The 72,089-nt window shown below is 36.8% G+C and overlaps 1 protein-coding gene across 1 annotated transcript; it reads right to left on the bottom strand.

Annotated features, from left to right (window-relative positions):
* Positions 1–26,853: 26,853 nt before the first annotated feature.
* On the bottom strand, positions 26,854–62,499 carry scarf2 (scavenger receptor class F, member 2). The gene is made up of 11 exons (XM_030144280.1): positions 61,752–62,499; positions 55,752–55,810; positions 55,553–55,654; positions 51,434–51,953; positions 50,221–50,439; positions 49,860–49,988; positions 47,954–48,057; positions 41,522–41,636; positions 39,997–40,094; positions 32,512–32,667; positions 26,854–30,439 (listed from the first exon to the last, which is right to left on the bottom strand). The coding sequence occupies exons 1-11, from the start codon at positions 61,859–61,861 to the stop codon at positions 29,217–29,219; spliced, it is 2,835 nt and encodes a 944-aa protein (XP_030000140.1). The 5' UTR covers positions 61,862–62,499; the 3' UTR covers positions 26,854–29,216.
* Between the last annotated feature and the right edge of the window lie 9,590 nt (positions 62,500–72,089).

The raw sequence follows: 72,089 nt of genomic DNA, 5'->3' as shown, positions 1-72,089 counted from the left end.
CCTATAAGAAAGCTAAATAGCTAAATATTGTTTATATACTTCATGAAAAAAGCATGTCATATTCCTTAATGATTGATTTATTGAACCATTGGATACAGTCAGTGTTTCCTGTGGAATTCATCTGTTGATGTGGGGGGTGTAACGGGGGGTGCACGCGCGTGGGTTTCGTCGGGGGGTACTCACATGCGCATAGTTCGGCCGGGGGATGTGTACGTGTTGGTTGGTAACCACGTGTGCGTCACTTTCCGTTCTACTTCTAATACTATGTGGGTATGGTGCAGTCTGTGCCCCCACAGAAGTGAAAGTGAAACTTTTCACTCATTTATCTTTTCTCCACCTCCTGAAGCTTCGCAAATGCATCACATACCTGTGGTCCAAATCAGGAGCCTGGAGGATGTTTTCAACTTCTGTCTCACTGACCGTGGACTAGACCAACCTGCAGGAAAAACTCTCCGATACCGACCCCGCATTTGTGCGCGTATTTATTTGGGGGTGTACCGCTCCCACAAACAGATGGTCGATCTGTGTTTGGCTCCACCATGTCCATAAAGTCATTCTAACTCATCAACGCCATGATCTGGTTCAATGACCGCCTATACCTGCTGTGGTGTTGCAGCGCAGACAAACCGGCAGCCTTCGGACAGGTGTGGACGGGCGGAAAAGGGCAATTAACCGACAATTAATAATTTAATCGAGCAAATTCTTATCGACAATTAATCGTTAGTCAATTAATTGTTTACATCCCTAGTAAAGATGGTTGTAATAGTTTTCCCATAAAGTTGCTAACAAACAAACAAACACACAAACTAGGGCTGTGCAATTAATCGAAATTCAATTACGATTTCGATTATTACATGCAGCGATTACAAAAATTATGTAATCGAGAAAAAACGATAATTAATTTTGAGTTGTTTTAATTCACGCGCACACAAGCTACCATGAGCTGGTCTGCGCCGCCCCCCTCTAAGCTACTGCTGCCAGCTAGCCAGCAGGTCCACCCCAAGAGGAAAGTTGTACCTAGCGGTCTTGAAAAATGGCAGAAGAATCACAGCAGAAGCGCTTGGTAAACAAAAAAGGCAAGTCAAATTCAGTTGTGTGGAATCATTTTGGGTTTGATGAAGAAGACGAAGAGCAAAAACACATCACGTGCAAAGAGTATTTCGTAGTTGTGTCCACATCGACCGGTAACACAACAAACCTTTGTAACCATCTAAAGTTTAACCACCGCCACCTTTATGAAAAACTAAAACACATAAAAACAACTCCGTCTACACCTTCGTCCGCAATGCATACTTCAGCCTCCGAATCTCTTTACGCTGCAACTCCCATATTAACCTAACCCTCGCCCGTATAACCCTAACGTGCGTATTCTATAGATGGCTGATGTATACAGGCCTTAACTGAAACCTCACGGCACGCCACTGAATTAATTATGTTTCATACTACATTGAACATACTTCAATTTATAATTTGCACTTTACGTGAGTTTTTTAAAAAAAAATTTTATTGCTACAGTTCTATGGCAAGTCTATAGCAGTTTAATTACAGTGCACTATTTGTTTACAAAAGGAAACATACTTGAATTTACAGTACACTTATTTGCATTCAAAGATTTTTTTGTTTCGTACAAAAGTGAACATACTTTGTTTTAGTGGTTAAAAGCTTTATTTATATTTAAAAAGTATATTTTAAAGTGTTTTGCAAGTGAAAAATAAACAACTTTAAGGTTAACAAATAATCGTTTTAATAATCGTGATTTCAATTATTGCTAAAATAATTGTGATTTTTTTTTTCTATAATCGAGCAGCCCTAACGCAAACAAAAAACACACAAAGCAAAGTGATCACAATACTTCCTGGCGGAGGTGATTAATACAAATGTAAAAACTAAAACTATATTTCATTAGTAGCATGTCTAGATTATCTACCAATATCTTTTAGATTTGTTATTTACCAGTGACATCAATCAACATGTAAAAGAGCATGAATATACGTTGTAAAGCTTCACAATCATATCCATTCATGTTGTATTGTTGACGTTTTTTCCCGCTGTGAAGCTGTTTTTCCTTTCTTCATGTCCTACTGTTTATTTCTTTGTCACTTTGTTGTGGTTGTATAAGAATTAGTATTTAATTCCATTGTGTACTTGTGTATGAAATCAGACCTTATGACAGCACAGCACATTTGCACTGTGTTAACACCCTGGAGAGGAAAACAACTCTCCCTTCCAAGTTTACTCAACTCTTCTGTTGTGGAAAAGCAAATACATTAGGTCACCACAAGAGGGCGGTAACACCCGCATGTACACTTCCTGGCAGTTTGGCGGGTAAAGTGTACTTCCAAATCCTAGCCACAGACAATTACGTTTCCAACAAAAATAAACCATTCCTGCCAGGAATGCTGAAGCAAAACCATCTTTTTCTGTTTCTATCTTTTCCAGACACGGATCTCTGCAGCTCACAGTCCTGCAGCGCTGCATGTACTGTTCGAGATTATGTGTCAAATGGCAGTAAAACAGTCCCATTTTTAAGAGGGTTTCCTCCCCTTGGCAGCTGTTGTAAATCTGCGGGCCTGCACGCTGCTCTTCCTGGAGTTTTGCTTTGCATTTCGGTGTTTTTCGACTTTCAGCTTGTTTTTTTCACAGTGGAAGTTTGCCCTGAAAGACGGCGTAACAACTTGCACGGCCGATTCAGGGGAAGAAAAAGTTGATGAGATGGGAACAGGGGAGGAAAAAAAAAAAAAAAAAAAAAAAAAAACAGTGAGGAGTGGGGGGAGGGCGATCTGAGTGTGGCTGTGTGCAGACGCCTTAGTCCATACGTGTGGATGCATACCATATGTGTTCACAATCAGCATGTTTTAGCTTACATCACATGGTGCTTGCCAAACGGAGATGTTATTATTAATCTGCTGACAAAGGGGAAAACGCAGTCATAGACCTAAACATTTATAAAATTACTGAGCAACTTTTTCCAGTAGGAGTTTCACAATTTGCAACTTTTGCAGCTGGCAAAACATCAAAGACTAAAACACTTCACTGTAATCCTGCCTCCTTCAGAGAGCTTATTTTAAAGACACACACTTCCTGTTTCTCCAGAAGCACCGGATGCTACCCACCAGCCAGCGAGACATTAGTCTGTGTGTGTGCTGCTCTCCTCAATCCATTCATTTGTAGGTGTTTGGAAAGAAAGAAGTCTTTATTTTCGCTTTGTCTCTTTAGTTTTTCCTTGGAAGTACCTACGGTGTGTGTTTTGGGATGAGCAGAGGAGATGAAATGAATACAAATATGATTTTTGAGTCTAAATCTTTGTATGTGTTATCTGTCTGGAGCCCTGGGGCAGCTGGAGGGTGGGATTGGGGGTGGTGAGTGGGGGAGGTGGGGTCTTGTCTTTATGAGCAGGCTGAAGCTGCTCATAAAGAATAGAGGCAGTATTGAAGGAAGTGAGGGCCATGTGGGGGGTGCGATTCAGTAAAAACACAATGCTAATGAGTGTGCACTGCTGTATGTGGAAATACAGCTCAGGTTCAAAGTGCAAAATATGAGTTCCTTTACATGTCATGTCTAATTTAGTGAACTGTAGCATTAATGTGCTGCTTTCCTGACACATATTGAAATAATGACATGAATATTTTAACCTTTTATCGGGTAAATGACTATTTTTTGGTCATTTCCGCACACTTTACAAGACAGTGACATTAACAGTTACAGCGACGATAGTGAGGCAACAATTTCAGGTCCAATGTGGTCTACAGGGTCTGTAAGGTCCACCTCTGCATGAAGAGTGAGTGTACCTGCTTTGGTAGGTACCATGAAGGAATGGTACCGATGTAAGTAACAGGGTTCCTGCAGAATCTTGAAAATGAAACTCCATTTAATACCTTAACTCATAAGGACCCAGTGTGACTTGTGGCAGTTCCCAAATGATTTTTTCTCTATATTTAACCTTTCCTAAGTGATGTATGAGCATTTATTCATTCATTCATTCATTTTCTGAACCCGCTTTATCCTCACTAGAGTCATGGGGGTCGCTTGGAGCCTATTCCAGTTACTTACAGGTAAAGGCGGGGTACACCCTGGTAGGGCTGTGCAATTAATCGAAATTCAATTACAATTTCGATTATTACACGCAACGATTACAAAAATTATGTAATCGAGAAAAAACGATTATTAATTTTGAGTTGTTTTAATTCACGCGCACGTAAGCTACCATGAGCTGCTCTGCCCCGCCCCCCTCTAAGCTACTGCTGCCAGCTAGCCGGCAGGTCCACCCCAAGAGGAAAGTTGTACCAGCGGTCTGGAAAAATGGCAAGAGAATCACAGCAGAAGTGCTTGGTAAACAAAAAAGGCAAGTCAAATTAAATTGTATGGAATCACTTTGGGTTTGATGAAGAAGACAAAGAGCAAAAACACATCACGTGCAAAAAGTGTTTTGTAGTTGTGTCCGCACCGACCGCTAACCCAACAAACCTTTGTAACCATCTAAAGTTTAACCACCACCACCGTTATCATAATCTTATGAAAAACTAAAACACATAAAAACAACTCCGTCGACAACTTCGTCCGCAATGCAATCTTCAGTCTCCGAATCTCTTTACGCTGCATCTCCCGTATTAACCTAACCTGACCCGTATAACCCTAACGTACGTATTCTAGATGGCTGATGTATACAGAAGGCCTGAACTGAAACCTCACGGCACGCCACTGAATTTACTGTTTCATACTACATTGAACATACTTGAAATTATAATTTGCACTTTACGTGAGTTTTTTTTTTTTTATTGCTACAGTTCTATTGCAAGTATATAGCAGTTTAATTACAGTGCACTATTTATTTACAAAAGGAAACATCCTTGAATTTACAGTACACTTATTTGCGTTCAAAGATTTTTTAGTTTCATACAAAAGTGAACATACTTTGTTTTAGTGGTTTAAAGCTTTATATTTAAAGAGTATATTTTACATTGTTTTGCAAGAAAAAAATAAACAACTTTGAGGTTAACAAATAATCGTTTTTAATAATCGTGATTTCAATTATTGCTAAAATAATCGTGATTTTTTTTTTTTTCTATAATCGAGCAGCCTTACACCCTGGACATTTCGCCAGTTCATCGCAGGGCTGGCATATAGAAACAAATAATCACTCTCACATTCACACCTATGGGCAATTTAGATTAACCAACTGACCTATCAGTGCATGTCTTTGGGTTGTGGGAGGAAGCCGGAGTACCCACGCAGACACGGGGAGAACATGCAAACTCCACACAGAAAATGACCATTTATTCTAATATTATCCTCTGAATTTTGCATTTTTTCCAGTGAAAATCCTCTATTTTTATGTTTTTTTATTGACTGATCATGTAGATGTTCCTAAAAGCTCAGAGTAAATTCAAAGGTTATTGTATCAAAACAGAAAGAAATGAAGAAAAGGTGACTTTTTCAGCCGAATCTATCATTAACTGAACATAAACCAAGTGTCTCCATCCACTGCCATCGATCCAACTCCATGGATTTTACTGGTGAATCAATGTTGTAGAAGATGACGGTGTTTCCATGTTAACAACAGAGCCTCGGAACGTCCAAATGGGTCGTATCTGATGACCATGAAAAGATGACAAACTGTATTTTACACCAATTATTTACATGTATTGATAGGATTAGTGGATCAACAGTTCATACTAGTAGATGCTTTTGGTTGACAGTGGATGTTTGGGTCTTTATGGGTTAAAAAAGTCTGTAAATTATTACATTTTATACGGTACAGATGTGTTGCCATAAACCTGTTTGCTGTATTGTGTTTAAATGTGTCTGTTAAATGTCCAAGCTGCAAAGAAAGTAACATGAGTCGACTCAGTTCCACCCGTTCCAACCTGACAATTTATACTGAAATTAGGAACCAGTTATCGCTAACTTTGCAGCCCCCTGGTGAGGAATGACTCAGAGTGATGGGAACCAAGGCATTAGAGTAAATAAATATATTTTCCTAAATTCTAGGTGTCATGAATTTTGGCCAGTATGGCTGTGAAATGGGCATTAGATTCTGTTCTAAGTCTTAAAAAGTCTTAAATTTAACTTGTAGATTCCTGTAGGAACCCTAAAGTAATGATGTTCAAAGTGATAATGTGTCTGGATCAGCACTTATGTTGGTCTAATGTTCTAAAAGTAATGTTCTAAAATACATGGCCCTTCCATCATGTGTTTTTCTTGTTTTTTTTCATATACTACTTGTTTGTTCGGTTTTTTTGCCACATATGAGCAAGGACCCAAATATGGTAACTTCATCAACCTTGATTTTCCACATGACAATAAACATTTTTGACATATTTACCTCTGCCAAGGAGGTTATGTTTTTGCCAGGGTTTGTTTGTTTGTTTGTCTGTTTGTTTGTTTGTCTGTCCGTTAGTGTGCAACATAACTCAAAAAGTTATGGACAGATTTGGATGAAATTTTCAGGGTTTGTTGGAAATGGGATAAGGAAGAAATGATTAAATTTTGGTGGTGATCGGGGGTGGGGGGGCCCACGGGGGGGGGCACTGATCGTTAGTGTGCAACATAACTCAAAAACTTATGGACAGATTTGGATGAAATTTTCAGGGTTTGTTGGAAATGGGATAAGGAAGAAATGATTAAATTTTGGTGGTGATCGGGGGTGAGGGGGCCCATGGGGGGGCCCACTGATCAACCTTGGTGGAGGTCTGCGCTCTCTGAGTGCTTCTAGTTCACAAAAGTAATAAAGCCTTTTTATGTCCCGCAATAACACACTCATGGTGAAATATTTGATTTCAGAGTATTTCTGAGTGAACAAAAAAGGGTTAAAAACCTGAGGTTAAATTAAACAATTACACAGATGGGAATGCAGTGAAATGTCTTTGTGTAGCTAAAAGTTAATTTATAGTCTCATGCAGAATGTGGATTTATCTTGTGGTTAATTTGAACCTTTGACCTAAAATAAGTGGCTCCAGTTTCCTCCACACAAACAGGCCACAGAGGGCTGGGGGAATCTGGCCTTGGCAGAGGATCTGGCCCACACCGACACTGAATATTCAGATGATCCACTGTCAGTACCCCCGTTTACACTGTGTTCTGCTTCATGTTCTCCACCTATTTGGTCAGATGTTAAATACAATGCAGTTCAGTTGGTCCGCATTGATTATGAAACTCAAGTCACATCATTTAAATAGAATATTGAGCTACATTACTTGCATAATATTTATGGCATGAAATGAAAACCGCTCACCAGAATAACATGTTGCAAACCACAGATATGTATAAACTCAACATTTCTGAACCAAAAATATGTTTCATATTGATATTTCCAAATAAGTGCATCAACATTATAGCATTTTAATTACCCACTGCACTTTTCAACTGTGTCACAGAAATTACATTCATATGTATCTATTTACTGATTTTAATAGTTAGGTTTAGGCAGTGAGGAAAGGCTTAGGGACGGATACCAGGGTTTAGTTTAATGAAAAATAAAACGGAAGATTCATGATGACTCACAATGTATTCAGTAATATGCAAACCAAACCACAATATTTTCCAAATCCTAATCTTTTATGGCCTAAAAGACGACTCATGGTGGTTATGTAATACTTACCCCAAACTACAGTCTTTTCCTAACCCTAATCAAAGTGTTTTTTTTATTGCATAAATGTAAAAACTTACAGGAGTGATGAAAACAATAATCTTCAGTGTCAAAGTCCTAGATTTTCTGTCTCAAGAACGGCAAAAAAAAGTAGCAGAACAGTTCTAACTAATACTTATCTAGCAAATTTTATCATCAATGTAGATTGATTCGTTGCTGGTATTATTTGTGCTGTCGTTTGATAATTTGCCCACATTTTCCTTTCTTATATCTCTCATTTAATAGGTCTTATTTATTTTATTTCATCGTAATTTCTTCCTTTTGTTCTCTAAAAAACCCGTAAAAAAACCGGTATTACTCAGGCAGTAGGGGTGCCGAAAAACTACTGTTAAATAATGGAAAATAACCAGCTCATAAAAATACGGTAATTTTCCATAATTAAAATACAGTTTTTTTGCCCTAACTTTACATGAGATTTTGCATATTTTTTTTGACTTTTTAATGTTTAATAAAGAATATTTACATGTATTAAAACAATCAAATTACCTACAAATATATATAAATACTTTTCAATGAGACTAAGTTGTACAATCCACTGATAAAAACTGTATTTGGACAGTTTATCAGTGCTTATACATGTTATACATTCACAAAAATACATTTATTCAACATTTTTGTTGTTAAACCTTCTGTAATTACACAAGATATTTGTCAATTAACAAGCAAGTCTTGTTAAACTTACAGAACAAATACGTCTTTAACAGTTAATTGTCAGTAATTATATCTTGTTTTATTTTTTATTTTTTTTTACAGTATTAAACTTTAAATTAACAGTTTAATCTCATAAATAGAAAATAAATATTTGTGAAATTATGATACATTTGCAAATGTATTTTAACTGTATTTTTCTGTGGAAAAAAATAAAAAAATTCTTCTAAAAAATTTTAATTTTTTGGTTATTCACAGTTAGAGTTTTTTTGTGTTATTTTCCATTTGACATGTAAAATCACAGTCTATTTTTGTAATTTCATTGATATTTTCCTGTACCTTAAAAATACAGGAAAATCTGTAAAATAAACAGTGAAAATTCGGTTAAATTTCAGATTTTTTTACAGTGTAGTTTACTCAGTTGTGGTTCTAGTTATTGTTACTATTATAATTGTCACCATGGTTGTTATTGTTGATATTCTCTTGTGAGGGTCTTTGCCACCCTCCCCCCCCACTTCACTCTCTCCTCCCCCTTTCTTCTCCTTCCCCCTGTTCCTTCCTGTCAGGTTCGGCAACAAATTGTGGTTCAACGAAACTCAAAATAAAGAAAGCAGAATGTCAAAGGATGCCTCATGTACTTTATGAAGTTTCCCTTTGGCAAAGCAAATGTGTTCAGTACCAAAATGCAGCCAGACTACCATTCTGCTGTTATGATGCTGGACAAGATTAAAAAACAAAAAATGTAGGTTGAGACAATTGTAGCATCTTCACTGCAAGATGTTATTGTAAATGAGACCTGGTTCTGAGTTGAACTACTTATTTTAATGAAGGTAAACAAATTAAACAACTACTTATATATCATGTATTTTTGGCTCATAAACACTGAGATCATATGTGCCTACGGTCATACAGACATATCTCTGATCTTTATATATTTACTGCATTTGACTCATAAAGACCCAGTACTACTTTTGTGGCAGATCCAAAATAGTTTTTTCTCTATATTGAACTTTTCTTAAATGATCGATCACCATTTATTCAAATATTATCCTTTACATTTTATAGTTTTTCAATGAAAATCATGTATTTTCCTGTATTTAATTTACTGATCATGTAGATTTTCCATAACAGCTCAGATTAAAATGGAGGAATATTATATCAGAAATAGAGAAAACTAAAGAAAAAGTGACCTTTTCATTAACTGAACGTAAAAACAAGCATCTCCATTCACTGTCATTGATCCATCTCCATGTGTTTTACTGCTGAATCAATATTGTTGACAACTTCATATCATGAATTTGGTACAGATAACACACCACTTTTAATTGGCGTGTTATCTGTACACATTATAAGCTTTCAGCAAGTATATTTACGCCGCATAAAATAGCATGCCATTAGTGTGATTACCGGCTAGCGCATTGACACGCCATCCAATGGCGTTAAATAACACATGAAAGGATGAAAATGTGTACATATAGCAACTGGCGTCACATACAACGCGATTTCATGAGATCAGTCTGTTGTAGAAGATAACAGTGTTTCCACGGTAACTACAGAGCCTCTGAATGTCTAAATGGGTCATATCTGATGACCATGAAAAGATGAAAGACAGCGTTTTACACTAATTATTTACATATATTGATAGAATTAATGGATCAGAAGTTATTAAACATTTTAGATCCGTAGATGCTTTTGGTCATCAGAGGCTGTTTGGGTTTTTATGGGTTAAATATATTTTTTCTGATGCGACTTTACTTCGGTTTGTCTTCAGGATGGTCTTGCAGGTTTTTCATGCAAGCTGGTTTTCTACAGCAATTTGCATGTACGAGGCTAAAGAGTCAAACCCTGTTGTCTAACACCATCTGGTCTATCGCAGGGTAATGGATGAGAAACTGAGCAGAGAAAATGCTCAATTTATCACAATTTTAAGGTGAATCTGTTAAATAGTAAAACGTGCTACGCTTGTAACGACATTTCTAAGTCGCAAATGATTAATGATCACAAAAAGCTGCTGTCGAGAGAGAATTTCTCAGCGGAGGTCAAATAAGTATCACGTTGCTCGAGCAACAACAACAACCACAACACTCTCGCCTTGTGTAGTCACATGCCAGAGCACGACAAGAGCACACTTTCAGGAATTCTCCACCGAACGCTCAAAGCTTCCAGCTGCAAATGTAGGTCAAGTAGGAATAATATCGCTCTGAATGTTTGCGGTGTTTACATATTCAAAGCGGGGGGAATGGGACAAGGTGATAGTAGGGCTGGTACTGACATCATGGCGGATGTGGGAGAGAGTTTAGAGTGGAGGTGGGAAGGAGGGGTGAGGCTGGTGAGGGGATTTGCACTGATGGATGTCCAGTTGCTGACCACATCAGAGCAGTTGGGGGGGCAAGCAGACAGCAAGCTGCTGCTCCCCTCCCTCTAATCTCCCCCTGGGTAATCACAAACACATGGCGCCCAATAATGGCTCCAGTGTTGTCCTGTGAAGTGGAGCAGGGCTGTCAGGGTCGTGTACACACTCGCACACATACACAGGGACGGTAAATATACAGCCAATACTTACTTTTAAATACTGCTGTGCTCAGCGACATACAGTAAAACTATTCTGGGAGTCATAAGTCCAGTCAACTTCTTTACTTCTTCGCCTTTTTTTTTTTTTTTAACTCTTTCATGTATAGTGGTCACTACAGTGGAAAGCTATAAAGCACAGGTGTCCAACATGCGGCCCAGGGGCCAAATCTGGCCAGCCAAAGGGTCCAGCTGGTCCCTGGGATGAATTTGTGAAATGCAAAAATTACACTAAGATATTAACAATCCCTTTAGTTCAGGTTCCACATTCAGACCAATTCAATCTCAAGTGGGTCAAACCAGTAAAATACTATCATAATAACACAAAAATAATGATAACTTCAAATGTTTCTCTTTGTAAATGTAAATATTTTCATGTATTTACACTAAAACAAAGTATAATTTTGCAAAAAATGTGAATAACCTGAACAAATATGAACAAGCTGAAATGTCTTAAGAGAAGTAAGTACAATTTTAACAATATTCTGCCTGTTACTAAATGTTTTATGTATTTGTAGATCCACTGTGATCTGGAAGTTATAATGTACATGTGTAAATGATAAACCGAAGCTTAATATTGTTCAAATTACACGTATTTTTTCAGTTTGTTCATGTTATTCACATCTTTTGAAAGGGTAGTTCGTAGATGTAAACCAGCGGTGTCAAACTCATTTTAGTTCAGGGGCCACATTCAGCCTGATATGATCTAAAGTGGGCCGGACCAGTAAAATAATATAAATAATAGGATAAAAACTTTGGAGTGAAAAAAGTAAATTCCGTAATGAAAATGTTTACATCTATAAATTGTACTCGAACATAACATGAACAAATATGAACCTGAAAATTCTTTCGTAAAATAAGTGCAATGTTAACAATATTACGCCTTAGTTTATCATTCATACAGATCACAGTGGATCTAAAAATACACAAAACATTAAATAACAGACAGAAAATTATTAAAATTACACAGACTTCTCTTAAGACATTTCAGATATTCACATTTTTTGTAAAAGGCTAGTCTGTAAATGTAAACATTTTTGTGTAATTTTACTTTTTTACACTAAAACAAAGAGACAAATTTACAGTTTTCATTATTTATTTCATGTATACAATATATGCAATGACAATAAAAGTGAACCTTGAACCTTATAAGTTATTCTGATAGTATTTTACTGGTCTGATCCACTTTAGACTGAATTGACCTAAAATTATTTCAACATCCTTGATTGTTAATATCTTCAGTGTAATTTTTAAATTTCACAAATTCATCCCAGGGGCCGGATTGAACCCTTTGGCGGGCCGAATTTGGCCCATGGGCCGCATGTTTGACACCTGTGATGTAAACCTTTTCATAATGTAAATTTACTTTTTTTGCTCTACAACAGAGAAAAGTTTGGAGATGACATTATTTATATATTATTATGTTATTATTTTACTGGTTCTGCCCACTTCAGATCAAATTTAGTTGAATGTGGCCCTGAACTAAAATGAGTTTGACACCCCTGCTATAGAGGGTATGCATGTGACGTCACCGCTAGCGGAAGTCACTACGGTTACGTCCACTGAGTGGCAGAAAGAGGGAGATGAGTAGCGGCTTTGGCTTGAATACTGCGAAACCTTTAGAACAATCTAAAAAAATGCGGAAGAGCTGTTGTGCCATTGATTGCACAAACAGGTTTAAAAAGCACTCAGAGCTATCGTTTTACCAGCGACCTAAAGCCAAAGACAGAGGAAGCAGATGGATCGCTGCAATTTGTAGAAATAACTGGCAACTGGAATAACTGGAAGACAAAAACGTTTCAGTTATGAAATATACTGTAGAACTAAATGACAGATGCTAACATTAAGAGCTTTACTAGGAAGTAACGTTAGCCAAAACGATATGTAATTTAAGGTATGATTTTACACAATAATACAGCATAAATTAACGTTACCTGACACCAATCCAGGTTTCGTTTATCTATCCATCTCTATCTATCTATCTATCTATATATATATATATATATATATATACATCTCTCTCTCTTTCTCTCTCTCTCTCTCTCTCTCTCTATCTATCTATCTAGAGATGGGAATCAATAAGAATTTAACAATTCCGATTCCATTATCAATTTTGCTTATCGATCTGATTCCTTATCGATTCTCTTATCGATTCTCATTAGGTGAAGGAATAAAAGAATAGGTTCATAAAAAGCTGTCAATTACATTGTTTTTTTGTTTGTTTTTTCATGCCTAAAGAGGAATTAAAACGGGGGAAAAATCATGATTAAGGTTCTCATAATTCATGCATGAAAGGGTTAAGCTGGTTTACAAGTTATGTAGAACACAAGGTTCAGAATCACACAAATGAAGACAAAAACGTTTCAGTTATGAAATATAGAACTAAATGACAGATGCTAAAATTAAGAGCTTTACTAAGAAGTAACGTTAGCCAAAACGATATGTAATTTAAGGTATGATTTTACACAAGAATACAGCATAAATTAACGTTACCTGACATGAATCCAGGTTTCGTTTATCTATCCATCTCTCTCTCTCTCTCTCTATCTATCGATCTCTCTCTCTATATATATATATATATATCTATCCATCTATCCATCTCTCTCTCTCTCTCTCTCTCTATCTATCTATCTATCTATCTATCTAGGGATGGGAATCAATAAGAATTTAACAATTCCGATTCCATTATCGATTTTGCTTATCGATCTGATTCCTTATCGATTCTCTTATCGATTCTCATTAGGTGAAGGAATAAAAGAATAGGTTCATAAAAAGCTGTCTACATTGTTTTTTTGTTTGTTTTTTCATGCCTAAAGAGGAATTAAAACGGGGGGAAAATCATGATTATGGTTCTCATAATTCATGCATGAAAGGGTTAAGTTAGTTTACAAATTATGTAGAACACAAGGTTCATAATCACACCATTGTAGACAAAAACGTTTCAGTTATGAACTAGAAGCATTCGGAGAGCGCAGACCTCCGCCAAGGCTGATAAGTGCCCCCCCCCCGTGGGCCCCCCCCACGCCAAGGAGGTTATGTTTTTGCCAGGGTTTGTTTGTCTGTCTGTCTGTCCGTCTGTTTGTTTGTTTGTCTGTCCATTAGTGTGCAACATAACTCAAAAAGTTATGGGCAGATTTTGATGAAATTTTCTGGTCTGCGCCCCCCCCCCCCCCCCCCCCCCCCGTGGGCCCCCCCCCACCCCCGATCACCACCAAAATTTAATCATTTCTTCCTTATCCCATTTCCAACAAACCCTGAAAACTTCATCCAAATCTGTCCATAACTTTTTGAGTTATGTTGCACACTAACGGACAGACAAACAAACAAACAGACAGACAAACAGACAGACAGACAAACAAACAGACAGACAGACAGACAGACAAACAAACCCTGGCAAAAACATAACCTCCTTGGCGGAGGTAAATATAGAACTAAATGACAGATGCTAACATTAAGAGCTTTACTAAGAAGTAACGTTAGCCAAAACGATATGTAATTTAAGGTATGATTTTACACAAGAATACAGCACAAACTAGAAGCACTCGGAGAGCGCAGACCTCCGCCAAGGCTGATCATTGGCCCCCCCACGCCAAGGAGGTTATGTTTTTGCCAGGGTTTGTTTGTCTGTCTGTCTGTCCGTTAGTGTGCAACATAACTCAAAAAGTTATGGACAGATTTTGATGAAATTTTCTGGTCTGCGCCGCCCCCCGTGGGCCCCCCCACCCCTGATCACCACCAAAATTTTATCATTTCTTCCTTATCCCATTTCCAACAAACCCTGAAAATTTCATCAAAATCTGTCCATAACTTTTTGAGTTATGTTGTACACTAACGGACAGACAAACAAACAAACAAACAAACAAACAAACCCTGGCAAAAACATAACCTCCTTGAGGTAATTAACGTTACCTGACATGAATCCAGGTTTCGTTGCCTCATTTGCTTTAGAGAGGGAGGTATTGACTAATAAGACTAATCAAAAATCAATTTTTTTGCCCATTTGAATTGCATGACATTTGTTATGGCCAAAAACCAAAGACGTTATTCATATTTAGAAGTAAACTCGTGCTTTACAGAATTTTACAGATCCAACAAATGGACTTAGAAGAATTATACTATAATTAGGTTCTTAAAGAAGGACACCGCTGTGCATAAAGTTGGAATAATTACGTTTTCAGATACATTCCCCCTTTTTTCCTATTTCTACACATCAGTAATCACCTTTGACCAGCTGCAATGATCACATACCGACTGCATTCAGTTACACTTTATCAAGAATGAATCACAATACCACAGTAATTTCATGGAAAGAGATAAAAACATTTTATTCCAACTTGATCGACAATAGTGCGTATTGAAATGTCACGTCACATAAATGATGCCTTGGCTCTAATACATCAGGAAGATGACAGTGGACGCTTTAGTCCCGTAAAGTTGATACGGAAACACTTTTATTTTGAAAATCAAGTTAGATGGGCTCGCGCAGCTCTCTGGAGCTTCACTTCCAGCTGAGGCTAGGGCTACACCGACAGCTAACTTCAGGGGATAAATGCTCTTACTTCCATATTCTGTTCACTATATTTACTAGAGGCCAGCCAGCCAGCCTTTAAACCGACACGTCATTTTCCGTTATTTGAAGTCATCCGTTGTTCCCATTATAGCTGTCATTCCATTCAAACTATTCCGAATGACAAAGGAGCAGTGGTTACGCTAAATCTTACGTGGTCATTCGTTATTCCATGTCATTCGTCATTTAGTTTAGAAAGGCCTGGGAATCACCGTCAAGAAAATACGTCTGCACTGACATAAAACCTCAAAAACAATAGTATGTTGAATTGAAAGCACTCACCAGCTGTAATCCCCTAAGTATCGATGACCAGGATGTCAACAACTCTTTGTCTTCTGGATGCTTTCAGCCTTTGCATTGTGGATTTTCCGGCGTTGAAATCAGGTTCATATAAATGTCAGGATAGGTGATTTCCGGCCACATATCAATGTTCGTAGACCACTTGTTGTTTGGTAGCTTGTATGGATCCATGTCGAGTCCAGTTGTCTTTAATTTCATGTTATATTCCACATTTTTCCCGGTCTCGCTGTAGTTACTGCTATACTCCGCCATTTTGAGCCGGTTTGTTGTTGCCACTCAGTCTGACTTAGAGGGGCGTGGCCCAGAGAGGAAGTGACGTATGTGCATTCCCTCTTTTAGTTTCAGTTTTTTAAATAAATAAATTAATTAATTAATTAAAATAAATAAAATAAAATGTAATTACTTATTTTAAACATGATACTAACAATCTAGAATTTGTTGTAAATTTGTTTATATTATTTGGAAAATTTCATATACATAAAAACAAATATACTAAAACACTCCCAAATTTTAAAATCTTCCTATTAGAATTTGGAAACTATATTAAATCTTTAGAACTCATTTATAATAATAATTTTTTTAAAAAGCACTAACACCATGGCTAGTAATAAACAATTTTTTAATACTGACTGAACACTCTGTTGCATTAATTAATTAATTAATTAATTAATATTTGTCAGAATTATTATTTTTTATTTATTTACTTTTTTTTGTAACAAAAGAAAATGTTGTACTGTTTAGTCAAATGTTGTTAATAAATTTGGAAGAAAAAAAAAAGTTTAAAAAAATATATATATATTTGCTCTATTCTTATTTTGTGACTTATTGATTTATTCATATTATTTGCACTGACTTGGATAGCACTCCTAATTTAATTAAACACACAATGACAGTAAAGGCTATTCTATTCTATTCTATTCCTTATCTTTTCTGAGATGACCTTGGTAATAGTGCCCATTAATATATGTTTTATTGCCTATGACATAATCTGTCCTAGGCATTAAAACATGTCCTGCTTTGTCATTTTTAAAGCTCCTTTATATTTAATAAATCAGAGTTAGACAGTAAAATTAAGACTACATGGAATTGTTATTGTTAAGTTGTTATTATTGCCCGAAGGACATAACAAATTCAAAACAAAGAGGACTTTTAATTGTGTCGGACATCAAACTGTCCAAATAAATTAAGGACACGAGGGGTGTGAAGAGTCCTAATTTGGTGTGTGAGTCACAAAGACAGAATAAAACAAAACTGATGCTTTAAAAAAAAAAAAGAAAGAAAGAAAGAAACGTTCCTGCAGGCTAAAGGCCAGTCCCTGTGCTCTAACATGTGTTTTACTGACTTGGTCTTGGCAAAACTTTGTATCTCCAACAACAAAGCAGTTGTAAGGTACAGTCGGTCGGTCACAGACAGGACTGATTGGGCTTGAGTGCATAAAAACATAAGCAGTGTGCTTATTTTCGCTGGCTTTGGGCAGACACATTTGGTCTTGTGATCATTTTCCATCCTAATATCTGGAGTAAGGCAGCAGATTTTGTGTCTGTTCACTGCTTCAGGTTGGAGTCACACTGTAAAAAAAATCTGTAATTTAACAGAGTTTTCACTGTTTATTTTACAGATTTTTCCTCTATTTTCAAGATACAGGAAAATATCAATGAAATGACAAAAATAGACTGCGATTTTACACGTCAAATGGAAAATAACATGAAAAAACTGTAACTGAATAACCATAAAATTTCCATCATTTAAAAGAATTTTTTTCTTTTTTCACAGAAAAATACAGTTAAAATACATTTGCATATGTATCATAATTTCACAAATATTTCTTTTCTATTTATGAGATTAAACTGTTCATTTAAAGTTTAATACTGTAAAAAAAAAATTAAAAAACGAGATAAAATTACTGACAATTAACCGTAAAAGAAGTATTGGTTCTGTGAATTTAACAAGACTTGTTTTTTAATTGACAAATATCTTGTGTAATTACAGGAGGTTTCACAACAAAAATGTTGAATAAATGTATTTTTGTGAATGTATAACATGTATAAGCACTGATAAACTGTCCAAATACAGTTTTTATCAGTGGATTGTACAACTTAGTCTCACTGAAAATTATTTATATATATATTTGTAGGTAATTTGATTGTTTTAATACATGTAAATATTCGTCATTAAACATTAAAAAGTTAAATTAAAAAAAGCAAAATCTTATGTAAAGTTAGGGCAAAAAACTGTATTTTAATTATGGAAAATTACCGTATTTTTATGAGATGATTATGTTCTGTTATTTTACAGTATTTTGTCGGCACCCCTGCTGCCGGAATAATATTGGGTTTTTTTGGGTTTTTTTTTGTTTTTTTTATACAGTGTAACGAAATGACGAAAACTAGAATTGTAAAAACGTTTTTGTTAACTGAAATAAACAAAAACTGTAATTAAAAGCAAAAAATGATAACTAACTGAAACTGTATTGCGAGCTTAAAAAACTAAAACGTATAAAAATTATGGATAAAATTCCCTTCGTTTTTATCTTTGTCAATGTTGGATTGATACGAAATCACTTTTTCATTATTTCCCTCAAGCAATTTTAGCTGCTGGCACCATATGATATTTAACGGTATATATATATATATATATATATATATATATATATATATATATATATATATATATATATATATATATATATATATATATATATATATGTACATATATATATATATATATATATATATATATATATAGGTAATTTAATTGTTTTAATACATGTAAATATTCTTTATTAAACATTAAAAAGTAAAAAAAAAAAAAAAAAAAAGGCAAAATCTCATGTAAATTAAGGGCAAAAAAACTTGTTTTAATTATGGAAAATTACCGTATTTTTATGAGATGGTTATTTTCCATTATTTAACAGTATTTTTTCAGCACCCCTGCTACCGGAATATTGCCGTTTTTTTACTTTTTTTTTTTTTTTTTTTTTTTACAGTGCAGTGAAAGAGAAGCAGAAGGAAAGAAAAAAAAACATATGGGTCAGCCTGTGGAATTATGCGAAAGCTAAAACCTCAAGCCACATTATGAAGTCTGAAGTCTCACTTTACTACAGAGATAGCGGATGGATGGGTGTGTGAGGGAATAAAGGATGGGTGTGTGTGTGTGTGTGGGGGGGGGGGGGGGGAGTGAATGTTGGAAGAGGAAAAAATGGGCTGCAGAGGAAAACACGAGAGAAGGAAAGAGGGCTTTAGAAGAGAGAAAGAGAAAAGAAAGACAAAGCATCTGACTGATCTGTTTTCTATTAGCCATCCAAATCTTCTCCACTAATACACTCGTTCCATAGAATTATGCTGACAAAGGGGGAAAAATCCAGGGCAATTTCAAGTCCCAGACGACTGTTTGCACACCCTTCCACGTAAACCAGGAGAGGGGAAAAAAAAAAGAGCAGAAAAAGAAAAATCTCCATCTGGATAGAGAAAGAGACTGCGGCTTAATTACATTTTTGGCTATTCATATTCATTTGTATTTCCACATTCACAGACCTAGTCGAACAGAAAATGTATTAGTGCCTGCAAGTGTCTTCAATACGACACACAGCCAGAGTAATGATGCATCAGACTGACACAGGTGTGGCAAAAGTGGTCTGAAACATGAAAGATAGACAGACAGACAGACAGACAGATAGATAGAACAAACGAACGAAGGATGGATGCATGGATGGAGGGATGGATAGAGAAATAGAGAGAAAGAGATACAATGATAGAACGATAGATAGAACAATAGAACGATAGACAGAACGATAGAACGATAGAACGATAGATAAAATGATAGAACGATAGATAGAACGATAGATAGATAGAACGATAGATAGATAGAACAATAGATAGAAAGATAGAACAATAGAATGATAGATAGATAGATAGATAGATAGATAGATAGATAGATAGATAGATAGATAGATAGATAGATAGATAGATAGATAGATAGAATGATAGAACGATAGATAGAACGATAGATAGAACGAAAGATAGAACGATAGATAGAACGATAGAACGATAGATAGATAGATAGATAGATAGATAGATAGATAGATAGAACGATAGAACGATAGATAGAACGATAGAACGATAGAACGATAGATAGATAGAATGATAGATAGAACGATAGAACGATAGAACGATAGAACGATAGAACGATAGATAGATAGATAGATAGATAGATAGATAGATAGATAGATAGATAGAACGATAGAACGATAGAACGATAGATAGATAGATAGATAGAATGATAGATAGAACGATAGAACGATAGATCGATAGAACGATAGATAGAACGATAGAACGATTGAACGATAGAACGATAGAACGATAGATAGATAGATAGATAGATAGATAGATAGATAGATAGATAGATAGATAGATAGATAGATAGATAGATAGATAGATAGATAGATAGACAGAACGATAGGATAGATAAATAGACAGACAGACAGATAGATAGATAGATAGATAGATAGATAGATAGATAAACGATAGAACGATAGATAGAACGATAGATAGAACGATAGAACGATAGAACGATAGAACGATAGATAGATAGATAGATAGATAGATAGATAGATAGATAGATAGATAGATAGATAGATAGATAGATAGATAGATAGATAGATAGATAGATAGATAGATAGATAGATATTCTATTTTATTCAGGTTATTCACATTTTTTGCTAAATTATTCTTTTGTTTCAGTGTAAACACATGAAAATATTTACATTTACAAAGAAAACCATTTGCAGTTGTCATTATTTCTAGGTTTTTATGACAGTATTTTTCTGGTCCTGCCCACTGCAGAGTGAATTAGTCTGAATGTGGAACCTGAACTAAAAGGATTGTTAATACGTTAGTGTCATTTCTGCATTTCACAGATTCATCCTAAGGGCCGGACTGGACCCTTTGGCGGGCCGGATTTGGCCCCTGGGCCTCATGTTTGACACCTGTGAAGTAGTCCAGCTCCATAAGGTGCTGGAACAGTGGTTTTGTTTTGCGCTGCCTGTGTGCGACCTGTAGCACAAACACAGCGTTTCCATTCTGGACTGAGATTCCTTGAGCTCCAACTCTTTTGACCTAGTTACAGCCCGTCACCAGCCGGTCCGGGCATCTGTTTGGGAGGTCGGCTTGTTGTGCGGTTGTTCTTGATTTTTGTGCATTAAGAGCGATCTATTTTAACTCCATGCCATTGCAGCTGAGTTTAGGGGCTATTATAATGACAGTGTTAAATCGCAGAGTGAGTAGATGTCACTGGAAATGTATAAACACACATTTGATGCTGGCTCTGTTCTGTTCAGCGCCCCCCCCCCCCCCCTTCCCCCTTTTTTTTTTTTTTGTTTTTTTTTTTGGTCGCACACTGACCTCAGTTCTCAGCGGTTTTGGCTCAAGAAAAGCACCAGCTCCATTTCCAGTAAATGTCATTTCATAGTTACTGCATTTCCACAGGGCTGAGAAACAACATTTAACGTGTAAGGAGGCCTGCAATTAGACCGCTTTCTCGCAGACATTGCGTCGACAGAGATAAGAGAGGAAAGCGAGCGTTTTCGAATCTCCTCTGGCCTTGTCTGATGCAATGAATCGGCCAGGGAAATGACTGCATTTTAGGAAATCAAACTGCAGCAGCCACGCGTTTATGTCAGCCAGTCAAACAGCGCAATGTTTTTGGGTTTTTTTTGGAAGAAATAGAACAAAAGACACACTTTCAATTGGAGACATCAAAACCTCACAATTTGTTGCACTGAGGTTTTTGAAGATAGAACTCGTGTAAAGTTTGCAAACACTGACAGCATTTGAAGCCTTTTGACAAGAAATTATTTGAAAGGATAAAAATTTTAAAAAATGGTTTTCTAGCCCTTTTTACACGGCACTTCTGTTTGGGGAATATTTCACCTTTATTCCAAAACAACGTCTGTGTAAACTAAATGGTGGGATCATCTGGTCCCACCTCTGGAACGCCTCTAGAGGTACACTGTAAAAAAAAAAAAAAAAAAAAAGAAAGAAAAAAATCTGTAATTTAACAGAATTTTCACTGTTTATTTTACAAATTTTTCCTACATTTTCAAGATACAGGAAAATATCAATGAAATGACAAAAATAGATTTTAATTTTACACGTCAAATGTAAAATAACATGAAAAAACTGCGACTGTGAATAATCATAAAATTTCCATTTTTTAAAGGAAAATTTTTCAGATTTTTCCTGTATTTTCAAGATAAAGGAAAATATTAATGAAATGATATAAATCGATTTTAATTTTACACGTCAAATGTAAAATAACATGAAAAAACTGTAACCGAAAAACCATAAAATTTCCATTTTTTAAAAGAAAATTTTTCAGATTTTTCCTGTATTTTCAAGATACAGGAAAATATCAATGAAATGACAAAAATAGATTTTAATTTTACATGTCAAATGTAAAATAACATGAAAAAACTGTAACTGTGAATAACCGTAAAATTTCCATTTTTTAAAAGAATTTTTTTTTTTCACAGAAAAATACAGTTAAAATACATTTGCAAATGTATCATAATTTCACAAATATTTCTTTTCTATTTATGAGATTAAACTGTTAAGTTAAAGTTTAATACTGTAAAAAAAAATAAAAATAAAAGAAGATAAAATTACTGACAATTAACCGTAAAGAAGTATTTGTTCTGTAAGTTTAACAAGACTTGTTTGTTAATTGACAAATATCTTGTGTAATTACGGGAGGTTTCACAACAAAAATGTTGAATAAATGTATTTTTGTGAATGTATAACATGTATAAGCACTGATAAACTGTCCAAATACAGTTTTTATCAGTGGATTGTACAACTTAGTCTCATTGAAAATTATATATATATATTTATAGGTAATTATTATAGGTAAATATTCTTTATTAAACATCAAAAAGTCAAGAAAAAAATAAAGCAAAATCTCATGTATATATGTATATATCAAACGGCACATAACTTCATCTACGATCCCGATCTAACGTGGGCACCGAAAAACTCCTCCTGACTCCGTCTACGTTAGAATTAATATTTTCATCTCCTTTCAAGTGTAACCCGACTCCGCTTTCTTTCTGCTTTGCATTGCAGAAAATATTTGTCTTTTTCGCCCTCACTCATAAATTTCTTTCTTCCTCTCCTTGCAGAGACTGAAATGGCTACCAGATGTGGCTCCAATCTGTTCCCGTTGCTATAGTAACGCAGGGACTGGAATAGGTTTTCTGAGTCCAGGGCTTTTGGCTGACTCATAGGGCCTGGGTTTTTAAAGCCTTGCTGTTTCTATAGACTTGGCACACTCCAGGTTCTACAGGTCCAAGTCATGTTTAGACTGGCAGCCCACATGTCACTGAACCCCCCCCCCACCCCCCCCAATCACACACTCCTAACCCTGACTCTTTGACCATGAGTTGCGTTATCCTGTATAGTCGCTCCTCTGTTTTTTTTTTTGTTTTTTTTTTTGTGTCGCCCTGCCAGAGCGAATTTATATTTCACACGTCAGCCTTCAATACCTAGTCGATAAAAGCAGCAAAATATGACTCTTTTCTGCTAAACTGCGGAGGGGAAATGACAAGGCCAAGTTCTATAATCACACACAGGCCTCTCCTATTCAAATCCATTCAAATGCAGCAGGCGCAGAAATCCTTCACAAACTGTACACATGGTCAATCAACAGAGTTTATACTGAGATGCTGTGCAGCGGTGACACGCAATTCGCATTTCCAAGCTGTGACTTTCCCACAACATGTCAAGGATGAAAAGCCAAAGAACATGTGTTGGTATGCTTAGCTGAGAATCTGCTCCATCTGCGAGCTGAGGACGGGCAGATGGAGGCAGTTGTGTCAACATTCCGCTCCGTCCTGGCACTAAAACAGACGTCGAGCATTGTCACATGAAGAAAAAAAAAAAAAAAAAAAAGAAATGATTCTGGTGAAAAGTGCACAGTATTCAGCTACGGATTGGGCTGACAGCCTGTGAAAACATATTTAGAAGCAACAAGGTTGTGGTAGATGGGTCAGAATTAAGGTCAGGACTGAAACAGCAACCCAGCTGCCAGAGTCAAATCTTGACATTATATATTTCTGCAAACCAGTGGATTTTTATAATTGCTTTTCTACCAGCATTTCCAGATACATGTGTATCAGAGTTAGCGTGTTTAAATGGGTCAGGGTGCTTTCAGCCATGTCTATCAGAAATTATATTCAGGAGGATTTTTATGGTTATATTATGCACTGACACCACTTGGTTAGGCTAAGGGAAATATACAAGGACATTTGAACGTTTTGTGCTCATTGTTGTGGGGATGAAACCATGGTTACGTTATCCATCTGTAAAAATGTGCAGAATACAAATGTAACATTCAACAAGAAAAGCCCTCAGAAAGCGCAGATCTGCCCCCCCCCCCCCACCAAAACTTAATCATTTCCTGAAAATTTCATGAAAATCCATCCATAACTTTTTGAGTTATCCTGCTAACAAACAAACAAACACACAAACAAACACACAAAGCAAAGCAATCACAATACCTCCTGGTGGAGGTAATAAACCAAAACATGTCAAATGCTATGTTTATGTTTATGTTTATGCATTTGGCAGACGCTTTTTTCCAAAGCGACTTACAGGGGAAAACCAATGAAATCACTCAATCAATCAAATTTTATTTATATAGCGCCAGATCACAAAAAAAGTTATCTCTTGACACTTTATATATAGACTTGGTCAAAACCAGACTCTAAGCCAATTTATAGAAACCCAACAGAATCCTACATTACTAGAATGCTACATTGTGACCTGGCATCTTTTTTTGCAATTTGTTTTTAAGTAAGCCTATATATCCCAATGTATGCCAAAAATATCAACTATATTCTTAATTGTAGCTGTTTAATTTCATAAATACATTCATTCATTCATTTTCTGAACCTGCTTTATCCTCACTAGGGTCACGGGGGTCGCTTGGAGCCTATCCCAGCTACATAGGGGCGAAGGCGGGGTACACCCTGGACAAGTCGCCAGTTCATCGCAGGGCTGACAAAAATAATCATAAACACAAAATACATTAAATTATTCTAATGGACAGGTGTCAAACATGCGGCCCGGGGGCCAAATCCGGCCCGCCAAAGGGTCCAATCCGGCCCCCGGGATGAATTTGTGAAATGCAAAGATTACACTAAAGATATTAACAATCAATACTTCTTGTTGTTTTTGTTTGTTTTGTTTTGCCCACTTATGGGCTAGGAACCAAATATGGTAACTTCATTGACTTTGTTTTTCTTCATGACAATATTAAAATTTTGACAAATTAAAAGTAATAAAGTCTTGTTGTGTCTTCCAATAACACACTAAGGTTGAAATTTGGAATTTACAGAGTATTTCTATGAGTGCCCTATAAAGCACAGGTGTCAAATATGTGGCCCGGGAGCCCAAACCGGCCCGCCAAAGGTTCAAATCCGGCCCGCGGGATCAATTTAGGGCATCAAACTAAAAAATAACATTATAATAACCTATAAATAAAGACAACACCAATTTTTTCTCTTTGATTTAGTGCAAAAAAACATTAAATTATGAAAATGTTTACATGAAGAAAACTATCCTTTAACAATAAAATGTGAATAACCTGAACAAATATGAACAACCTGAAATGTCTAAAGAAAATTAAGTGCAATTTTAACAATATTCTGCCTGTTATTAAATGTTTAGTGTCTTTGTAGATCTGATCTGTAACACATATGTAGAAATGATAAATTGAGGCATAATATTGATAAATAGTACTTATATTTCTTAATAAATGTCATCTTTTTTCAGGTTATTCACATCCTTTTTGTTTGGATAGTTTGTAAATGTAAATATTGGCATAACTGAATGTTATTTTTTACACTAAAATAATTTGGAGTTGTCATTATTTCTGGGTTATCATGCTATTATTTTACTGGTCCGGCCCACTTCAGATTAAATTGGGCTGAATGTGGCCCCTGGAAGAAAATGAGTTTGACACCCCTGCCATAAAGGGTTAATTTGTATTTAAACCAAATCAACTTGTTCCACCTCTAAACCAAAGTACTTTTTTTGTCTAAACATAAAACCTGATACTCATCGGCAAAGTCTTGGATTTTATGTAAACACCAGACTTCCTAAATAGTTTCTACCAAATGAGGAAAGATAAAAAAAAAAAAAAAAAAGCAGTGGATTATTCGATGATAAATTACCTTGAGATTACTGGTATCTGTGGTTTTTCCGAAATGTAAAATGGCTGGTCTGGAAACAGAGCCAGACACAGGAAAAACCTAAACCAGATCTACATGTGTCTAATTAAAGGCCCATAAAATCATTGAAATTGAATGGCTTGTTAGGAAGAGAACAAACAGAGGTGGCCCATATGGACAAAACCATCAATGATTGTATCCTGTGGTTTTATCAGGGTCAAATTAACAACAAATCTCCGACATGTCCAAAGCCTCTACAAATAGACTATTGGCTGGACTCCAGTGTTCCAGCCCTGACGAAGCTAATCACTTTATCAAACATGCCTGCGTTCACTACACACATGTACGTAGTAAGTAGAACATGAGTGAAAAAAAAAAACAAAAAACAGTAGAATCCAAAACAAAGAGGCTCGTCCTGCTGGTTCCAATTAAATTACCCATCACATGACCTACACATCCATCCATTCATCCTCCATGTGGGCCAGCGCCGGCTACATCCCTCTTCTCCAAGCCAAGAAAGAACACATATGCAGCGCGTGATTAACTCCTTAGCACAGAGTTTCCACTGTTTTTTCCCATGAAAGGCGCTCTTGTCTCCCCCCACCCCATCCTGAAGGAGCCAAATGAACAGTCCCCTGGTTCCCTTGGGCTCTTTGAAACACCGCCATGACCCAACAGGACTCCTGCCTCATCCCTGAGACTCAGCAGCTCAATAGCCTCGAGTCACAAGAAAGGGTCAAACATGAATCAGCATTAAAATCGATCTTTTCAGACAAAACAACAGGAGATTCATGCCGTAAACTGCTCAATTCATCCTTTTTGTTCAGGTTGGAGGTCACACACCCATGAGAAGGAGTCGAAAGCAAACTGGTAAAATGAGGACTGATATGTAAACTCTGGTTAGACTATAGCTACATATATTGCTTTTTATTCCAAAGAAATAAATGAGGAAACACCAATTTAATAACCATACACATATGGAAATCAAAGTCGCTAAAAACAAACCACAAAAAAACAAAACAAAACAAAATACACCTTATTTTTGCAGCTTTTCAGGCCCTTATAAAGACAGGCACGGACCAGTCAGATAAAAATTCCCACTTCAAAATGACTTTTTGGTTTATGCAATGGCTTCGACAGTGGTATCATAACATTGTACAATCTTTTCTGTAAGAGTTATTTTTATGGGAGGCAATAATAACAACTAAAAGGAAAAAGAAGGTTACAGATTTCCTGTGCAGCCATTAATGCCATATAATTACACTCTGCGTCATGCAGTTAAGTGTTACACAAACAATAACATCAACAGAGAACAATTACAAAGCCAATGTAAACTTTACAGGAGGAAAGTACTCGTACTGTAGGTTTTTGCTTCAGAGACCAAAATAAGCTACATTCCGAAAAAAAGCAAATACATCATGAAAGCCAGTTCATTGACATCAAGAAAACAAAACAATTAAAAAGGTCATATAAGCACAGCTTACGAAGATGATAAAAAAAAAGTACACAATGTATACACATAGAAAATGTTGAAAAAATAACCAAAGACACTAGCTGTACCTTGAGACGAAAGATGAATATAAGGCTTGTTTGTTTCAAATTAGCTGTGAGTGTAAAATAATTTGCTGCATATGTTAATCTGTCAGCCACTGTTACATTTTGTGAGCTACTGTCAAAATAGCTGTGCACAATGAATTTCATTAAAAAAAAACTTTCTTTTTCCCTCCAGTTTAAAGGTTGTTCAATCCCACCTTTTTGGTTTAAGATCAAAACTAATGAAATTAAGGCAAACGTAGCTTCCTTTGCTTTGCACTGCACCACAGCTGAGGCACTTTTGGAACACTCCAGGCACGGTACCATTTAGTCTTATCGAGAAAAAAAAAAAAAAAATTAAATTAAAGCACCTTGTCGTTCTAGCTTTAGAAATGGTTGTCGTTAAGTGACAAAGCAATTTTCACACAATACACTGACGTTACAATGAAAAATTTATGTCAAATGAGAATAGCTCACATGGTAATGTCGGCCTAGATTCTCAGCTTCAAGACATTCACTTCTGCAGGACAGAAAAAAAAAAAAAAAACCGACACAAGTCTAATTCTAATTCTGTCTGCCAGGCGACTAAATGACTTGATCACATACTGTTGTGCATGAAGTTACACTAACAGCCATTGCTTGAACAAAACTAGCTATTGGATTTGATTGACAGAGAAGGTAACATTTTGTCCTACATTACGCCTCGTTAAGGTGATTTAAAGGCATGACATAATGTGAGGACTCAGGATAGCTTAGGATTTCATTTTTTTTGGTTTAGTGGTTTAGCTGACGGAATAAAACATACAGTAAGAGCACATTGTGGTGATTTGGTTTTAGAAGAAGAGGTTTAAAACAGACTCTTTTCTACAAGATCAAAAGCTGTGTATGGCCTTCAACAAACCATGAATGGCAGAGAAAGAGACCTAAGACGCCAAATCCTAAAACTCTTTTGTAGAGAATCCTTGAAACAAACATGACAGTTGGGAGGGAATTGAAGGTGATTCATAGGTGTGGTGGATAAACGTAGCAAAATGTGTGTCCTTTGAGGGTTTAGATTTTGTGGGTTTAAGATACCATTTGTTCTGGGGCTTTATGTGGATCTGAAATGTGCTAGAACCATATTTTGATATATTTTCCTACAGCGTTGTTTGACACAGTTACTACAAAGCGAAGGATTGTTGTAATGCTCAATATGCTGGTCGATTTAAAAGAAAAAAACAAAACAAAACAGGAATTAGCTTGGACCTAATTGTCTATTTTTAGTACCTTTAGTACCTGTGGAAAACATCGAAATCGGTATTTTTCATTGCGAAGTACAGTTATACAAATTCCAAAGCAATCCGTATATAAATATAGTGGTGGACATACTGCAGAGATGGAGATGAACGAACCTTGGGTTTCTTTCGTCACTGTTCTCACAGTTGTGTCCGGCTTAGCCACAGGTTGTGGTTTAAGATTGATGCATAGTTGTTATATGAAAAATGATTCTTGAAATGAAATACAATGGCGTATAGAGGTCATTATAGTCAAACTTACCAGTACTATTCTCTTTGTGCTCTCTTTTTAAAAGTATTTTTCCTTCTTGACTGGTCCTGGAGTCTCAGCACACTCACAGAAATATGTTTAAACTCCTGGTTTGAAAAGTTTTGTGGTTCACCTTTGGGAAAAAGGCCATTTTAGTCTCTTTGAAATCCATTGCAAACTTTTGCCAAATGTCTTGCCAAAAAAATTTATTTCACAATCTGCGGTGGCATAATGGCCGTCTTTTGCTGGGGTGTCTTAGTTTCCGATGTTTCCAAAGTGCCCTCTTTGCCTTTCTTCCTGGGTGGCTTTTTTATGGGAGTCTTCTTTGGTGTGGGATCCAACGCTGAGTCCCCTGTCTTTGAGCCGTTCAAGTCCTGCTTCTCCGGGCTCTTGACTTCAGGGGTCCCAGGGTCGGTTGTGACTGGTGCAACCATCTTCTGGAGGCTGCTTGAGGTGGGCAGCAGGGGCTTGTTTGAGCCCTGCTGGTTCATGCCAGTTGAGGAGGTCCTCTTGGCCTTCTGTGGAGGAGTGGGCTTCTCCCGATTGCCTTTTGGTGTGGACAGACCGTTTGTTTTCGTAAGGCCCGTCCCCTCATTCCTGTTGATGCTTTGTGTTTTCTCTTTGAGCTGAGCAGCCAGAAGCGTGGCAGCCTCGGAGTTCATATGAGGATGAATAACTTTTGGAGGCTCCTTGGGGGTCTCTTTCTGACTTTCAGCACTTTTCTTCTCTGATGATGAGCTGTGGAAGTTACTAATCTTCTTAAGTGCATTTTGAACCACTCCGTTGATGTGCTCCATGTGACTGGGACTGCTGTGCTCCTCTCCAGACTTCTTACCTCGCAGAGGTTTGTGCTTGCTGGGGGAGCCATTAGCGTCGGCCTCCTTCGCCTCTGCTTTCTTCTGCTGCTCATGGCTCTTCTCCTTCATTTTCTGTCGCTCCTCACTTTTGGCTGAGCCATCACTGGAACTCCTCTTCTTCTCTTTCGGCACTGCCAGCACCTTCATTTGCCCCTGCTGCTCTGGCTGTGGAGTGGTAGTGTTGCCGTGGATCCACGACACTTTGGGCTTAGTGGATGGGTCTGGTGGGCGTGGTTTGGGTTTGCCAGGTGAAGGTGGAGGCTTTCCGTTGCGCTTGGCCTCGGGTGTAGGAGTGCTGTCCCCATCTTTGCCGCTGCCCTCATCCTCTTTGGACTGCTTGGACAGACGTGCGATGCGGGCGTAGAGGCCTGTAGTGGTGGACTCAGAGCCGCTGGTGGAGCCTTCACTGGAATCGGAGGATTTCAGCAGGGGTTGCTCACTGCCCTCTGGTTTTGTGACACTGGTATCTTTCAGGGAGGTGTACTCTCCTGCATCGTCTTCATTAGGAACGGCTTCTGACTTTTCTGTTTGTGCGCTGGGACTTTGCTTCTCCTTGCTTTCATTCACAGACTCTGTGGATTGTCGACAGATCCACAGATTAGACAGATATTAAACATAACCCCCAAAAATACAGTGAGGCAGTGTTAAACTCCTTTTGGTCAGACAGTTAAAGTGTACATACATTATGAACATTGTGCTGATGTGGTTTTGAAGTGCTCATCCACTTGTTATGGGTTTGTTCTTGTGTTAAGTAGTTTTGGCAAGGTATCATTAAAACCATATCATGTATTTTTTTTTGCAAGAGAATCAAAAGTTACTTTTCCACTGCCAGTATCAGCTCAATTTGGCATGGCTCAGCTTGGTTTGTATTGACTTGGCTGCTAAAGCACAGCTAGGTATTGTAACGTCATCGCAACTACAGCTACGACACAAGGGAACAACGGAAGACAATGGAACTTACAACAAAGTTACAATTTCTGAAACAAAATATTATATTTAGATGTTTACAGGTGAGACTATTTTTGTTTGCACTTGAAAATCGGTATCTGTTTATCAAGAATTTCTCAAGTCTTTCCAGAGATAATCTGCTAAATTTGGCTTGTTATCCCACATCTTCATTTAGTGATGTATTATGTATTGATGTGGCAACAATTCTGGCTCGACCAATCTGTGATCTGCATGACTATATGTCACAGTTATAGTAGTCCCTGGGGTTACTCGGAACCTCAGCAATGGTGGAAGCAGAAATAGTATCTATTAGTCCCTGATGGACCCTGTTCACATACAGTAGAAAAAACAAAAAGGCTGAGTTGCTGAATCGAGCTGATCACGTCATTGGAAAAGCAGTAAAATTTGAATGATAACTTGTATATTAGGTAGAAAATGTCCTTCCTATTGGCAAAACACAATATTTAAACTAGAAAAGCACTCAGAGAACGCAGACCTCCACCAAGGCAGATCAGTGCCCCACCACCACCACCACTGCCACCACTTTTAATCATTTGTTCCTTGTGCCAGTATCAACATTTCCTGAAATTTTCATCCAAATCCATCCTTAACTTTTCAGTTATCTTGCACACGGACAGACAGACAAACCAATGTCGGCAAAAACATAACCTCCTTGGCGGAGGTAATTAAGTTTCAAACAAAGAACTGACTTTATGAACGTATTTTTAGTTTCTCTGAGAGGCCGGGTGGATTTGACAGACCCTGGAACTAAATTCGATGTTTTATGCATCATTTGTTCTTTTATGCTTTTGTTCTTTTTTTTTTTTTTAACTTGGTGTCACAATCTGTCTTTTGTCTGTTGTTGACATTTATAAATAAACAGTAATTAAAACATGGCTGCTATTTGTGAAGTAAGAATCAACAGTGATAAAACAGGCAGGAGTTTTTTTCCTACTCTTACTAATGTGGCTAATGTTTACCAGCTTTGGAACGCCGAGCTGTGAGCTTCACAAACAGTATTTCATTGTTTTATCTGTCAGGCTATTTATTTTTTATCGCACCAGAAAAGCACTAACACGTATTATTGAAATACTGATATCTGTACCAATTAATCTGCTGATTAGTAGACACATATTCAAGAACTGGAGCAGCTCCACTGCAACAGATGCTATCGCCGTATCAGTCTAATTTAAAAGCCTTTCATGATGTGTACAGTAATTCTTTTGTGTCCAAGGCTTTTAAGGCCAAATCTATTGTTTTAAAGTCCTTGAACCATTCATGCGGAGAATTGGATCTAAATTTAACACTCAGAGAACATAAGAAATCCATTAATTATACAGAACTCATGAAAAAAATCCCCCAAAACAAACCCTGACTTGCACTATTCAACTTCTCAAATAAAAACTGATGGTTAGTCATAGTTTGGATCTGCGTCATATGCTGACTTGGCTGTTCCATTTCCTGTTTATACTCTTGTTCTCAAAGCAAACCCAGACCTAGATAGATGGACTATGATAAAGAGCTAACTATCTCCATAATGAGATGTGCAGAAGTGGATGAGTCACTGAGCAGTCGCACTTGAGATCACGTCTTCCTCTGAAATAAGCGTGTGTTGAAACGCTCCTCCATGCCAAAGACAAATTATGTGTGTCATTCCAGATAACTAAACTGTTTATGTATTCTTTTGATGACTCACCTTCGTGGGGCACACAGTAAACTGGCCCCTCGTCTCCGCTCTCAAAGGAAGAGAAAGACTCCTGGGACGACCAAGAGGAGGGGGAGGGCTGCTCGGCCACCGACGGCGGCTCGATGAAGCTGCAGTTGAAGGTGTTCTCCGGGTCGTGGTGGGCTACTGAGAACAGAAAACAAACGCAGAAGCCAAAAGGTCAGTCGGAGGGTATTGTACCGAGTTACAAGAACAACAGTCTGTTCTCGCTCACAACTGTAGGAAAGCTGCAGAAAGAGTTGGTTTAAGTGAGTCTGCAGAAAATGTGGGTTTTATTGGCTTTAAATGTGAGTTTGAAAGCAATTCGGTATTGTTTATCTCATCTGACAAATTTGATGTCAAAGTGCAAAGACTTGAATGGATTTTCTTCCTTAGCAGGGGGAAAGGTTTCTTAAATATCCACACCATCACACGAAGATGTTATTAATTCACCCATGATGAAAGGCTTTCTTTTTAGTGGGTCAGCAGCTTTTTTTTTTTTTCCTGAAACAAACCAGCTGTCCAGTTGTACAGGAACTTGGAATTAAATTAGTTAAGACAAATTAATTAACAAGGCGGAAACACGACTACACAAAAGCAAAGCACACAGCATATTTCTGCAGGATTACATACAATATGCTTATAAATAACTGGAGGTTATTGGGCCATTGTGTAATTGTAGACAAAAAAAACCAAAAAAACACTGCAGTGCATTTATCTGTTAGTAATTCAGTCATTTATAAAGAAATCAATAAAAAGCAAGAGCTTAAAGTACCGTATCATGTTATTTCTTCCATCTACAAGACAGAAATTCAATGCTCCTGAACAATTTGCTCATATTAAAGATGGCTAAAAGCTTAAACATGTACGTTTTAACCATCAATTAAAGTGCTTTCTCTAATCCACTTTCTCTTCTAACAGTATGTAGGTCAACTCATGCTCCTCTCTGACTCCTACTCTATCCCCGTCTAATTTTTCTTCCTCCTCTTCAGACTCTTCATCATTCTGCTGACCCTCTAAGGACAGCTGTGGTTTCTGAGGGACCCCTGTGGTTGATCTTTCCCTTCTGGTGTCAACAGTGCAGTTTTTTGGGCGTTAACTCGCCATGACCGACCACATCAGATGCTCCTGTTTACACACCCGATGAGACACGGGTCCATCTGTTTGTTTAGACCTCAGATAAACTCTTCATGGAAGGAATCCCCCTAACTATACCAGGACCCCATCCAGGAAAAAAAAACGATTTGCCTGCTTGTTTGACTACAAGTAAAAAGACGAGCTACATTAAATGACTCAAGTCTGTTTACTGCAGAGTTGGCTTGGTATGTCAGCTGTAATTTTGTGATATTTAATTATTTAACAACAATTTTAACACAATCTCTCTGGTGCTGCATTTTGCACTTTACGGCATTCAAATTATTGTAACTTCTGAACCGTTTGCACAATCCACAAAATTCGGAATCAGAAAGCTTTCCGACACTATACAGTTGCGAAAAAAATTAATTGACCACCTTTGTTTTCTTCAATTTCTTGCTCATTTTAATGCCTGGTACAACTAAAGGTACATTCATTTGGACAAATATAATGATAACAACAAAAATAGCTTATAAAAAATTTAATTTCAGAGCTGATATCTAGACATTTTCCATGTTTTCTTGATAATAAACAAAATCACTTCAGTTCTTACATCAATAGCTATGGCATTGTACTGACAAAAACAGCGCTTTTAAGCATCCCATGTTTTCTCTTCTGTCTGTTTTAGTCACATGATACACACAGGAGTTAGTACCTGATTGCATAACCATTGTTTTTGATGACTTTTGATGGTCATATAATTTTTTCCACGACTGTATAACACTTTAGCATTAATATGGGACTCTATTACAAGTAGAAAGGAACTTCCACACAGGCTAAAAAAAACACTTGGAAATAACAAAAAAATATTAAGTCATAATATGGATACTGAATGTTCAAGACCAAAAAGCATGTTTGGGCAGGTGTAAAATAGTTGAAAGTTAATTTCTGCAATCTCAAAACATTTCATTATGGACATTTACAGTTGTTTCTGTTAATAAATATGCTGAAAATTTCAAGTCTTTTTTTTTTTTTTTTGGTATTTTTTTTTTCCTAAAGCACACTGTTTGAAGCATTTATTATTTATAATAATGATAAATCATGGCCAGATATTGAAAGTTAAGTTCTTCCTGAAAACAAAGGTGCAAAAGAATTGGCAAAAAATACATTTTCTGATACTTTTATTGCAAAGAAAACATGAAAACACCTTTGCAGTCTAGTCTTAAAAGGGTTTAACATAAATACTTAAAACATAATCAGTTTAGAGCTCCTCAGAAAACATATAAACTAAAGTCTCGGCCAGTCTAATGTTTATTCTCTGGCTTCCTGTGTCCATCTGTCTTCCACCATGTAGCTGGCTAAATTCCCTTACTTTGAGTATTTTAAAACACACTAAGATTTAGCAATAACCAAATCATATATGGGTCAAGTGTGTTATGGATGTTTTTTGTGTACTGACACTTTTGTATAGCACACTTTCCATATTCTTTTGAGCTCAAATTATAGATTTGAACAGATTTTCTTCCGACTGAATCACATATTTTCTGACAGTCATTTATTGTCTGTTAAATAAAAAAATTCTTGACCTATGCGCTTAAGGTCCAGACTGCTTTGTCTAATGTCTGTGTGTTTTGCAAACCCCTACAGATGTGAATAAAAGTAAAAAAAAAAAAAACGAAAAAAAAAAAAAAAAACCCTAATGAGACCAAAAACAACAAGCATTTAGACAGGTGCAGTATGTAGAGGGGACTTCCACCCAGAGGTGCCTATTTAAATAATTATAAAGGACGTCCTGTCCACTGGAATAACACCAAATTACTGTCTGCATTATTGTTGTGGCTACATGTAGTCATCATACAGCTATTTAAAGGACATTTGGGCTGTAGATGTAAACACTTTATGATGAAACAATAATGCCTCTGAAGGCTAATACAGTGCTTCCATTCCAACTGGACGTGCTGTTAAAAAACTGTTCATGTGAAGGAAGCACTGTGTTTTCCTACTGCACAGAAGTCACACAGAGGTGTTTGGGGTGAATGTTGGACACACAAAGCACTAGACCTGGACATCCTGAGTCCTATTTATAGTTAAGTTAAAGAAAAAGAAAGGTTAAGGTACGTTTAGGAAGAAATGGATGTATTGTTTAAGGCTCCTACTGACAGGATTTTTAGTTTAAAGGATCTAATAATTATGTAATGACGGTGATAAAACGTACTGAATCTCAGGATAATTAAGTCTAAGTACAAGAATAAAATGTCAACGCTGAAAGATACTTAAAAAAAACTTAAGACACTCTAAACTACACAAAATATTTTAGTGCAGTTTTCCCATACACACTTTTTTTTTTCTTTTTTTCCCCCCTCTCTTTCTTTTCCCTGTTTGGCGTGCTATATGTACTTGTGTACTCTCTAATAATATTAATAACATTACATGTCCATATCTTGTGTGTAGGATGTAATTGTGAATAAGCAGATTTGTCTACTATTAGGCTAATTTATTTAGTTTCTTTAATTATTATTATTATTTATTTATTTTTTTTTAGACCTTTTTTGTTCTATGAGTACTTTGCCATTTTGATCATCAAGTATGCCATGTAGGACCAGGGGTGGGAGGGTGAGGGGATGGGAAGAATGGGACATGCTTAATACCTCTGAAATGGAATATTAAACTGTTCAATGTAACTTAAATCTGCATCAAAAAATGATAACAAAAAAAAAAAAAAAATGTCAACAGTGTACATTATTTTTTTGCTGTTGGTTGTGAACAATTTCCCTCAGCTATTGATCATACTGTAACAACAATAGCTGTCATACCCGCAGCCAGACGTTAGTCTGGTCTCGTCTGTCTTTTATGTTTTGTTTGTCGTTTCCTGTTTTATTTTGTTAAGTTTCCCCTCATGTGTCTTGTCTGTCGTCTTTACTTCCTGTTCTCTGTTCTCCCTGACCTCTTACCTGATTACCTGTCTCCGCCCTGATTTTCTCCACCTGTGTCTAGTTGTCTTCCCTCCCTTTTGTGTATTTATACCCTGTCCTTTCCCCTTGTCAGATGCCAGTTTGTAACTCTCGTAGTTCTTACCAGCGTCTTGACCTCGTTTGTTCGTTTTGTCTGCCTGTTGTGACCCTTTTTGGATTCCTCGGTTTTTTGCCTTCTGCCTGCTCCCTGTCGGTTTTTGTCTGCCTCATCTGGTTTCCTGGTTTCGATCTTCTCGCCCTGACTTTTTGGTACGTGAGTATTTGTCTAGCCCTTATGTCCTGTTGCCTGAGTGATAGCCTGCCTGTGCATGACCTGTTTCCGTCCCTGACCTCCCTTTGCTTTTCCCCAGTCGGGGAGAATACCCCAAACACCGCTCGGGGAGACGGGCTGCCGCCCTCGAACCGGAGGACGAATCGGAGGAGGATATCTCCCACCTTTATCCTCAAGATTCTGTCATTATTATTATTATTTCACCTGTGTGTGAATAATAAATCTTTTGAACCTTATTTTTGTGTCCGAGTTACTGCATTTGGATTCAGTGTTTGTACTAGCCGCATTACAATAGCATTTATGTGACACAGAAAAATATGAAAATCCGTGAAACGCTCACTGTACGATGTAGAACCACCATTTTCTAGCCACACCCAAAAACACCCCTACATTTTCTCATTTTTCATCCCATTTTGCAGCCCAAAATCGCACAATGTAAACACATCTTAAAAGTCACTGTGGACTTTTCCCACATAACACCACAACCATAATGCTTATCCTTAAACACATGCTACAAGTGCCTGAAATAAACACAAAGAAGTTTCATCATGCTGTTACAAAAGGCCATACATTTTCTATGTTTTCCATGAACCTCTCACTGGGGATTTATATAAGATTTGCTAAATCAATAAAATCACAACAGTAGAACAGAATACTAACAGTACAGAAGAGTAGACATTGAAAAACAGAAGAATAAATACATTCCTAAGTTAAAGTATGTGCTTTGTCTTTGTGCAGCAGCAGTAAGGCATGAGGGAATGTGGGACAGCTAACCTATGTAAAGACTCCAGTTAAGTTAGTTAACAAGCTAACACATGGGCCATTTTGTGACATTACTTGTATGTAGTAATGAACAACTGCTGCCCTTGAAATCTGCTCCCCCCTGACTGTGGCTCTGGCAGATTGTTCTGCAGACTGCACGCCAGTCTGAGTCCTCCCTGCATGGAGGCTAGTGCACAAAAGGGCATTATTGACATGTCTCAGCTGCAAAGCTGCACCACCACAGTTGCTCAGTGGGGGGATGAATTTACAGACCTGAAGCTGAGGTAGTTTTGAGCTGGTAAAAGAAGCCAGCCAGTCCTCATTTCACCATGGAGCTCAGTGGATACTAATTGCAAACAATAATTCGAGCCAATGGCGGCTAGTGTCAGAGCCTACAGGCCAATCGCTGATCATATTTATCATACATACAAGACAACTGGAGAAAAAGCATAATTACTGTTTAAACTGGAGCGGCCTTCTGCTCATTTGTTCAGGTTACACACTTCGGGATGTGGGAACATTTTCTGCCAGATTTATTAGGCAGATCACAACTGCGTGAATGCACAGCAGAGCGGAGCGGCAAACACATTTGCAATCCAAGCCAACTTTCCCTGGATAAATAAAGATGAAAAAAGCAGGTGTTGCTGCTCTCTGCACTGATCCACGGGGAAACATTTGGACACAGAGGATGCAAGGAATGTCGGACAGACGTGAGTCTGTTGGGCGTGGAGTAAATATGCTTAGGAATGGAATGCCAAACTACTAGCAAACAGCTTTAGTTTTGCCAAGAGGGGAATAGTTATTAAAATCTCTGATGCTAACTGAAGAGTAAATGTTGTCTTCTGTTTCTTTTTCTCCATTTATTTCATTTTTGTCACATCTGTTGCCACTGAGCCTGGTGTGGATAAATCACAGTTCTGACACAGGCTGGGGTAAATTTGACCACTTCCTGTTTCCAGCACCATTGGGCCCCCTCTGGAATGCATGTGTGCAGGACTGTGTAGCCCCAGTCAGAGACTCTAATGTTGGCAGTCCACACTTCTGTGGGTAGCCGAGTAGCAAGAGTCTAAATAGGACAAACCAGAAAGTAGAATGACAATAGACAAATGCAAATGGTTTAAATGGGTTCTGATGTCTGCTCTGCTACTTCTGTTTGATCTTATTTGCTCTCCAAAAATCTTAAAACTTAAAAGTAAACCCCTAAAAATGGATTTCTGCTCTTTGTTTAGAGTGCAGATGCATATCTATGTAAAAAAACAAAACAAAAGAAAACTCCAACATGATGTTACTTGTAATGCCTATAGTGCGCTACTTCTCATGGTAAAGTAAAGCACTTCACAAACAAGCGTACTGTATTAATGTTCAACGCTGTCATAACAAAGGCCACTCTGTCTTGGTGTTGTATCTTAGCTGTGGTAGAATGGAAACAGATTGCAGCTTAAATAATCAGCTGGATAACTGAGGAAGCACATGCTGCTCAGTTATGGAAAAGAAACCAGGTCATCATGTTTTAACTCCTTCCACACCACGTCGACTTCAAAAGAGCCTCTTAATGCGTCGTTTCGTCACGTGTTAATGTTTAGACAATGCTAATCAGCTGCTGAAATGTACTTTTTTCACTTCAGCAGAAGATGACTCTCATGAACTGTCATTATTAAGAAGCGTTTGTGTGACTGCTGGCTTTTAAAAGATCTGCATATCACCACTGTCTACTTTAAACATAGACTGGGGTCACAGACAGATCTGTCATACACCACGAGACCTCCACATGGACCGAGTGAGCAGCCGCGTCCACCCAAACAGTACACCCTTTGATAACGCGTCACTCAGCACCACCCGGGCCCCCCCCAACAACCACTGGCCTTCTTTTAATAACACAGCCTCCTCCATAGCCCCAGAGAAATCTTCTTGGGGGAAGAAGATGATGGAAACAAGTAAAGAAAATGGGAAGAAAAAAAAAAAAAAAAAAAAACAGCCCAGTTTAGGGTTGTAATAATATGAACACATGGCATTTTGGGGTGCCAAGAATAATAAGGGGCTCTAAAACCAGTGCATTCCTTTCAAATGAAACCCCATACTCGCCTGGCAGCCACCATACACTTTTCAACCCTATTCATCATCTACGAGGCAGACTAAGGTAGTGTTGAAGAATAATGCCCGCTCTGACTGTCATTGTCTGCTGTGTTAAGCACAAGGCATCTGAGCCATTATTAGTCACTATTTTATATCCTCAGACACCATATGAATTCAGTATATAACATTCATGGCTATTAAGGAAGATTAAAATGATATACTTTAGGAAATTGCCTTGTACAAGCACCAGAGAGATGATTACATAAAACACAGCAGCTTCTGGCAGCGTTGCGGCGGGATATGAGAAAGAGTTTTGAGGCTTACCGACTACTTTGGGCAGTTTCTGTCGCCTCAGTGGAATACGGGGGAGTTTAGTGCTGATTCGGCTGAATCGTCCACACAGGATCCGCTTGGCTTTTTTGCTGTTGGTAGAGATGTCTTGGTTAGAAGTGAAAAGGGATGACGCCATGGAAAACCCAAATGAATCATTCAAAAGAGGCTTATTTAACCTGGACCTCTGCCTCTTTTGAGGGCTCAGAGGCTACTCGCATCGCTACTTTCACCCAAATATCAATACATAAAAGCACTTAACCCTTTCATGCATAGTGGTCACTACAGTGGACAGTTATTCTACAGCTGTTCTCTTATACAGGGTGGGGAAGCAAAATTTACAATATTTTGAGGCAGGGATTGAAAGACAGTGTATGACCAATTAGTTTATTGAAAGTCATGAGAATTTATTTACCACAAGAAAATGTACATAATAGAAAATGTTTTTATTCTATGTGTCCTCCTTCTTTCTCAATAACTGCCTTCACACGCTTCCTGAAACTTGCGCAAGTGTTCCTCAAATATTCGGGTGACAACTTCTCCCATTCTTCTTTAATAGTATCTTCCAGACTTTCTCGTAATAGTTTTGCTCATAGTCATTCTCTTCTTTCCATTATAAACAGTCTTTATGGACACTCCAACTATTTTTGAAATCTCCTTTGGTGTGACGAGTGCATTCAGCAAATCACACACTCTTTGACATTTGCTTTCCTGATTACTCATATGGGCAAAAGTTTCTGAAAAAGGTATGGATAATAGTGTTAGGTATGATTATGACATCAATATATGTTTGGTTTCAAAACAACTGACGTAGTGCCTGCTGAGAAAAAACAACTAAATGTTCATTGTAAATTTTGCTTCCCCACCCTGTATATTCATGGATTTTGTTGTTTTAGTTCCATATCAGCCGACAGAGTGGACGCTCATGCATCATCCCACAATACACTGACAATCATACTGTTACTGTAACCTGATCTGCACTAACACGTTTGAGTGTAAATCAAGTGCTTGGTATTGTTATTAGACTGTGATTAACAGTTTTTGATTGTTTTTTTGCATATTATCTCTATCAGAATATGTTAAAATGTGAAAAAACATCAGATTAGCTGCTTTAAAAATGTTTTTATTTCATAGTTTTCACACAGTATATCAGTAAATATGTGTCTTTGCATGGTGTCCAGCTGAGTGGACATTTTTATAATTCCATGAAAAATAGGTTCATAAACAAAAAAATAAAAAATTCAATCGCTTTGTTTTTTTTTTTTAAATGCCTAGAGGTATAAAAACACTCAGGAAAAAAAAAAAAAGAATTAAGGCTTTCATAATTCATGCATGAAAGGGTTAAAATACAATTTGTGTGTGCTTATTACTTAACATCTTGGTGCTTATGAGTGTGAGGGAGAAGAAAGAAATATTTTCCCTCTGTTTTTGTATCAAGGGCAAGCCTCCTACTGCGAACTTAAGCCCCCCACTGTGTAGCGTACTGTTGTGTGTGTGTGTGTGTGTGTGTGTCACTCACTTGTGGTCATCTTTGTGTTGACAGAGGCAGCAGCAGCACAACAGTGAGAGAAGGACAATGAGTAAAAAGGAGACCAGGGTTCCAGCAGCGATCACACCCATCCGCTGGTTAGGCTCTGAAAGACGAGATGGAGGGAATTCTGGGTGTGCCATACTGGTACAGCAACGTTCTGGATGCCAATTTCAACAAATCTTTCAGTCTGTGAGCTCTAACACCACAAAGTAAATGATTATGATTCACTCACTAGGTGCATTCAGATGGATACAGGATTTAGGTCACTGTATATAGTCTGTGTTAATGTGACACTTACTATGATAACAAGAAAAACATTCGGAGAGCGCAGACCTCCGCCAAGACAGATCTGCCCCCACCCCAATCACCACCAAAATTTAATCATTTCTTCCTTGTGCCAGTATCAACATTTCCTGAAAATTTCATGAAAATCCGTCCCTAACTTTTTGAGTTATACTGCTAACAAACAAACATGCAAACAAACAAAGCAAAGCGATCACACAAGGTAATAAAATGGAGCACGATGTTGCGTTAACAGTGTGGTGCAAGTTACTTCCAAACTGTAATACATTACTCATTACTTGTTATTGCTATTTAGAAGTAATTACCTTCCCTTACAATATTACTGTCTCAGAATTGTAATGCATCACATGAGTCCTGTATTACTTTCCAGTTACATACACACTCGTCATAAATGGCACATGCCCAGTAGAACCCACCTCCCTAATAACCCTAACCCTCAATACAAAAGATAAGAGAGTCTTGGACGTATAAATTTGTGCCCTGAAGTACATGTGGACAGATAGCTCAGTAAGTAACGCTGCGGTCCACGATGTTTGAATCCCAGCAGGAACGCTTCCATTTTTCCCAACATTTTCCATGTTCAAACAGGGGGCGTGGCGCCGAGGACGCCGGTAGATAAATCTGCAATCGATAAAGAATTCTAACTACTCATGGAAACATTAGCTTACCTTGTCATTGCTGATCACAGGGATCATGCTAATGCTAACTAGCTTCTATAAAGCAGGGTTAGGGTCAGTCCATGTGGACGATGGACTGTCTTCTGCCGTTTTCACCCATTGGATGAACACCAACAGGAAATAGAACTTTACAGACGCATTGTTGATTCCTTAAGGTCTCACGGTCTGACTGTTTTTTTGTTTTTTCATTTGAGGAATTAAATAATGGGTGAAAAGTATGTTGTAATGCAAGTGCTATTACTGAAAATTGATTAATAATGCCTTACACTACTGCGTAACAGCAAAAAGTAATCCATTACTGTAATGCATTACTACTGTAACGCATTACTCCCAACTCTGTTCCTAAGACACACCATTACAACAGATGCATTTTTGATTCCTTAAGGCAGTGTTTCTCAACAAGATGACATCTTTGGGGGGCGTTTAGAACGGGAAAGCCGAGAGGGGGGCGCTCAGGCACAAATGGGGGGGTTAGTTACTGTTATACATTAAATTATACATTACCCCCCCCCTCCCCAGTGTAAGGAGCCCATGTCCGACGTATAACACAAAGGCGCATACTCACATACTCACCCCTGCACAAATTTGTTTTCGAGGGCCAGCTGGCCAATGATGAGGTGAGTGGGGCTTTACCTACTCATGTACACCCGCTCACCACCCCCCACCCCCGGTCACTATTTCTTTTTGGGAATGGGGGGGCAGCAGGAGGCTCCTGATGCTGCTAGTGGGTGTTTTTTCAAAAAAGGTTGAGAAACACTGCCTTAAGGTCTCATGGTCTTGCAGTTTTGTTTTGTTTTTTAAACTAAATTATAGGTGAAAAGTGTGTTGTAACTACGGAAGTAACGATATGAAAATTTCATATCACGGTTATCATTATTATCGCAGTATTGTTGAAATTGTGCTCAAAATGTTCAAAAAGTACTAATTCACACACTGAAATAATTTTACCAAGTTGTATTGAAAATAAAATAAAATAAAATAAAATAAAATAAAATAATTGGCACAATGTACTTTCTGTTGGCAGAAACATTCAAGTATTAACCTTTAGTGGTCTGAGCCTATTTTGTCCGTTTTTCAGTCCTTTTGATTTTGTCTTTATATACTATATAAACAAATGTTTACTATACCCATGTTTTTTTAATCGTTTTTTCAGCACAACTACATCTATATCATCTGCCTATTATTTTTTTCACTTTAACCTACTATACCAACATAAAAGGCCAGAAAACACACAAAAAATATCTAAAATTCGATTTGAAAAATGTACATAATTTATTGCATAAATAACACAAAGATGCTTTACGAATCTTTTTAAAGACTTTAAAAGTGAATATTGGTTCCAAATATTAGGTATAGAAAATTAAAATTGTAATAAATTAAAACTATACTCAAATATTTGACATAAAAGCATTTCTTTACATAGGCGGTTTTTTCCCCTAAAAGTGCGGTAATCAAACACAGTTATCATGATAATTAGAATTTAAATGGTAATACTAACCGTCTGCAATTTTACCACAGTTTACCGTTATACCGGTAATGGTTACATCCCTAGTTGTAACGCAAGCGCTATTGAACATGTACCGAGTAAAATATTACTGAAACTTGATTAGTAATACCCTACACTACTGCGTAAAAAGTAATCAGTTACTGTAATGGATTACGTTAACCCCAACATTGGTTAAAAATAAATTTCCTACATGACACATAAAGCATGTGAGATTGCAGTAAAGCTAATATGATCTCCCTCAAGACATCAAACCACTTACCCTTTCACTTAAACCCATCATCCCCCCACTCTTCACCACAAACCCTTTACAATAACTCATCAGTGATTTAGTAGCACCCCTCCCTCCTCAAATGGGATACACCCCAAAGATAATAAGTGTTCTATTGCATAATGGACGACATTTGATGCTCACAAGGACAAATGACAGCAGAAGAGAAGCAAACCATCAGTTACAGGGTAAACAGCGGCGGCCCTAGAGTCTTTACGCTGTCACATAAGGCTGCAGATGGATTGTTAGGCAGCCTGGGCGTGGCATGTTGTCACTGCTCTGTGCTCACAGCTGGATAAAGGATGGAAAATGGTGGAAGGAGGTGAGGCAAAACTAACAAGGGCTTATGATATCACTCACCTACCTGCTACCACCCAGTGTGTTCGCTAATCAAACTCCGTGTTACGCTGAGCAGGTTATATTATGTTAACCCTTTCATGCATAGTGGTCACTACAGTGGACAGTTATTCTACAGCTGTTCTCTTGTATATTCATAGGATTTGTTGTTTTAATTCCATGTCAACCAACACAGCGGACACTTATGCACCATCCCATACAGGGGTTGGACAAAATAATGGAAACACCTTAAAACATCAACAAAATATAATTTAATATGGTGTAGGTCCGCCTTTTGTGGCAATTACAGCCTCATTTCTCCGAGGTATTGATTCATACAACTTGTGAATTGTTTCCAAAGGAATTTTAAGCCATTCTTCAGTTAGAATACCCTCCAACTCTTTTAGAGACGATGGCGGTGGAAATCGACGTCTTACTTGAATCTCTAAAACTGACCATAAATGCTCAATAATGTTGAGGTCTGGGGACTGTGCCGTCCATACGAGATGCTCAACTTCATTAGAATGTTCCTCATGCCATTCTTTAACAATTCTAGCTGTATGGATAGGGGCATTATCATCTTGAGGTGAAGGTGTTTCCATTATTTTGTCCAACCCCTGTACACTCCAATTCACACCATTACAGTAACTTTGCTGTTCTTGATAAACCTGATCTGCAGTAACATGTCTGAGTGTAAATCAATTGCTTGTCATTATTATTATTAAACAGTTTTGTTTTGTTTTTTTTTTACATAAAAGTTTTTTTTGGTTTTTTTGCATATTATCTCCATGAAGTGAGTAATGACTAGTATTAGAGTCAGGGTTGTGTATCGGCAAAAATCTGGCGATACGATACAAATCACAATACTAGGACCACGATATGATATATCACAATATATGACGATACTGTTAAAAAGGCAGTTTTTAATGGTTTTGTTTCTTTTTTAAAAGATTATTTCCTGGAAGAATTGAATTACACCAGAAATATGCACAATACTAAACACATTTCTATTTGATCGTAACAGGAGCTAATGCTATATCACAAAATGTTCCTGTGTTCAAACTTAAATTATGTTTTACAGACATTACACTTTAAGATCTTGTTCAAATGTTCATATTCTACTAGTTCACAACTAACATCAGAACATTATTTTAGTTCAATCCCAACAAAGGAACTAACATTGTTTAATTAAACAGTGTTAAATAATAATAAATAAAATATAAACAAAAAAGAAAAACAGAAAAACTAAAATGAAACTTCACAATATCTGCATTTAAATAAATACCTAAAAATATCAATACAGTACTTTTTAATATCGATACAGTATTGTGAAATGAAATATCGCGATATATTGCAGAAGCGATATTTTGTTACAGCCCTAATTAGAGTATGTTAAAATGTGAGAAAACATTAGATTAGCTGCATTAAAAGTGTTGTTATTTCATAGTTTTCACATGATCTGTCAGTAAATACATGTTTCTTTACTTCAAAAACTAAACGCATGGTGTCAAGCTGGGTGGACATTTTTGGAACTCCATGAAAAATAGATTCATAAGAAAAGTTTCAATCGCATTGTTTTTTTTGTTTGTTTTTTTATGCCTAAAGAGGGATAAAAATATTTGGGAAAATAAATCTTGATTAAGGTTCTCACAATTCATGCATGAAAGTGTTGATATTTGTGTAAGAATGAAAGTAGAAGTACTGACTCAACTGATTACTCAAGTAGAAGTATGAAAGTAGGGTTCTGATATGTACTCAGAGTATAAAAGTCAACATAACAGTTTAAAGGACATTTCTACCTACGCAATAACCTCATGTCATATCGATGTAACATGAAGACTTCTATCTAAAAACATACTGAAAATAATGAACAGTACTACTCTTCAGTGTCAAAATCAGTCTTCAGTGTCATCAACACAACTCGAAACATTATGACGCCTTTTCACTGCAATCCAGTCTCCCTTTTATGTCGGTTACATCTTTTTACGTCTTTTACTTATTTATTTATTTTTTTGCCTTGTTGAACTCAGATTGCACTCATTTACTTATTTTGACCTAATGTTGCAAAACCAAGCGTATGCATATTTTACACTGTTTTCGTCTTATTAGATCATTCTGTCTTGAGAAATTGTCTTTTCTGTGTGTTATCGTCCCATGCATTTGTTTGGCGGCAAAATGATGCAAAATAAAAGTAATGCAAAATTCTCCTCAGTACAGATATTGAAAACTCTACTTAACCCATAAAGACCCAAACATCCACCGGCGACCAAAACCACCTAAACTGTTTAATACCTGTCGATCCACTTATCCTATCAATACGTGTAAATAATTGGTGTAAAATGCAGTTTGTCATCTTTTCGTGGTCATCAGATATGATCCATTTGGACGTTCAGAGGCTCAGCAGTTACCATGGAAACACCGTCATCTTCTGAAACAATGATTCACCAGCAAAACCCATAGAGTTTGATCAGTGACAGTGGATAGAGACAATAGATTTGACTGAAAAAAAGTCACTTTTTCTTCAGTTTTTTCTGTTTCTAATATAATAACCCTCAACTTTAATCTGATTATTAAATGAAATATAGGAAAATACCTTATTTTCACCGAAAAAAAGGCAAAATATGGAGGATAACTTTATAATAAACGGTGACAAATCACTTTAGAAAGGTTAAATATAGTGAACAATTTGTTTGGGAACTACCATAAAAATAGCACTGGGTCTTTATGGGTTAAATCCAGTATCAAACTATGTGTACTTAGTTACTTGTCTCCTCTGTATACATCAATATTTTCCTTGCCTGAATACAATCGCCTACTCTTTCCAAAATAATCCACTTTGTCGTCTACTCTCTGTCCCCCTTCCAAGTTCTCTCTCTTTTTCTCTTCCCTTTTTTGCCATCCCCCCCTTTATTTCTTCTTCCTTCCTCTTTCTCTCCCTTCCTCAGGATGACAGCCAACAAACACAGCCATAAAAAGGACACCAGTCACTGTTGTGCATCTGGAAACACGATCACGGCCTTGCTAACTCAACCACTACACACTCTGGCCTGAATAGATGTTTTTGTGTGTGTACAGCCAACTATTAGAGATACACACAGGCAGCTGTAATGGCATCTGGCTTTTAGGACAAACTGTGGAGAGGGTTATAATCTTTTGTCTACGTGCAGGAGTCAGAAATATGTCTTTTGGTTTTTTGTTTTTTGTTTTTTTTTGTCTGAGAGCAAGAAGGGAACATTATTTAGAAAAACACTAATTTCTGACCACCGCTGTTCCCAGAAAACCTAATAAAACACAAAGCATGCGGTTGCTCATGAAAAATATATCCTTACGGAGATAACAGGCACCGGACACAGGATCACAGTTCTTGTCATGGCAAGAGCAGGTTTGGTTGCAGTTCACTCCGTACTGTCCACGTTGGCAGGTCATATTACAGCTTGAATACAGAGAAGAGACAAAACAACATGGGTTTAATGTCCAAGTGAGAGATGCCAAGAAATCCGATTAATCAACCTTTCTTGCATGTATTATTATTTCCTGGTAGGGCTGCAACTAACAACAAGAAAAGCACTAAGAGAGCGCAGACCTCCGCCAAGACAGATCTGCCCCCCCACCCCCCCCCCGATCACCACCAAAATTTAATAATTTCTTCCTTGTGCCAGTATCAACATTTCCTGAAAATTTCATGAAAATCCATCCATAACTTTTGAATTATTTTGCTAACAAACAAACAAACAAACATGCACGCACGCACGCAAACACACAAAGCAAAGTGATCACAATACTTCCTGCCTCCTGGCAGAGTTAACTAGAAGCACTTGGAGAGCGCAGACCTCCGCCAAGGCAGATCAGTGGCCCCCCCACCCCCGATCACCACCAAAATTTAATCATTTGTTCCTTGTGCCAGTATCAACATTTCCTGAAATTTTCATCCAAATTCATCCATAACTTTATGAGTTATCTTGCACACAAACAGACAGACAAACCAACGCCGAAAAAAACACAACCTCCTTGACGAAGGTAATAATTTTAATAATCGATAAATCTTTAGATAATTTCAATAACCAGTTGCTTCACACAAAAGACTCAATTCTCAAAGATTGGTATTTAACCCAAAGCAATATAGGCTGCAGAAAAATCACTAATGAGTACATCCTCGCAAAGGTTTCGGGTATAGTTAGTGACACTAGCCCGCTACCTAGACTTGTTATGGCTACAGACTAGCAAGCTACAGTCTTCAACCAGCTCTGTTTATAGGCTATCAAACTAGCATTGTATGTATTAGTTCCAGTCAACAATAGGTAATGTTAATGGTGGCCTGATAAACGGAGATGGATGAAAATGCTATAATTATGACGATAGTGTCTAACTAGCTCGCAGGCTAGTAGGCTATCTTAAGCTAGGTTTACATTATGTTCCCGGTGGCCATGGCAGCCCCGTTTGCCTGACACATAGTGCGCCATGGGATTTTGGCCATTTTTTTTTTTTTTATTCATGTTTTGTTACATAAACGGAGCACTACGTTTTGGCCAAATGGGGCTGCCATGGCCACCGGGAACATAATGTATCCGATCCAATCTAATCCAACTTTATTTGTAAAGCACTTTAAAACAACCACCCTGGACCAAAGTGCTGTACAGAAAAATAAATAAAAACCACAATACAAGAATAGATTAAAAGACAGAACTGTAAAATAAATAAATAAATAAATAAATAAATAAATAAAAATACAGAGGAACAGATAAAACCTAAATAAAAGAATAAAATACAAGAATACATGAAAACATGAAAAGCTGTACAATTAAAAACAACAACAAATAAGAACAATAAACCAATACCAAAAAAAAATAAAAATAAAAATAAAAAAAATAAAAAAATAACAATAATGTAAACGTAGTTTTAAAAATCTGACCCAGTTTCCGAAGCCTCAGCCATGCTACTCTGTGTTTTCCTCTAATACACTACACAGCGTGCGGGCATGCCTCAATACTAACGTGCTCAAGACCCAGCGAATCAACTGCCGAATTCATTGCCAACGTTTTTCCGAATCGATTTGGCTCCACTGAATCAGTTCGTTGTTGTAGCAACAGTTACTGGAGCAAAAACTCAAGATACAAACATGCTTCCTTTGCGTTCCCAGTCATCATATAAAAGCCATGAGGCCCTTTAGATTATGCACCGTAAAACTGCATGTACATACATTATTTTTTTTAAGATATGAGGTGTTTTATCACTTACTAGGTTCCATAAAAGCCCGGGTCACACAAGCACTCCCCAGTGACAATGTGACAGATACCATTAAAGCAGTGACTGCAGTTGTTCTCGCAGTTCTCGCCATACGTGCCGTTGGGGCAGCGCACCTCACACCTATCAAACACAAAAGGAATGCCATGATTACAGTCATTATCAAGCCTGGCAGTGTGAGTCAGGAACATTATAGATAGCATGTGGAAAATGGCACACAGTAGCTACTGCTTAAAGGCACTGCTGTAATGTTCGTCTTTGAAAATGAAAAAGCAGTGTGCAAGATGAAAGACGAGCTTAGCGCCAAAACACGAACATCATGTCATTATTTTTAGTGCCGTGTATGATGTCTTACCTGTCTCCAATCCAGCCGGGGTTACAGTGAGAGCATTTGCCGTGAATAGGGTCGCAGTGGTGACCGTCTTTACAGGTGGGACACACTTCTTGGCAGTTTTCCCCAAAGAAACCTTTAAAGCAAAGCTGATCACACCGTGTCCCGTTCCAGCCTCTATCACAGGTGATGCAGCGTCCTTCTGTCACCTTACAAGGCTGTTGGCCCTTACAATGCCCACACCTGTTATCAGAAAAAAAACAGGAAAATATATTATCCATTAGCCTGCTTTATAATGTAACCCATAAAGACCCAGTGCAGCTTTTGTGGCGGTTCTCCAATTCATTTTTCTCTATATTTAACCTTTTTTAAGTGACTTATCATTGTTTAGCATAATATTATGCTCCGTATTTAGCATTTTTAAGTGAAAATTAGGTATTTTTCTATATTTAATGTACTGTAATCGCACAGATGTTCATAAAAGCTGAAGTTAAAAGTTGAATACTAGATCAAAAACAGAGAAAACTGAAAAAAAGTGACTTATACAGTAAAATACATCATTAACTGAACATAAAAACAAGCGTCTCCATCTCCAGCTCCAATGTTTGAATCAATGAAAAGATGACAAACTGCATTTTACACCAATTATTTACATGTATCCATAGGATTAGTGGATCAACAGGTATTGAACAGTTTAGATCAGGAGTTTATTATGGTCGCCGGTGGATGTTTGGGTCTTTATGGGTTAAAAATCTAAAAAAAAAAAACAAAAAAAAACTCTTAGGTCTCAATTAATACAGAAAAAGTGTTTTAAAAGGAGGTAGGAATCATCTGGATTACTTTGCTTTAATTTGTAGCTGTTATTACTCACAAAGAAGACAAACAACCCTGAACTCTGTGTTCACTTTGGTTTATAGACACTTTTTGTGTGAGAACAGCATAGTCTATGAAAGGTAAAGCACTTAACCTGAATTGCTTTTACATGTTGGCAGATGATTGCGGTATAATGTGAACCAACTCCCAAAGCTTACTTTATTATTGCTCCATTAAGTAACAGGTTCAGATATTTTAAGTATTATCAGCTGTTACATATATCAAGTCTTATTTCCTACCAAAACCACAAAACCACACCATTATATAGACGTAGATTATCAGGCAGGACAGGCATCTGTAAAACGACATGTTTCCTGTGTTTCTGAAATGCCACATTTGATTTCTGCCAAGTTCTTTCTCCCACCTGTTCCTGCAGTTCTGACCGTAGAACCCGGCCGGACACGGTTCCCTGCAGAACTTCCCACGGTACCCCGGTGTGCAGGTACATGAGCCGTCCGCCTGGTTGCACTTGCCGTGGATGCACTGACAGTATCGTTCACACCTTGGGCCCCACAGACGCTCCCGACACTGGCAGCGTCCTGTGAACTGGTCACACGGTGAGTTATTGCAGTTACATTGGATGGCGCAGTTCCTTCCCGTCCAGCCGGGGTTGCACTGGCACCGTCCTGTCATCGCGTCGCATACTGAGTTGACACTACAGTAGCAGTTGTTGTTGCACTGGGGACCCCAGGCGCCAGGGTGGCATGTGCATTTGCCCGTGTCTTGGTCACACTTTCCTTTTTGGCAAAGACACGCATTCTCACAGTTAGGACCCCAACGGTTATGGTTGCAGGTACACGCTCCGGTAAAGTCATCACACTGGCCATTGGGGTAACAGTTACATTTCCCCTTGCAGTCAGGACCCCAAAACTGAGCAGGACATTCTGTTAAAAGACAGAGCAGTCGTTAGAAATGGTCCACATATAACAGTACCAAGGTTATTATTGTTAACGAAAACTAACGAAAAGACGAAAACTAGCATTGTAAAAACATTTTCGTTAACTGAAATAAATAAAAACTATAATTAAAAGGAAAAAATGGTAACTAACTGAAACTGTATTGTGTGCTTACAAAACTAACTAAAATGGATAAAAATTATGGATAAAATTCCCTTCGTTTTCATCTTTGTTAATGTCAGAATGATACGAAATCGGTTTATTTCCCTCGAGCAATTTTAGCTGCTGGCACCATATGATATTTAACAGTCCGTCACTTCTAAACACTTGTCATTTAGAATCGTCTTCTGGTCCCCACTCTACTTGGAAACATGGAGACTAAAGTTGGGAGAAAGCAGCAGAGTCCTGTCTGGGATTTATTTGAATACGACAGTGAAAAAGATAAAAGATAGAAAAAAAAAAAACTAAAACTAAACTAAAACTAAGCATTTAGAAAATAACGAAAACGAATAAAAACTGGCAAACCTGCTCTACAAACAAAATAAAACTAACTGAATTTGAGAAAAAAAAAGTCAAAACTAAATAAAACTAAACTATGACGAAAAATCCAAAACTATTATAACCTTGAACAGTACTGTAGTAATAGAAAGTATGGTCTATATATCGCCCTCTTTCTAGCAACTTTTTACTTTTACTCTGTTCACTAAATAAAAAAATTCACAACATGTGAATTTACGCAAATGTTATGACACAGTGACATCAACAGTACCAGTGAGTACAGTGAGTCGACACTCTGAGGTCCAATGTGGTCTGCAGGGTCTGTAAGGTCCACCTCTGCATGAACAGTGAGTGGACCTGCTTTGTTAGGTACCATGAAGTAATGGTACTAATGTAAGGAATGATGTTCAAAGGGATCATGTGGATGTGGACAGGGGTCTGGATCAGCACTTATGTTGGTCAAATGTTCTAAAAGTCATGTTCTAATGTTCTAAAACACATGTTCCTTTCACCTTATATGTGTTGTTCCTGTATTTTTATAAATAATTCTTGGATTTTTTTTTTTTTTTTTTTGCAAGGAACCAAATACGGAAACTTTATTGATCTTGATTGTCTGCATGACAATAGTTGCTTTTCCATTGAACATCTGCGCAAACTTTACCGATATTTACTAAATGTCGAAAAAACACAAGTGCGTAAAGTCGGATTTTCCATTAAATCAATTAAATTTATTATCGCAAAATGACATGAGAGGGCAGTCCATAAACATAGTGACGAATGTAAATATCGTGTTGATTTACAGATATATTCATTATTATTATATATTACCCCTCTATCCTGTCTTCTACTTCTATGATTTTTTTTTTTTTGGCCATTTATGGGCAAGGAACCAAATATGGTTACTTCATTGACCTTGATTTTCTACATAACAATAAAACATTTTGAAAAATTTCACAAAAGTAATAAAGTCTTGTTACGTCCTCTAATAACACACTATGGTTGAAATTTTAAATTTCAGAGTATTTCTATGAGTGCCCTCTAAAGGGTTAAGTTTACTGAATCCATTTACTTCAGCTTAAATGGAAAGGACTAAATCTGTTGGTGTGTCCATCTGTGCACATCACATAAGATAAAAATGACATGAAACGCACAGCGAGATGAAACGGCCATGACAGAGCGACTACACTGCTGACATAAGGCATGATAAAACTTCATGTTGCGTCGCTGACATTGAAAACTGACACACAGTTCATGATGCTGAGTCTACAGTTTCTTATTTTATTTCAAGTTAGATGGGTATAATAGTTTTCATGTTATATTAATATAACATGAGGTTCCGTTTTTTGTTTTTTTCTTGCACACAAACAGATGGCAGAAATGTCCTTCAAACCCACCACTGTTTACTTCTGACTACATGTCAAAGCCAGTATAAATTCACTTTTTCTTCAGTAAACAAGTTGATCGTTGGTATTATTTCCGACGACTTCTACTAGAGTAAAGAAATATAAACAACAAAAATCATACAAAAATCCAACAAGCAACAATTTAATAATCTAAAAATACAAAGAATATTGGGTATTGAAAGACTTATACCACTTAAACCTTTTATCGGGTAAGTGACTATTTTTGGTCATTTCCACACATTACAAGACAGTGAAAGTAACAGTTCCACTGAGTACAGTGAGTCAACAATCTCAGGTCCAATGTGGTCTGCAGGGTCTGTAAGGTCCACCTCTGCATGAACAGTGGGTGGACCTGCTTTGTTAGGTACCATGAAGTAATGGTACTAATGTAAGGAATGATGTTCAAAGGGAGAATGTGGATGTGGACAGGGGTCTGGATCAGCACTTATGTTGGTCTAATGGTCGAAAAAATACATGTTCCTTTCACCTTACATCTGTTTTTCTAGTATTTTTATAAAATTCTTGGATTTTTTTTTTTTTTTGCCACTTATGGGCAAGGAACCAAATATGGTAACTTCATTGACGTTGATTGTCTACATGACAATAGTTACTTTTGTTTTGGACATATGTGCAAAACTTTACCAATATTTACTAAATGTCAAAAAAACCCAGAAGTGCATAATGTCAGTTTTTCCATTTAATCACAAATGCGAAGGTTTTTTTTAATTTATTATCGCGAGATGACATGAGAAGTCATTGCATAAACATAGTGACAAACATAAATATCACGTTGATTTACAGATATATTCATTATTATTATATATTACCCCTCTATCCCGTACTAAATTTAAAAAAGGATTCAGTTTCCTGGTGTGTCCACACATACCACGCCATGTTTCTTTTAAAACTCTTCTTCGCTTGTTGTAACGTCCGTCAACATCCTTTTTATTTATTCATGTGACTCTAGTTGCGTAAAAAGGTCTTTCCATTGCAGTTTTGCATGATATACCATTCGCGCTATGCACAAAAAAAAAAAAACACCTCTTGCCAGTGCAAAAACTTTTAAAAATGAACAATGAGACTTTTGGTGAAACTGTCATTTTTCCATTAGATAAATTTTTATACGCAACTTACATTTGCGAAATTTGAGGGTCAATGAGAAAGTAACTAATAAAACATTTTGAAAAATGTTCACAAAAGTAATAAAGTCATGTTATGTTCTGCAATAACACGCTAAAGTTGAGATTTTGAATTTCAGAGTTTTTCTCTGAGTGCCCTATAAAGGGTTAAAGAATAAAAAAAAATGTAATTGTGTATAAAAACAGGGCTGTAGTTGCAGAATCTGGTAATGTGATATAGTATATTATGTAAATTGTGATACTATGCAGGGGATGTACAACAATTTTCTTTCAATCTCACTTCAGGAAAATTGTTATAATATAAAAGAACTCTTACAAATGTGCATAAAATCTAGTTTCTGTCATCTTGTGCAGTCCTATTCTTAGGATTATCATTAATATTCCACTGTATGTTTTGAGTGTTTTTCAGAAAACATCATATCAGACATCATACACAAATAAATTTACAAGGTGAAACATGTTCCACTAACTATAGCCAAGACACTCAGCTTATAAAATGTGGAAATGCTGGAGAAAAAAAAAAAAAAAAAAAAAAAAAGAATCTTACTAGTGTCACAGCTGGCTCCAAAATATCCATGTCGGCAGCGGCATTCATTGGGCCTGACACACACCTCCTTTTCCTTGCAGGTGAAGTTTCCTTCGCAGAGAGCTAAGGCGAATAAGAAAAGGCAGTATTATTCAAAGGGCTTACACAATGAGCCGTATGACAGGTGATGATAAATGTTATCCCTCGATCTGGTACATACGTGTCAGGCATTCGTCCCCTAGCTGCCCCCATCCACTGCAGCACACCGATCCTGACGACCTGCAAACCAAGTTATGAGATTCAGAAACGAGAGGAAGAAGATGAAGGTAATCTACGGTAAAACAAACACACATATCAAAGCATCCACGCCCAACACAGCCGGCTCTTTCATCTTGTACTTGGGTGCTTCTATGAAACAGTCCCTAAAAACAGGACAGAGAGGCTAAAAAATTCAAACCAGATGTAGACTAATGTTATGAAGCAAGTTTGGGTTTGGATTTTTCAGATAAAACACATTTTTAAATAAAGTTGTTTATACAAAAATCCACACGTAACATGGTAAAAAGGACACGAAAATTACACGCTACTGTTTTTTCTAATATCTTTTTATTCTCTCACAGGTACATTTTGGGAATTGAACTAATTATGCAAGGCAGTGTTTCACAAAAATGGCCGCTGTTGCAAAATCCCTCGCGATTTATTTGTGTTTTAATGGGCAGGTACTGCATGAAACACCAGTGGACACGATGGGTTACACACGAAACCTGGACTGAGACTGAGGTTCATGAAAAACCCATGTCTGGATTAGAAAAACTACTAAAATCGTCAAATTTAACACAATGTCTTTATTTATACCAGAATAAAAATTATTGAGACTATATGAGCAGTTACACATCTTTACATTTTGCTTTGTATTAGTTTTGCATCTTGTGACATATTTATTAACTTATTTTGGTCTGGTATCGTAATTATTTTGCATCATTTTGTCAGGTATATATTTACCTATGTTTTGTTTGTTTTGTACTTTCTGGATATGTAGTTTTGCTCTTGGTTTTGTATTCATTTTGTATTATCTTTGGATGTATTTTGTTTGGTTTGTCTGACTTTAAAGGTAGTTGTGTGTAGCTAACCATTAAGGCTATTATTATTTAGAGGAGGGGCAGGAAATATAAGATTTTCTTCATCCTGCTCCTTTTTGAGCAAAGGGGTGTGTAAATGTTTGTTCACCTGATGATTATTGAATATCTGATGATGGAATGCACATCCATGAATGACATAAATGAAATAATATGGAAACACAAGACCATTTCAAGCCATGTTTTCCAGATCAAATGCACTGACACCTACTGGTAGCTTTTCCTGTCCCAGTTTTGGTCCTATGTTTGGCCCCAATATTTGATTAAAAATTCATTAATTTTGGGATGGCTCAGAGCAAGAGTATAGGAACATGAAACAAGGAACGGCGGAGGTTATGTTTTCATCGGGGTTTGTCTGTTAGCAAGATAACTCAAAAAGTTGTTCCAATTTTGGTCCTATTTTTGGCCCTGATATTTCATTAAAAATGTATTAATTTTGGGATGGCTCAGAGTAAGAGTATAAGGAAACCAAACAAGGAACGGTGGAGGTTATGTTTCTATCGGGGTTTGTCTGTTAGCAAGATAACTCAAAAAGTTAAGGATGGATTTTGATGAAATTTTCAGGAAATGTTGATACTGGCACAAGGAACAAATGATTAAATTTTGGTGGCGATTGGGGGGGGCACTGATCTGCCTTGGCGGAGGTCTGTGCTCTCTGAGTGCTTCTAGTTATGTTTTCATCAGGGTGTGTTGGTTTGTTTGTTAGCAAGATAACTCAAAAAGTTGTCCCAATTTTGGTCCTATTTTTGGCCCCAATATTTGATTAAAAATGTATTAATTTTGGGATGGCTCAGAGTAAGAGTATAAGGAAACCCAACAAGGAACGGCAGAGGATATGTTTTCATCGGGGTTTGTTAGCAAAATAACTCAAAAAGTTGTTCCAATTTTGGTCCTATTTTTGGCCCCGATATTTGATTAAAAATGTATTAATTTTGGGATGGCTCAGAGTAAGAGCATAAGGAAACCAAACAAAGAACAGCGGAGGTTATGTTTTCATCAGGGTTTGTCTATTAGCAAGATAACTTAAAAAGTTGTCCCAATTTTGGTCCTGTTTTTGGCCCCAATATTTGATTAAAAATGTGTTAATTTTGGGATGGCTCAGAGTAAGAGTATAAGGAAACCAAACAAGGAATGGCGGAGGTTATGTTTTCATCGGGGTTTGTCTGTTAGCAAGATAACTCAAAAAGTTAAGAACGGATTTGGATGAAATTTTCAGGAAATGTTGATACTGGCACAAGGAACAAATGATTACATTTTGGTGGTGATCGGGAGAGGGGTTGATCTGCCTTGGCGGAGGTCTGCGCTCTCCAAGTGCTTTTCTAGTTGGGTTTAAAAAAACGCTGGCAGAGTGCCACGTACCAAAACGAACCCAGTTTCATAGAAGCACCCACTTCTTATTGATGTGGCGATGTCAGATTCTGCAAACGTCGCAGGGCATTGTACGTGACACATATGCAAATCCAACGGCGGTGTAATTATCAGAATATAGGCATTTAACTAAATACTGTATGCACATTCGCAAGCCCTTAATCCTCACTTCTTGGCTGGTTTGTCAGCCTCCCCAAAGAGACCACGGAGGAGTGTGAATATTCAACAACATATTGCAGCCAAGTTTAAGGCCTGTCAGGAAAAGACGGATGTTTCTCCTCTTCCTCCCATGCCTGTGACCTCTGTGGGGCCCCTGCAACACGTCAGCTTCCCCCAAAAGCGTTTGAAGATGGCAGCGCGCTTACAGTCAATGAGCAGAGATCAACACTGTTTTTTTATCCTACCCAAAATGAAGCGTGTGGTGGAGATTCAGATAACAGCTGAGCGCTTTCACTTGGAAATGTATAAATACATTTTAAAAAAGACGACTCCAAAGTGTTTTTTTTTAACAGTCTATGTAGTTCTGGGAGTCAACTTACTGCCACTGATTCTGACAAACTCCAGTCAATATGTACGGGGTTGACCCTTGTTGACCTTTAACACAGAGTCGATCCACGTCGGCGCAAAGGGAAGAAGAAAGATTACATTCACTGTTGTGCTGAATGATAAGAGGCAAAATTAAACTCCCATTTGTATGTGGTTATTATTGAAAAGAATGTGCTCTATACACACACTTCAATGGCTGCGCTTTCTGTGATTGAAAAACACATTTATCTTACATTCATCGGGATTGGAAAGAAATTAAAAAAAGAGTGCTGAAGCCGCCAAATGTGCATTGGCACTGCATACAAATCCAGCTGTTTATACTGCAAATTCTGACTAGTAATGACAAGTGCTGATGTGCTTCCTACTATTCAAACCATTCAAGTCAAAGAAACCAAGTGAATAGTGGGTGGAAATCTCAATATAATGAATGTTAGATAAGAGCACCCGGGGCACCATGCTAACACTTTTCAATCATTTTCATATATCCAAAGGAGGGCCAAATGTCAAACTTGTAAAAGGCCAAAACTACATTGATCACAGTAAAAAAAATCTTCACAAAGCCCTAAAATAAGGCTGTAATATTACTTTTCTTCTAGTAGAAAAAACAAGCATTTTAATTCCCAGCGAAGCAAAAGTGGAATTTATGAGACAACAACACAATGTAGTTTGAGGAGCAGCTCCTGATTGCTTTATATTTCATTCTGACTGCACATAAAATGCTGAATGTAGCATTTCAGATAAGCTATTTCAACATTTTTTTTTTCCCCAAGAAATATGCCTGCTACCTCACCTATTTATTTTTACTTGTACAGTTTCCTCTTTCTGCTCCTGACTAGAAGAGAGGTATTACAAGAAAATCAAGTTCCTTGTTTTTAATGTTAGCAGATGATTTCTTAATATGATGCATGTTAGAAAATAACAGAAAAGACCTTAGATGTTGTAGTCAGTATTTGTTGACGCAGATGTTTTCCTTTTAACCCTTTCATGCATGAATTTTGAGATCCTTAGTCAAGATTTTTTTCCCCCCTGAGTGTATTTATTCCTCTTTAGGCATAAAAAAAAACAATGTAATTGAATTTTTTTTATGAAGCTATTTTTCATGAAGTTACAAAAATGTCCACTCACCTGGACACAATGCATTTAATATTTGAAGCAAAGATTAAAACCAGTCATCAAAAAGTAATATACTGTTTGACAACTATGAAATAAAAATATTTTTCATGCAGCTCACATTTTATCATACTCTAATATTAGTTATTACTCACTTCATGGAGATAATATGCAAAAAAAGGACAATTTTTTGATTAGGAAAGTAGTTAATTACAGTCTTAACAACAATTAGCAACTGATTTACACTAAAACACAGGTGTCAAACATGTGGCCCGGGGGCCAAATCCGGCCCGCCAAAGGGTCCAGTCCGGCCCTTGGGATGAATTTGTGAAATGCAAAAATTACACTGAAGATATTAACATTCCTTTAGTTCAGGTTCCACATTCAGACTAATTCAATCTCAAGTGAGGACCAGTAAAATACTATCATAATAACATATAAATAATGACAACTCCACATTTTTCTCTTTGTAAATGTAAATATTTTCATGTATTTACACTAAAACAAAGTATAATTTTGCAAAAAAACAAAAAAAAAAAAAAAAGGGAATCACCTGAACAAATTTGAACAACCTGAAATTTCTTAAGAGAAGTAAGTGTAATTTTAACAATATTCTGCCTGTTATTAAATGTTTTGTGTGTTTGTAGATCCACTGCGATCTGTAAGTTATAATATACATGTGTAAATGATAAACTGAGGAAGAATATTGTTAAAATGACACTTATTTTTTCAGTTTGTTCATGTTATTCACATCTTTTGAAAGGAGAGTTTGTAGATGTAAACCTTTTCATAATGTAAATTTACTTTTTTCACTCTAAAACACAGAGAAAAGTTTGGAGTTGACATTATTTCTATATTATTATGTGATTATTTTACTGGTTCGGCCCACTTCAGGTCAAATTTAGCTGAATGTGGCCCCTCAACAAAATGAGTTTGACACCCCTGCACTAAAACATGTTAGTGCAGATCAGGTTTATCAAGAACAGCAAAGTTACAGTAATGGTATGAATTCCAGTGTATGGGATGGTACATAAGTATCCACTGTGTTGGCTGATATGGAACTAAAACAACATAAAACATGGATATACAAGAGAACAGCTGGAGAATGGCTGTACACTGTAGTTACCAGTATGCACGAAAGGGTTAAAATAGCAGCAAATTCACAAACAAATGAGTGTTATTCTGAAAACACCAAATCAAAACGAGACTTTTGAGAAGATTTTTGTAGCGTGATCAAAACACAATGGTCTCATCTTTCCCCTTTTATATAAAGTTTTTATGCACTTTTATATATTTATAGATGTATGTATTGTATTATTATTATTATTTTTAAATAGAATTATGTGTTTTTCTTGTATTTTTTACTCCCTGAATGACTGCAAAATAGTTCCTATATGTGTATGCACAAATGGTAAATAAACTTTTGAATCTTAAGTTGAGTTGCTTTGTATGCTCTAATAAGACTGTGTGTACATTCTGCATGCATGGCCAACCACAACGCTTTATTAACCCATGACACTAATGGTGTCAGGTCTGCAAGGGCGCCCCCTTTAGAGAAAATGCAAACATGAAACGTTCCAGATGCACACATCTGTATAGCTGCTTTTATTCCATGGACTCCTCCTCCTCCTGCTGCTGTTGCTGTGGTGGACTGTGAACATTATGTCGAAAAAGAAAGTGGTCAAGATGAAATAAACCACCGGGTGTTAAACCTATACCAGAGTACACTTGGAATATGAGTTTTTTTTTTTTAAAGTTTACAGAATGAACAAAGTTGTTGATTTCCAAACTTTAGAGGTTCTTCCCGCTATTCGTGTAATTGTCCAGGCCTGCCAAAAAGTTGTATTGTCCCCAACTCTGCTTTAAACTCCCATTTTACTCAGTTAATTCTAAACAAATACCTAAAGAGTAGGATGGATTCACGCGTTTTCCATGCAATTCACATCCTTACAGCTTAAACTGAAGCAGAAAATGACATAAACAGGCTTACAAACTGGCTGATTTTGCATTACAAACCCACTTTTTTTTTTTTTTTTTTTAATTTTGCAAAAGGTGCTTACCCAGGTGCTTTGCATACATTCTTGCCTTTAAGGTTGAGTTCTTGGCTGAAAGTTGAGCAAAAATACAGACAAACCAGCGCAACAACAGCAAAACAGTTCTTCAGTTCCATTGTACAAGCAGCAGCATCCTTCTAGACGCCTCTTTCACTCCGCATTTTCCTTCCTCAAAAGTGATAATGGTGATTTTTTTTTTTTTTTTTTACTGGATTTTACGCACTCCGGGTTGTTTTTACGCACATAATCCTTCAGTAATTGCTTTATAAATATAAAATCCGAGGCCAAGAAAGTGTTTTAACAGTCTTGCCACCACCTACGCCATCAAGAGACTCAGCAGCTTTAAAAAAAAAAAAAAAAAAAAAAAAGTGAGCAGCAACAGCAGCTGAAAAAGTTATAAAACACCAACTTGAGAGCCACCGTGTTCTTGACAAACGCTGTTTTTGTGCGGTGCGCCTTTACTTCCACAGACAGCTCTAAAAGAGGTCATCTTGCCAAACTGATGCGTCCGCAGACATAATGACAGGAAAAGCAACTATTTTCCAAAAGTGTCTTCAAGGCGGTCGGAAAAGTGTGAACTGATGAAAAACCTGGACAAAAACACTGAAGAAAATTATCTTCTTTTTCCCTTCGTGTCCCTTTTCTCTCCGATGAGGAGCACTTAATCCGTAACTTTTGTCCGCTCTTGCGCTCTCAGGAGTGGCAGGAGGGAAATTCCTGATTTGTTACTCTATCTTTGGCTTTGTGCGCCATGCGTGCGCCACCAAATTTACATAGGCCTGTGTGTGAGTGTGCGCAACAGGCTCCGGTTAACGGGCTTTGTTTTGGATCCAGCACTCTGTCCTGTGTTAGGTTAACAAATAATAAGCAAATACAGGCGATTAAGATGGAAAAAAAACGCAACAGTGATGCTTAGAATGAAATGTAGTCATTGTCATTTTAACATTGAACCTATAGAAACTGCGTCTTTTACGCACATGGCAAATATGTGTAACATTGAAGAAATCACATCTGTACTTTAACACACACTAGACAAAGCCCTTAAAATAACAATATGTGTAGTGTAATAAAAAAAAATTGTGAGTGTTTATGTATTTGTGTCTATGTTTGGGGGTGGGGTGGGGGGTGGAGGGCAACGTCATTGTAACTACATGCGAGACAATGGCTCCCCCATCTGTTAATGCGCACGAAGTGATACTGGCATGTGGCCTCATCTCGGCCTACTTTCATGTGTGATACTCCAGAGTTTTCTACTTAACCCTTTCATGCATACTGGTCACTACAGTGGACAGCTATTCTACAGCTGTTCTTTTGTATATTCATGGGTTTTGTTGTTTTAGTTCCATATCAGCCAACACAGAGGACACTTATGCACCATCCCAAACACTGCAATTCATCCCGTTACACTGTAAGCCCGGAGAAGTAGAGTTTACTCCAAAAATTTGAGACAAGTGATTGCACTTAAATGATTTGAGTAATGATCGACTAATCAATTGGTTTAAGTAGGTTCAACTTTAATGCTAAAAGTATTGAACTTAAACTATTAAGTAGAAAACACTAAAAGACAAGTTATTTGTACTTTAAATCTGTTGTAAAATCAACCCCACTATCCAACCATTCAACTCAGCATTTTAGGTTACACTGACTAATTTTCTCAATTGTATCCAGATTAATTTATCATTGATTAAACAACTTTTTTTTTAAGTTAATCAAACTCATAATCCTATTCCTGACCAAAATAGTTATGAAATTATTCAGTTTACTATGTTGTAGCATGAATAAAAGTTTGCTCACTGTCATTTGCCAGTACAGGAAGTGCTTTTAAATAGACAACACATTAAGATTCCATTATACAATAACAATCTTAGATGAACAGGAAAGCCATAGTTCTTCCTATGGCTCTGACTCATGGTGCAGGTCTACAAAAATACCAAAACAAACACAAAAAGGCCAATAAACACTGACATACACACTAGGCCTGTAACGGTACACAAAATTTTCGGTTCGGTACGTTTTCGGTTTTCAAAGCCACGGTTCAGTTTTTTCCGGTTCAGCACGGGAAGAAAGAAAACCCCTCAAAAAGTCTTTAATACATTTATGAATTTTTGAACATTTTCCCCCCAATTTTTGGACACAATAGAGTATAGGAAAACAGGAATAATATAATTCTGCTGCTATAAATCAAATAGAAAACAAAATAAATTATTAGTATTACTAAATACATTAGTATTGCACTTTTCCCTGACAGGTAGTTTTGAACAAACAAAAAAAATCTAATCACAGTTCTGTCAGTTCACATTCTGCATAAAAATATCAACAAAGAAAATCTGCATGAACTGCAACATTAACAGGAGGGTAAACTGGTATTCTGTTTAAACGAACTGAAGAGCAACACTGACAACAAACTTAACCAAATTATTTATTTTAGGACAGAGAACAAACTGTTTAGGACATTTTGTGTACTTGTGTGTGTGTGTGTGTGTGTGTGTGTGTGTGTGTGGGGGGGGGGGGGGGGGGGGGTGATGGTTTGTTTGTTGTTGTTGTTTTTTTTTTTTGGTCGGAGCCGGGGGGGCGGGGTGCGGTCCGATCCATAACTAACGTAACTAACGCTGGCGTGAAACGAAAGTGAAACTTTATTTTTATATACTTTCAGTGTCGAACTCCAAGTTCTATTCCTCTGTTATACAGCATGCGTGAGAGAGAGACACAGACAGAGCTAGTGTGTTTTAGAACTACCGTAGTTCCTAGGGGCCAAACAACGTTCGTCTTATCAGCGTCTCTTTCCTCGCTGTTGTCTTTCACCTGAACCTGAACTGATCCAAACTGGACTCAGTCTCTTCCTTCCAGGTTCACATCATATTTGTTGTTTTTTTGACCTTATATCAGCTACTATTTCATATTTCGGGTCAATGTGTGCGTCCTTTAATATGTCTGTGTGAAACTTGCGCGGATTTAAAGTTCCGCATCAAACGACGTCTTTCGTTCCTTTTTCTTTTTGTCAACATACTGTGCCGTTTCGGTACAGCTGTGTACCGAACCGAACAGGTGTGTACCGAAACAGTTCAGTTCGGTACGTGTACCGTTACAGGCCTAATACACACATTAAATCCAAATTAACACTAACACCACAGCCCCGCTGAACCCCTGCACATAAAAATAACACATTTTCAACAACATGTCCAATACCCACAATGCAATGCGAAGCTAAAAAGGTGTGGTCATGACTAAAACTTAGTGATTTAATTCCATTCAACTTAAAATTTTTCGTACTTTCAACTATGTCTACAAATTAGTAGAATATACTGAACATTTTATAGTAACATCATAAAACTTAAATCATTTAAGTCCATTGTAATTAAAGCATTTTAGTAAATACAAATTCCAGGCTTACAGTGATACTGTAACTTTGCTGTTCTTAACCCTTTCGTGCATAGTGGTCACTACAGTAGACAGTTATTCTCCGGCTGTTCTCTTGTATATTCATGGATTTTATTGTTTTAGTTCCATATCAGTCGACACAGTGGACGCTTATGCATCATCCCATACACTGTAATTTATACCATTAGTGTAGCTTTGCTGTTCTTGATTAACCTGATTGCAGTAACATGTTTGAGTGTTGAAGGGGTGGGATTAAATAAATTATACTTCCTCCGCTCCTTTTAGAATGTGCAAATGAAGTCATGTGTTTGTATAAGTTTTGTTTTTGTTTTTTTGTTTTCTTCCATGACCTCTTATTACCTGTTTTTTTTCCTAAGGACTAAGTAAGATTACTTTGTCTTGTTGCATATTCAAAATAAACTAAACTAAAAAAAAAATCAATTGCTTGTTATTGTTACTAAACTGCAATTAACTGTTTGTTTTTTTTTTTTAAACAAAAGTGTTTTTTTTTGCATATTATTTCCATGAAGTGAGTAATGACTAGTATTAGAGTATGTTAAAATGTGAGAAAACAGCAGATTATCAGCATTAAAAGGGTTTTTATTTCATAGTTTTCACATGATATATCATTAAATCCACGTTTCTTTGCTTCCAAAATTAAACACACGGTGTCAAGCTGACATTTTTTTAACTCCATGAAAAATAGGTTCATAAGAAAATTTTCAGTCACGTTTTTTTTTTCATGCCTAAAGAGGAATAAAAACACTCAGAAAATAAATGTTGATTAAGGTTCTCATAATTCATGCATGAAAGGGTTAATAAACCTGATCTGCAGTAATATGTTTTAGTGTAAATACTTGCTAACTGTTATTAGACTGTAATTAACAGTTTTGATCAAAAATTTTTTTTGTGCATATTATCGCCATGAAGTGAGTAGCAACTAGTATTAGAGTATGTTTTTATTTCACAGTTTTTGCACTGTGTATCACTTTCTGATGATGGTTTCTTACCTTCAAAAATTAAAGGCATGGTGTCCAGCCGAGTGGACATTTTTGTTGATTGAAAAACATTTCAATTGCATTGTCTTTTCATGCCTAAAGAGGAATAAAACACTCTGGAAAAAATCTCGACTAAGGTCCTTATAATTCATGCATGAAAGGGTTAAAGCTGGAAAACACAAAGTTCAGTAAATCACATAGGGGACTGCGTTAGGTGCAATGTGTTTCAATACAAGTAAGTGCATAAGCATGAACCTGCAACTAAACACATATGAATAACCCAACCAGCAATTAACTGGATCTAAAGGAGTGAGATTGTTTCCCATATATAGGCTAAGTACATGGTTATATATATTTGTACATTTCAGGGATAGCAGCGAAGCCAGTAGTCTAATAAAGGATGACAGGAAAATAAATTCTAAGTACTGTAATAAAATGTGAGTCTCAATTTCACTGTAAAAAAAATCTGTAATTTAACGGAATTTTTACAGTTTATGTTACAGATTTTTCCTGTATTTTTAAGATACAGGAAAATATCGATGAAATGACAAAAATAAACTGCGATTTTACATGTCAAATGGAAAATAACATGAAAAACTGTAACTGTGAATAACCAAAAAATTTTAATTTTTTAAAAAAGAAATGTTTCCTTTTTCATAGAAAAATACAGTTACAATGCATTTGCAAATGTGTCATAATTTCACAAATATTTATTTTCTATTTATGAGATTAAACTGTTAATTAAAAGTTTAATACTGTAAAAAAAAACAATAAAATGAGATAAAATTACTGACAATTAACTGTAAAAGAAGTATTTGTTCTGTAAGTTTAACAAGACTTGTTTGTTAATTGACAAATATCTTGTGTAATTACAGGAGGTTTCACAACAAAAATGTTGAATAAATGTATTTTTGTAAATGTATAACATGTATAAGCACTGATTAACTGTCCAAATACAGTTTTTATCGGTGGATTGTACAACTTAGTCTCATTGAAAATTATTTATATAAATATTTATAGGTAATTTGATTGTTTTAATACATGTAAATTTTCTTTATTAAACATTAAAAGTAAAAAAATATGCAAAATCTCATGTAAAGTTAGGGCAAAAAAACTGTATTTTAATTATGGAAAATTACTGTATTTTTATGAGATGGTTATTTTCAATTATTTAACAGTATTTTTTTGGCACCCCTGCTGCCGGAATAATACTGTTTTTTTTAGTTTTTTTTTTTTACAGTGTTGTATTCCTGATTCAACAGATTGTGGGGTACATCAGAAACACAGTCTTTAAACTTTTAGAGGTAAAATATGATTACCCTTAATAATAAAAAACAATATTCTGATTTATACAATGATAATAAGTCCTGTTAATCATCACTTCTCCTCTAAAAGTGTGTGTTAAAGTGTGTGATTACCCGCAGATATGCAGCTCACTTTAAGTGTTTGCCTCTTCATTTGCAGTGTTCCTGATATTTCTGGGTGTCGACCTGTGAGCGCTGAGTGTAAACCTCCATCCATTAAAAGCATCACACGAAGCTCATTTTGGTCTTCTGACTCACCTCTATTAATGGGGTTCAGTTCAGTCTGACAGACAAAGCACACACAGAGTTACAGAACCTCTTAGACTGTCACCTGCCAAACAAAAACCTATGGATGACACATGCAGCAGACATGGAAAACACGTGCTCCAGCTGCATTCCCTCTAAAACATTCTCATCTGTATTATAAAAGGGAAGCAGACTCTAGTTTGTGTGTGTCTTGGGCATCACATAAAATCTGGAAAGAGCTGACTGCTGCAGTTTGGTATACTTATGTATTTTTGGTCAAGGAACAGACTAGCAAAAACAGTAAGTTGATAGGACCAGTATTTTTGGGAGATATTAGTAATTATGGAATACAATACCCTTGCCCAGAATCATAGAATTGAAATGGGTTACCTAGCAACAAATAAACAATAGAGCCACATTGCCATGGTGTTAAATTTCATGTGCAGAAACAGACATGCCAACTGAGAGGTTATTCAACTGAAAACGCCAATGGAATTTACCAAGAAAGTGAAGGAATGAACCAAGGTTATTATTGTTAACGAAAACTAACGAAATGACGAAAACTAGAATTGTAAAAACATTTTTGTGAACTGAAATAAATAAAAATTATAATTAAAAGAAAAAAATGAGAACTAACTGAAACTGTATTGCGTGCTTATAAAACTAACTAAAACATATAAAAGTTATGGATAAAATTCCCTTCGTTTTCATCTTCATCAATGTCGGATTGATACGAAATCGATTTATTTCCATCAAGCAATTTTGGTCAGCAATTGCTGGCACCATATGATGGTCCGTCACTTCTCGTCACTTGTCGTTTAGAGTCGTCTTCTCGCCCCTGGAAACATGGAGACTAAAGTTGGGAAAAAGCAGCAGAGTCCTGTCTGGGATTCATTTGAATACAACGGCGAAGAAGATAAAATATATGAAAAAACTAAACTAAACTAAAACTAAGCATTTAGAAAATAATGAAAACTAATAAAAACTAGCAAACCTGCTCTAAGAACTAATTAAAACTAACTGAATTAGAGAAAAAAAAAGTCAAAACTAAATAAACTAAACTATAATGATAAATCCAAAACTATTATAACCTTGGAATGAACTGTATCACAGGTACATTTATTACATAAAAACTACCACATCTACCAGCACTAGCAGAGTCTATCAGTGTTGTGGTTGTGTTTGTGTTTTAGAACATAACCACTGTGAACAAATCAGAAAAAAGGTTTTATTTTCCTTTTTCATAGGTCTTTTCTTTCTTTTTTTTTTTTTTGCTAATGCTGCTCATACTTCCTACTGTCTTTCACTCTCATTCATTGAGGAAAATGAATGACAGAAGGTCAAACACTTCTGTTAAACGTTTCATTATCATAGACTTAAAGGCTACCTGTAGTGAATTTTCATTGCTAGCTATTTCAAAAGATCACATATAATACTAGCGGTTCCATCAGGTAACTTACATTATAGCTCGTTGTCAAGTACTCAATCACTGCTCTGCCTTCATAGGCTGTTCTCGCACCAGTAGTGACGCAGACTCATTGTATTGTCCGATTACCTGGGCTGTGATGGACTGGTCACTGACCCCGTCTAAGATTACATATTATGGGTCAGCACTGGGTCGCGTCTCTAGGACAATAGCGGAGTGCAAAGCTTACGGCTGGCACAAACAAGCGCAAACACACACGTTCCACTCAATCTCACTCACTGACTGCTGCTTGTTTACTCACACTTGATCACCTGGAAACAATGATAGTATGTCCCTTCTTCATAGCCGGCAATGGCTGCCCCCCATAGGTTCTGCCCCTGCCCATAATTCACATAATAACAGGTTCAGTGTGGTGCATTTATGGTGATTTTTTTTACTGAATTTATGCCTCTCTCGCTTATAAGTAATACACAAAGCACAATTAATGTTGTAAACATGACCAGTTCAGGTACACTTTAACCCTTTCATGCATAAATTATGAAAACCTTAGTCAAGATTTTTTTCCTGAGTGTTTTTATTCCTCTTTAGGCATGAAAAAAAAAATGTGACTGAAATTTTTTTAATGAACCTATTTTTTATGGAGTTACAAAAATGTCCACTCAGCTGGACACCATACGTTTAATTTTTGAAGCAAAGAAACATGTATTTAAAATGCAATGACAGAAAGTGATAAACTGTGTGAAAACTATGAAATAAAAACTGTTTTTAATGCAGTTAATCTCATGTTTCCTCACATTTGATCATACACTAATACTAGTTATTACTCACTTCATGGAGATAATATGCAAACCCACCCACCCACCCACCCCCCAAAAAAAACACAAAAAAAAACAACTTTTTGTTTAAGAAAACATTTAATTAAAGTCTAATAATAACTAGCAATTGATATACACTCAACATGTTACTGCAGATCAGATTTATATGACAACTGTAACTGTTCTATCTGCACTCTTCTCTTTTAATTTAATTGATTATTATTTGTTTATTGATTATGTTTTAATTGTAATTGTGTGTTTTTAACCTGTCTCTTTTCCATTTTTGTAAGGCATGTGTATGAATTGTACTATACGAATAAATTTGCCTTATCAAGAACAGCAAAGTTACTGTAATTGTATGAATGTCAGTGTATGAGATGATACAAAAGTGTCCACTGTGTTGGCTGATATAGAACTAAAACAACAAAACCCATGAATAAACAAGAGAACAGATGTGGAATAACTGTCCACTGTAGTGACCACTATGCATGAAAGGGTTAAATAACATTACTAATATTACGATCTAAACCAGTAATCAGAGACCTGCTTGTCTGGTAACATACAGTAAATTGTAGGTACAGCTTCTATAAATACACTCATTTTGTTTCAGGAACAAGTGATGGAGGCAGTTGAGTTGAGATATCTTTCTTTCTAAAATAGTACCACAATGGATTTTTATTAAAAAGCAGGACATGCATTATGCTAAGTGGCTTGTCAACGTGACATGTTACATTATTAATGAATTCACTAAAACGCAAGGCTCAAAATGCTGTGGTTCATTTAGTTAATCAGAGCTGGAAGGCCCTATATGCTCATCTAGCAAGTTGCCCTGTGAATTATGCAAGGGCCCCACCTCCCCCCCTTATGTCAAAGCTAGTATGAATATTATAATCTCTCAAGATTTCCTTCCAACTCTGAATGAATGCAGTACAGAAAGCAATGGGTTGACATTGACTGATGATTAAATATTCAATTTAACATCATGATGATCTGGGTATACTGGATAATACATAGGCGCACATCTCTCAATAAATAATAACCATAAATAATGAAGCCGTGCCATAACATAAACAGTATTTTATATTTGAAAACATATAAAATGATGTCTAGAGGTGTTGGTGTGAACAGCCCTAATGCACCTGATAAAACTCAATAGGTGATATGTTTACCAGAAGACATCCAGGGTAATTAGCCAGTAAATGGACTCAGTATAAGAGCGCAGACCCAGGGCTTGTTTTCCCTGATTCTGTTCCTCACAGTTCTATTTACAGGCCGACAGATGGAGGAAACTGTTTTGAAGGAGGGGGGATTGTTGTCGGGGGGCAGTGGGATATTAGGTAAGACTACTTGGTGAAGGCAAATGGTTTACATAGCTCTCAGGTTGGGTTGGATGGAAGCGTTACCGGGATACTGCTTTGTACAACAACAACTAAAAGGAGGTCAGAGCTGTAGACTATACATAATTAGTGGACAGAGGAAGATGATGTCACCCATTGGTTTCTGAACTGCTGTTTTGAAGCCAGTACTTTGTGATTTTATTACGCGTCTTTGACTACTTAGAAAAGTGCTGTATAAAACCAATGCATTATTAGTATTATTATTGATTGATGTATTATTTCGAATATGAATGTCAAACAGAAGAAAATAAATAAACACAACAATTAAACATAAGACATATAATACATATTCGAAAAGGAGTGAGAAGACGTACAACTTATAAACTCCCACCCCTTCTCCTTATATAATTAATAACAATAATAACCTTCCTAGTCTAATCGTATCAATACCATAATATGACTGATACTTACTATTAAATAATTTGGTTTTTGGCTTTATATTATTACTAACAAATATAATATGATTTACATAAACATACAGTATAATACAATAACACATAGATGTAAATACATATTCATACATAGATCTATACACCCACACATATACACCTACATATACAGGGTGGGGAAGCAAAATTTACAATGAACATTTAGTTGTTTTTTCTCAGCAGGCACTACGTCAATTGTTTTGAAACCAAACATATATTGATGTCATAATCATACCTAACACTATTATCCATACCTTTTCAGAAACTTTTGCCCATATGAGTAATCAGGAAAGCAAACGTCAAAGAGTGTGTGATTTGCTGAATGCACTCGTCACACCAAAGGAGATTTCAA

This window comes from Sphaeramia orbicularis, chromosome 9, assembly GCF_902148855.1.
Source record: "Sphaeramia orbicularis chromosome 9, fSphaOr1.1, whole genome shotgun sequence".
Classification (NCBI taxonomy): domain Eukaryota; kingdom Metazoa; phylum Chordata; class Actinopteri; order Kurtiformes; family Apogonidae; genus Sphaeramia; species Sphaeramia orbicularis.
Note: the sequence above shows the minus strand (reverse complement) of the source record. Positions and strands in the feature narration are given on the sequence as shown.

Bases quoted from the DNA above. Each gene is read 5' to 3' on its own strand.
- scarf2 (XM_030144280.1), bottom strand. From the start codon at position 61,861: ATGGAACTGAAGAACTGTTTTGCTGTTGTTGCGCTGGTTTGTCTGTAT. The intron at 51,954-55,552 runs GTAAGATTCTTT...GTCTTTTAACAG, and splicing joins TGGAGCCAGCTGTGACACTA to AATGTCCTGCTCAGTTTTGG. The intron at 30,440-32,511 runs GTGAGTCATCAA...GACAATCCACAG, and splicing joins TTACTGTGTGCCCCACGAAG to AGTCTGTGAATGAAAGCAAG.